The 72089-nt window shown below is 40.9% G+C and overlaps 3 protein-coding genes across 3 annotated transcripts in view; all 3 read left to right on the top strand.

Moving 5' to 3' along the window:
* LOC143858748 (phenylalanine ammonia-lyase-like) overlaps positions 1–7485 on the top strand; it is an 11577-nt gene extending 4092 nt beyond the window's left edge. The window contains exon 2 of the mRNA XM_077369460.1: positions 5711–7485. Coding sequence (XP_077225575.1) covers positions 5711–7460 — 1750 coding nt within the window. The 3' untranslated portion in view covers positions 7461–7485. The remainder of the gene's footprint in view (positions 1–5710) is intronic.
* A 14870-nt stretch (positions 7486–22355) lies between these two features.
* On the top strand, positions 22356–31343 carry LOC143858705 (adenosine kinase 2-like). The gene is made up of 13 exons (XM_077369422.1): positions 22356–22540; positions 25127–25180; positions 25570–25616; positions 25728–25759; positions 25845–25946; positions 26062–26129; positions 27898–27974; positions 28109–28206; positions 28359–28429; positions 28515–28581; positions 28661–28783; positions 28865–28925; positions 30958–31343. The coding sequence occupies exons 1-13, from the start codon at positions 22458–22460 to the stop codon at positions 31098–31100; spliced, it is 1026 nt and encodes a 341-aa protein (XP_077225537.1). The 5' UTR covers positions 22356–22457; the 3' UTR covers positions 31101–31343.
* A 4282-nt stretch (positions 31344–35625) lies between these two features.
* Positions 35626–37455, top strand: LOC143858765 (uncharacterized). Its single transcript, XM_077369483.1, has one exon. The coding sequence runs from the start codon at positions 35750–35752 to the stop codon at positions 37100–37102; it is 1353 nt and encodes a 450-aa protein (XP_077225598.1). The 5' UTR covers positions 35626–35749; the 3' UTR covers positions 37103–37455.
* The last annotated feature ends 34634 nt before the right edge of the window (positions 37456–72089 follow it).

The raw sequence follows: 72089 nt of genomic DNA, 5'->3' as shown, positions 1-72089 counted from the left end.
CATGTATGTATGTCGTATGACATATAGTGGTGACCATTCATTTCACGGTCAAAACATTTCTTTGGTGTTTAGAGTACTCCGACAAAATAAATGGCTAGAATTTTATTTTTTTGAGCTGGTTAAAAAGGCTAGAAAGTTGCAGAGTAACGTGGGTCCCACCCTAGACAATGGATATGTATGGTGATAGGAACAGTTCATCTGTGGGGTCCATCCAGGTTGCCCAATAAATGTCATGTTTGTAGGGTGGGCTAATTTCCCAAAGATGGTTCCCCAAAGATTATTAGGCCATATGATATCACATTTTATTGAGGTTATTGAATTCTTAATATAAATGTAAGAGGAAAATTTTAAAAGTAAACATCTCACAATCCAAACCATGAGTCTCTTACACATATGTATGCTATATCAGACTCAAGCTTGATCAATAAGATCATATCTCAACAATTATCATTTGGGTAGTGAACTCATACGTTGAAGTGATCGATTGTAATCTCTATTTTTACCGCATAAAAACTTAGTCAAAATAGCATATATTGTTTACATGAGTCGTGTTCACACATACCTGAGTGTTGTTTTGTTGGAAAATTTAAAGAATTTGAAAAATCAAAAGTGCTTTTGCCTTGTCTTTAAAATTTAGAGGGAAAGATTCAAAATTTGATTTCCCTTTTATTTCAAAAGCTAGTGACTTTTGAGTGCTTTTTTGGGTTTAAATGAAAAAAAAAGATTTTTTAATGCCCAAAACCGTTTCCATTTTACCCCATTAATTGCTAAACGTTTTTTTTTTAGTGGCACCCCAAACGGTTATGATAATAACACCTATTAAAGTTGCAAAACCGTTTCATCTCCAATGGTCACAGATATGAATGTTGGAAGAGAAACGTTCAAGGCTTTTAATGTTGGCTTTTCTCAACATTAATACCCATTATTGGTGGCTCTTTCCAACAGACACTTTGTGGTCTATAAAAAGGAGAGGAGAATACGGTTTGGATAAGGCTAAGAGTTGTTGGGGTCTACGTTTGGAGTGTCTTTTGCCAACAGAAAAAGAAAGAGGTTTACACAGAAAAAAGGTTTATGTTTTCTGGTTTTGCTTCATTTCCTTCCTTCTGTTCCTTCCGTGTCTGAGCACAGTTCTAAGGTGGTTCTGGGTGGACCAGTCAGCGAGTGCACATGGACTGGAGCCATATTTGGCTGTTTTATCTTAGAGCGTCGATTCGTGGATCCCGGTTGCACCGGTAGGGGGTGGATACGATTCTTAAGGAGAGTGACCAGTGGTATGACTCAGCCTTCTCTCTTCGAATCTGGTTTTTTCCAAACGTTTTTCCATCAAAAGATATAAGTGCAATATGTTTTCCATGTTTTATTTCAATTATGGTTTAATTTACAATACATGGATTTTTGGCTTCGACTTGCACTGTTTTGAGGTCGAGTAACATGTTTTCGTTTCAAGTAATGTGTTTTGGGTTCAACTAAGCCATATATCATTCTTTCATTATTTGTTTATAAGATCTGTAGAAATCTGATCCGTCTATTTTATCCAACAGTCTTAAGAATCATATTTGGGCTTCTTAAGATATGGATTCTTTCCAACAAACTTAAGAATCGTTGTATTTCAGATTTACTACTTCTCTTATAAGGGTCAAACTTGTTACTGATCTATGATCTATGGCTTTCTAAAAAAAACCCAATTTAGGTGCAAACAAAGTCAAAAGATATGTTCAGATTTCTCAAAAGAAAAAAGAACATTTTAATGATTTTTAGCCTCATGTTATGATGTTGATTGTTGACCGTTTATGTTTGCTCTTTAAAACATGAAAAGTTCCATAATTTATTTCAATTACAGTTTTGAAATTTTACATGCTTGGTTGAAATTCATATGATGTTGTTTTCATCATTTAGTTAAAACTCTTTTGATGTTTGGAACTAAATGGATCACATGGATGGGGTTTGGGAAACACCTTGTTTTTAAATTGGGGTAAAAACCCATCTCTTATTTGGCTTGGCAAATTAAAAGCTTGAGTATCTTATGACTCAATATTGTTTTTGGCACCTATACTAGTAGATTATATTTGTTTGGCTTTGATGATGGATTTTTCTTATTGTATCTTTATACAATTGCCTCAACATGTTAAATTTCTGTTTTAAGAAATTTTATTGGTTTGTTGATAAAAGAAAAGGGAATTCATGGTTGATCATCATAGGGGCTTGATATTTGGACTGTTTGCGGTAGCTCATAAAATCAGTAGCCTATGTTTTGATATCAACACCCATTTATCTAGTTAAATGTTTTGACACTCATTTGTTTTGGTAATGGTACATAGTTAAAAAAATGGTGCTTGTCAAGTGTTTGCTAAAATGCCTTTAAGAGATAAGCATGTCCTGTTGAATGCTTGTAAATGAATCTAATGGCAATATAAGTAATGATTTATTTTCAATGAGAAAAAATCTGCATTACTTGAATGGGAATGCTATATAATTCATATACTATCAAAGTTTAAAGTTCTTGTTCTTGTTAAGGAACTTGGTGTATTGTCATTATGTATTATAAATGATGTTTTATATGTACTATGGCATGTGAACTCTAAGAGCCAAATTGGGTTTGGCATTACCCTAACTAGTTCATTCCATCTAAAGAAGAATTGATGAAATTCATCAATATAATGCATGTTAAAATGTCATTCCAATTTTCTGTATTTTTTTGGAAAATAAGTAGATTTGGCATATTGGAACACAATTTGAATATTATATGCATTATGTACCAATTACATACATATTCTACAGATTGTAGAATGTAAGTCTATAAAAATACTTATATGAAGATTGGACAATTGAGTGCAATTACATATGCAATGATGCATGTAGTGTATGGACATGACTTTAAATTCTTGGTTGAGAGGCTAACCATAATTTTTGGAGTATGGAGGCTTAAAATGTAAATTCCATATACTCACTTATGGTTTGTTGCCTGATAGGTACATGTGTACATTAGATTGGGATGGATTGTACCTGGTAACTCAGAATTGAGAGGTAATTGTTCAAATTGTGGGGGTCCTACTGTTCAAGAAGGCTAGGTTGTGCTAATTGGATCTCTAATTGAGAGAATCCAAGTATACCAATGGGTACTTATCCATCTTAAGTGGTGGAGCGATTTTATGAAAATCGGTTACACACATGTGTTGTAAAAGTCCCACTATATGATAGTAAGATTATAATAGCCTTATCTCTAACAGGAGGTAGAGCCAAATGCCACAAGTTATGTTTTTGTGGCAGATGGGCTGTTATGGCCAAGATGGTTCCCTCGATAGTGACTGCCAAAAATGCTTTAGCCAAAGCCAAATGTAAGACCTTAAATGGCAAAAAGTGCATGTTTGCCTAAGGCATAAGTTGGTAAAGCATATGAGAGACAGTAACACTCGACCTTGTAAAGGCGGAGAGGAGTTTGCAGATCCTCTGGTAGAGCGACATACAGCGGTGTATAAGGCATCAGAAAGGAATGGGGTTAAAGCCCAAGGCATTAACCATTAGTGATGGACACCCAACCTATGTGAAAGGAGATCCCTAGAATTAGGTTCAATGGGTATTAACAAGTCACCGGATGATTTGTTAACACTATCACCCCCTACTCCTAGATGCCAAATGTTGAAGGATAGTGTTCACTGCAAATGCGGTAGGATGAGTTTGAGACTCTTAATTAGTTCATAACCTTAATTGGGTGGTGTGTTACTTGCAGTGCACACTTGATGACTGACCTAAGTGAATGTGGAGGTGAGGTCGCTTCCTATGAAAATTTAACGGGTAATTCTCTAGAACATTAATGAGAACCAAGAGGGGAACAAGGCCAAAATATTCCAATACTGTGAATGAATCACCAAGGAATCGAAGGTAGGGTGTGGGTAACAGGTTAGCCAGTTACACCTACGAGAAAGGGTTGAAGGAGTCTAACTCTACCCGTATTCGGTAACGTAAGCTGTTTATCCTAAATATCGGTTGAAGTCCAAAAGACACCGGTATGAATTCACTTTATTTTTCTAATGTGCTCAGATGCTTCCGTTTTTAAACTCTAACTGTATTTTGAATCTTGTAGGGGATTGTTGGAAATTTTAAAGAATTTGAAAAATCAAAAGTGCTTTTGCCTTGTCTTTAAAATTTATAGGGAAAGATTCAAAATTTGATTTCCCTTTTATTTCAAAAGCTAGTGACTTTTGAGTGCTTTTTTGGATTTAAATGCAAAAGAAAGATTTTTTAATGCCCAAAACGGTTTCCATTTTACCCCATTAATTGCTAAATGTTTTTTTTTAATGGCACCCCAAACGGTTATGATAATAACACCTATTAAAGTTGCAAAACCGTTTCATCTCCAACGGTCACAGATATGAATGTTGGAAGAGAAACGTTCAAGGCTTTTAATGGTGGCTTTTCTCAACATTAATACCCATTATTGGTGGCTCTTTCCAACAGACACTTTGTGGTCTATAAAAAGGAGAGGAGAATACGGTTTAGGTAAGGCTAAGAGTTTTTGGGGTCTACGTTTGGGTGGCTTTTGCCAACAGAAAAATAAAGAAGTTTACACAGAAAAAGGTTTATGTTTTCTGGTTTTGCTTCATTTCCTTCCATCTGTTCCTTCTGTATTTGAGCACAGTTCTAAGGTGGTTCTGGGTAGACCAGTCAGCGAGTGCACGTGGACTGGAGCCATATTTGGCTGTTTTATTTTGGAGCGTCGATTCGCGGATCCCGGTTGCACCGGTAGGGGGCGGATACGATTCTTAAGGAGAGTGACTAGTGGCACGACTCAGCCTTCTCTCTTCGAATCTGGTTTTTTCCAAACGTTTTCCCATCAAAAGAGATAAGTGCAATATGTTTTCTATGTTTTATTTCAATTATGGTTTAATTTACAATACATGGATTTTTGGCTTCGACTTGCACTGTTTTGAGGTCGAGTAACATGTTTTCGTTCAAGTAATGTGTTTTGGGTTCAACTAAACCATATATCATTCTTTCATTATTTGTTTATAAGATCTGTAGAAATCTGATCCGTCTATTTTATCCAACACTCTTAAGAATCATATTTGGACTTCTTAAGATATGGATTCTTTCCAACATGTTTTCTTGTATATATACTTATATTGGCACTATCATATTTTGATAATAGGACTGCTAGCAAAACGGGATTTTGTTTGGAAAATAGAGATGAAACCCTATGTTACGACATATTCCCAAGAAGACAAGAAGTGAGCTTGAATCCCCACAAAATGCAAAAAACACTATAGAAATGATCAAATTATCGGTCAATTCCACTTTTGTCAATCAATCCACGTTTTACAATTTTGATAATGGGGGAAACTCACCATGTCCTTTCCTTTTTAATAAGCTACTTAAGAGGTTTTTGGGGAGTTGTAATAGCCTGGCTAATAAATAATAAAAGGCTATTTGTGTGTGTGACAACTGACAAGATGGTCAAAAGCTCACAAAAAAAGTTACGAAACAAAGAAAAGTGTGCCCATACAAAAAGTGGGGTACAAATATCTCTAGTAAAAATGGTCCAAGGCTTCATGAACTGGAATAAGGAATGTACAAATTTTGTGTGTCTCGTGTCATTTGCGATTAGATTTGGTTTGCATTTTCCTCTTTCATTATTATTCTTATTCATATTGTTATTATTGGGTGCTGATTCTGTTTGTGCATTGGAATATTCCTCATTTCCTTGTGACAACAGATTCCTCAACGCCGGAATCTTCGGCTCCAGGCCGGAATCCGGCAACACATTGCCTACCCCAGCCACCAGAGCGGCCATGCTAGTCAGAATCAATACCCTACTCCAAGGTTACTCTGGTATCCGATTTGAGATCATGGAAGCAATCACTAGCCTTCTCAACCACAAGATCACCCCATGTTTACCCCTAAGGGGAACGATCACAGCATCGGGCGATCTCGTCCCTTTATCCTACATTGCTGGGATCCTCACCGGACGCCCGAATTCCAAGGCCGTTACATCCGATGGGAAACCGATCGATGCCGACGAGGCATTCCGACTCGCTGGAATACCTAACGGGTTCTTCGAATTGCAGCCCAAGGAGGGGTTCGCACTCGTAAATGGGACCGCGGTTGGGTCCGGTCTAGCATCTCTAGTGTTGTTTGAAACAAATGTACTCGTGATCCTTTCGGAAGTCCTATCGGCGCTCTTTTGTGAGGTAATGCAAGGTAAGCCTGAGTTCACTGACCATTTAACCCACAAATTGAAGCACCATCCAGGCCAGATTGAGGCAGCAGCCATAATGGAACACATCTTGGATGGGAGCTCTTACATGAAAATGGCTCAAAAAATCCATGAACTAGACCCCCTCCAAAAGCCTAAGCAAGATCGATATGCGCTCCGAACTTCTCCCCAATGGCTCGGGCCACAAATCGAAGTGATCCGATCCTCGACCCGATCGATTGAGCGAGAGATCAATTCGGTTAACGACAACCCTTTGATCGATGTCTCGAGGAACAAAGCCCTCCATGGGGGGAATTTCCAAGGGACTCCGATCGGAGTTTCGATGGATAATACTCGCTTGGCAATCGCGTCTATTGGGAAGCTCATGTTTGCTCAATTCTCTGAGCTTGTCAATGATTTTTACAACAATGGGTTGCCTTCGAATCTTTCCGGTGGAAGGAATCCGAGTTTGGATTATGGGTTTAAAGGGGCTGAAATTGCGATGGCCGCGTATTGTTCAGAGCTGCAATTCCTCGCGAATCCGGTGACTAATCATGTACAAAGTGCAGAGCAGCACAACCAAGATGTGAACTCATTGGGTTTGATCTCTTCAAGGAAAACAGCTGAAGCAGTTGAGATTTTGAAACTAATGTCATCAACATACTTGGTTGGACTTTGCCAAGCAATTGATTTGAGGCACTTAGAGGAGAATTTGAAGAACTCTGTCAAGAACGTTGTAACTCAAGCAGCTAAAAGAGTTCTAACCATGGGTGCTAATGGAGAGCTCCACCCCTCGAGATTTTGCGAGAAGGACTTGATCAAAATTGTCGATCGCGAGTACGTATTTGCATATGCTGATGATCCGTGCAGCTTAACATACCCTTTAATGCTTAAATTACGGCATGTTCTAGTCGAGCACGCTTTGATCAATGGTGAGAAGGAGAAGGATTCGAGTACATCCATCTTCCAAAAGATAAGTGCTTTCGAAGAGGAGATCAAGACCCATTTGCAAAAAGAAGTTGAGAGTGTAAGAATTGCTTATGAGAATGGGAATTTGGCGATTCCGAATAGGATCAAGGAGTGTAGATCATATCCATTGTATAAATTTGTGAGGGAAGCTCTCAATTCAGGATTTCTGACCGGTGAGAAGGTACGATCGCCGGGGGAGGAATTTGATAAGGTGTTTACAGCTATCAGTGATGGGAAAATGATCGATCCGCTGCTCGAATGCCTCAGAGACTGGAATGGTGCTCCTCTACCCATCTGTTAGTACTATTTCTATTGGGCAAATATGTCACTTACTGGGCCTCACAGGTTTCTGACACGCCTACGATCCTCATCACAATGTTTTTTTTTTCTATTTTCTAGCACTGTTTCTCTTTTCTCCTCTGTTCATGTCCTCTATTTGGACAGAGTTCCGGCAACTGTACCGGAGATTGGATTTCATGGATATGAATGTCTCTATTGTTCAATGTCTTCTTATTTTTGATGCAAGGTGAAATGTAGTATGTTAATAGGGACTTCTTTCAAAATAAGGTGTAAACATTATTTTCTTAAAGGAAAACGTCAAGGACTCACTGGGGGTGATTTTATCCATCAAGGGGGGAAATTGGGAAAATATCACTGCCCTAAAATAAACCCTAACTTGAAATTCACACTAAAAAATAGAGTTCTTTTTTCCTTTCTCTGGAAACTACTCGCCCCTCCCATTCCCATGGTCCCACCGTCCCAACTCGGCAACTCTCAAGCCGTTCTATTCAACTTCACCCCTCCCACTCTCATCTAATAAGTAAAGAAGAAGAATAAGAAGAAGAATAAGAAGAAGAATAAGAAGAAGAATAAGGAGGAGGAGGAAAGGGCCGATTTGTTTCCTTTTTTCTTTTATTTTTTGTATTTCTGAAGACTAAAGCATTTGATTGATGAGATTTTCCCTAGATATTTATGATAAAACCCTAAAAATTTACGGAATCGGATGGCAGATCAATGGATGACTGATAGTTTGATTACTTACATTGAAAATGATATATTTTGTAGCATTGATAATGAAACAATCATGCATTGCTTTCAGAACATGATCGACTCGTTGAGGACAACTGTAGTGAGTTTTTCATTAACAATGTAATTTTTTTTGGATTAAATATATTATCTTATTTTGCCCCTCTTATGTATAAATCCCGGCTCTGCCACTGATAGTCACAATAATACAATTGAATGGCACACGAACGAGTGACACCAATGTCTTGAAGAAGTGCTTTGAGCCATACTAACTCGCAAGTGGTAGAGGCCGTCGGTCGACCAGCCCAGTCAGAATCATAAAAGGCTAAAAGTTGCAATGAACTTTTTGCAGAGAAAAAAAATCTCTTTCCATTGAGATGATTTGAGAAATGTAAGTATGTGCCGGGAAGCTTCCATGTGAGATTTCATTGTATTTTGCATGAATTTCCTGAGTGTTGACAGAAAAAGGTGCCATCGAGTCGTGTAATGGTAAGGTATATTAGGCGCCTATTAAGCCGACGGTATGAAGCTGGATTAGCCAAGATTTCTCTAGTATCTAGACCGAGACAAATGTTTTGTTCCATGGGAAATGATGCAGGTTTATTTCCAAGTAGACCAATGTTAGAGAGAATATCCAGGGCGTATTTGCGCTGGTTGATGAAGATGCCCTCGTTGTTGGCGCAACCGTTATGCTAAGAAAATACTTGAGTCTACATAAATCCTTGATTTGAAATTATAATTGAAGAAATGATATAATACTCTTTATGGATGAATGAGCATTTCCTATGATGATGATGTTATCGACGAAGACAAAGATGACAGTGTAGCTAGAACTTGTAGACTTTGTGAAGAGAGAGTAATCATCAAGGCATTGATGGAAACCTGCAGCTTTAAGTGCTTTTGAAAATGTGGGGAACCAATTGTGGGTGGCTTTTTTTAGTGGGATTTATGAAGTTGACATACAACGAATTCACACCTTGCTGATGAACCTGATTGATGATATGTTGGATTTCACGAAATCAACAACCAATTTATCATCAGTCAATTTATAATTTGAAAATTAACTTATAATGAATTTCTTAGCTCTGGAATTTTTTGGTAAAATTTTGTCTCCAAAGACCTGCAAAGTGCATCCGTTGATTCCATGTTGTGATAAATGTCGAACTCAGAGATAGAGTTGAAGAGATGGTCTTTGCAAAGTAACCATCTTGCTCCCACTTCATCTATGCACGGACTTACGCAATCGTTTGTTCTTCACGTTATACCGGCTTTGGGGTAGTCAGAACATGAATCACTTTGATAGTGGTGAGAATGAAGCGAAGTTTCTCTCTTAAAATTTTCACTTGTTGGATCGCTCGAGTTTGACGAAATCTTGAGTCGTCTACTTAACCATCTAAGTGTTGGGTATATGATATTACCCATATATGTTCTAATATCAGCCCAATAAGATAATGGACCGGTGTAGTGGGCCTACATGGGCTAGAGTCCATTAACCAGTCAATAACCATAGTGTATCTCTGTATAAAGGGGCTGGAGGCAACAAACTAGGTATTCCAAACTAGATACATAGGGTGTAATGCTTCAAGCAACCTTGCTTGACTTTGACAATCTTGAAGCGTTACACCCTAGGTATTTACACTGGGTGGAGCCGTTGTTGCATGGAAGTCAAAGAGACAGACTTGTATTGCTTTGTCATCTATGGAATCAAAACTTTATGCTCTAGCTTTTGCAGGAGATGAAGCAGAGTGGATAAGAGATCTGATCCTGGATAAGAGATCTGATCCTGGACATTCCATTGACCCGTTTAAAGATTAATTCTTTCAGTATGTTCTGTGATAATCAAGCCACAATTACGGTTGTGAAGAACTCACACTTTAATGATAAGAGGAGGCATGTCAGGCTGGAACATACCACGCAGAATTATCTTATAGAACAAGGAATTATCACTTTGGTTGATGTGCGATTGAAGGATAATATGGCCGATGCTCTTTTTTTTATGGGTAAGCTGGGGTTAGGCAGGACCCCGATCAGATGCATTAGAAGAAACATAGAGATTTACAAGAAGCTCAAAAGAAAAAGAAAAATACACAACCGCACCAAGGGGAGGCAGGCACCAAGGGCCAAGCACAGCCACAAAGGGGACAACAGCCCAAAACAAAAGGAACAACAAAGGGGACAGCAACCCCAAACAAAATGAACAGAAAGAATTAACCACACAGGACGAGCCAAAACACCTCCATACCAGAGCTCACTAGGGAATTCTGGGGGAAAAGGGAGTCCACATGAAGGAGGGGTTAGGAAGAGAAGGGAGGGTTTGGTTTTCCTCTTTTGGACTACCTCCCAAGGCCCTGGATCAGATGAAAAGGCTTGAAATTTGGAATTAGAAGGGCGTAAAAGCGATGCATTTTCTTCGGAGCCAAGGGGGTTGATCTCCAAGGAATTTAAGGCCGAAAATCTGTTGCTATGAACTTCAAATGGAGCTCAACTGGCGTAGACCAAGATTCCTTGCCTTTTCCTTTAAAAGGATCAGATAGCCCAATTTGAGTTCCCTTGTAACATTCGTCAGCAATCTTTGGATTTCCGAGAGGAGGCTTTTGCTGGCCGATGCACTTATGAAGGGACTGAACAAAGATCGAATATTCAAAATTGTGGGGGAGATGGGGTTAAAGACTGTTTAGACAGGTATTAACCCACATCCATGTTATTTTGAATTTTCGTGTCTTTCTCTTTTGGCCAAGATAAGCACTTGATATGTTTCAGTGATGTTTACAATTGTTTTGTGTCATTCCACATTTGACGACATGTCATTTTTTGGGGAAGTTGTTTCATTCCAAACTTGATAATACAACTTAACTCGAATTTGGATAAGATGACTGTAACATTTCAAATGAAAACATGGAATGATTCTTTGCAAAAGAAACTATTTAGGTCTTGTTCTTGTATTGATACTTGACAATAATGCTTATTGATATTTGTTTTTCAGCCACTATGAAATTGTACTAAGTTCTTCTGGTAAAACTAGATACTTTAGTGTTTTACACAAATGATTGGATTCATTTTCATGAAATTCATATTTGGTAATTTACATGAATTGGCGAAAATGGAGGAGCTTGCCTCGATCTGAATTTTGATGAGGATGACTTACTTGATGAGTGAATCCTTATAGAGTAGTGGGGACTATTATATTCTTTTCAGTTGAATAAATAGTTCACTTACATGTGAAACTGCTTTTGTTTGAGTTTAGATTATTTCTAAAACTCTTGGTTAGTCTTAAAAGTATTCTTGTTTTCAGTTGGATTACAGATCTTTTTTGATATGGTGCTTGTAGACACCCCATTTTGACCGGACCCTAAAGTCTCCAAAATTGAATAAGAACTTCAAAAATCCAATAAAATTCCCAAATTCCGAGTCCCAAAATATTTCGAAATTAATCTCAAAAATTCCTGAGGGATTGGGCCCAAAATGAGAAGCAGGCTTGAGTTTTTGAGCATCTTATTGGGCGTATTCCTAGGTACAAATTCCCCAGGAGGTTATTAGTATTTTCGGGGATACCCCTGCAAAATTTCATGGCAATCGGGCGAGAAATGTAGAATAAGACAGGCGAAGTTTGTGCAATAATCAAAACTGGGTTGTGATAGGGTATAAATTATCAAAGCTTGGTTGTGTAGATATCACCCTCCCTTTTTCATAAAAGGCAAGATATTTTTGTTGGGTAAAATGGTGATTTGCCATCTTTAGAGGGGTGATCTTGGAATTCTGGTATTACTTAAGGTGTAAGCAATCTCTAAGAGCTATTGGATCAAATCAAAAGGATAGGATTGAGTGGGGAGAAGAGAATCTTTTCCTTTATTTTTACCCCCGTTTTCTACTCAGCCCCCTGTTCACCAAATAAATAACCAAAAATGCATTAGGAGGGGCTGTCCAAGTAAAGAAGAGGGGGTACAAATTTATCATTCCCTTTTCTTTCTTTAAAACCCAAATCGATTAGGGTTTTGGGGAGAGCATTTTCGTTTGAGGGAAAACAGAGAGGAGGAGGAGTCGCCGTTCATCCTCTCTGCAACTTCCGGCAAGCATCCCCGACTCCACCCTCTGCCATCGTCTCTCCTATCCTCTTCTCCATCTCCATCATCCACCACCACCCTTTTCTTCAACCTTAAACCCATCTCTGCAACTCCCGAGCTCCGGCCTCCTTCTCCGGCAACCTTGCCGGATTCCGGCCCAACCTCCTCCACCTAGATCCACCACCTTCACTACCATTAACCCCCATTAAATCCGGCCACCCTCTCTCAAGTTCCCAAAACTCATTTCAAACCCCATTAAAACCCACCATTATCCAAACCCATTTCATTTCTCCTTCTTCTTCTTCTCACCACAGCCGCCACCATCTTCACCTATAAGCAGGGAGAAAAAAAGAGCAGAGGAGAGAATCACCAAACCCTACCCATCTTTGTCTTCTCCGACGAGATTCCGGTCGGAATCTGGCCAAGCTCCGGTTATTCTCCACCTCCAAACTCCACTTCCACCATTTCTCACCCATCAATACCCCCCATCTCCATTTTCTCCGGCGGATTTTGCCGGAATCCGGCAACACCCCTTCACCTTCATCTCCCTCCTCACAACCCATCTCTATTGAAAACCCCCCATTTTCTAATCTTTTAAACCCAAGATTCCCTAACCTATCTCCAGATCCCCTTCATCTCATCCTTGGACCTCACCTCTAACCCCATCCACTCTATCGGCTTGTTTTAGCCAAACCCATTTCAAGATCCCAGTGAATCCGACCCAAACCCACCTCACCAGGTCCCATTCACCTCATCTATTTTTACCCCCTTTTTCGTTTGAAAATTCAGAGTGGGGGAAGCAGAGAGGGGATTCATTTTCTGATTTGAGCAAAAGGAGGGTTGATTTTGATTAAGAAAGCAGAGGAGAGAGAGAGAGTTCGGGCTTGCTCGAAGGTCGATCAAAGGGCTACAACATTTTTCAAGGTATTCTTTCTCATTGCTCAGATAATTCTCATATCTTTTGTCATCTCTGTGTGTTGTGTGGCTTCCCAAAATCAGTCCTACAATGTCTTTTGTGTGAATTCTGGTTTCAACAAGGTTTGAACCTCGAGCCCTTCATTTTGGATTTTGCCATTAATGTGCTGATCAAGGAGGGATGGATATGCTGTCTCATTTCTAACCATTGTCGTCTGATTAACCTCACTTCATTAGCTTTGTGATTATAGTTAAGGGGGTATGATTTAAGGATTGGTTTGTTTGGATTCATATCTGTCTCTCATCTAATGAACTAAGTCCAAACATGGAGTTTAGGGAACCTTGGTGGCTTGCATTGCAATAAAATGAGGATATGTTTGGGGTGTAGTCTGTATTGGTTTGTTTCGTATTCCGGGCATAGGATTTCAGTTCAAAGTTAATCCCCACCAGGTTCTGGAGTGCCATGGGCCTTTTATTCCACCCCTTCTCTTGGGAATAATATCAGTACAAATATGTTTGGTATATGCATAAGCTAAGCTCTCTTCTCTTACCACTGCTCCATGAGTAGCAACAATTTGCTTTTGCTGTGATGGTTTGACAACTGACAATTTCCAGCATGTTTAGCTTCAAGATTTCATAGTGTCATATAGGTCTTGGAAACTTAGAAAGATCATGACGAGCATCAGGTTTCTTTTAACTCGTCTACTCAGCTAAATAGTGTTGCTTTTATTGGATGGAGTTTATTCATAGGTTGTTTGTCCATAGTAGGCTTGGGTGGCAGAATCACCAGTATTTTAGATATTTGCATTACTATATCTTGGTGATGGATGATGATACAGCCCTTGTTTCTTATTTTAGTGATTTCGGCCCCAGGCCATTGATCATTATATTTCAATTTTGTTAGTGCTGGGTAATTCATGGATGTGTTTCGTATAGCCCAAGAGGCGTATCAATGGCTTATATAGCCATTTGATGAATTCATTTTGACTAGATAAATGGCAGTTGGAGAATATGACATCATAACTGTTGTAGTGTTTGAATTGTAAAAGATTACTGGTAGGGGATAAGTGCATGTATTCAAATTCAAAATTTCTATCATGTTCTGTATGCTTTTGCCTCGTCAACCAAGTCATCTGATGTGTTTAGTTAAGAATTATAGTGATTTGGTATGAGCTTAAATGTTCGGAGAAGATAGTTTGGATATGTTTCTTCGAGTTGGACTACCTTTAGTTATATCTTTTGAATAATTCTTGTGCTACAATGATGAGTTTAATCCTTGGCTTTAGTGGGTCCTCACCATTTCACTTGCATGGTTCGATCTGAAAAGTTCATTTTGGTCTTGGCCCTGCCACATCATCCTGTAATTTTCAATATGCGTATCTCAATCAATCTCAGAAACTGTCCTCGGGGTTCAGGCTATAACGGAATGCTTCTTGAGCCAACCCCCTTCCCTTCCTGCCTTAGAGTTTCCGCAGGTTAAGGGATTTCTTCCTCTTTAGAGTCTGTCATAGAGAGTTTAGGAGTTTGTCCTTTCATATATGAGTCAGTCTTCAGCATAGGATTCCGTCCTTCCATCTTTCAGAGTCAGTCCTTTAGCATAGGAGACAGTCCTTCAGTCTTTCAGGAGTCTGTTCTATCATCATAGGGGTTAGGGTTCTGTCCAACCTCTCATCAAGTCATGTGATTTTATCCAATCCTGCAAGGTATAGGATGCTGTCCAACCCTTGCAGATTCATGATTCTGTCCAATTCCCCCGCGAAGCATAGGATGTTGTCCAACCTTTGCGGGATATCAGGAGTCTATCCTACTCTTATGATGTTAGAATTCTGTCCTCTTGTGTCAAAAAGTCAAAAACACTTCAAAAACATCTAAAAACCAAAAATCTCAAAAATCAAGAGTCATTAGGAGTAGTTAGGAAATACCAGTCCGAACTACGGATGGCTTGATCCCTAGCTGAGGGGTACGTAGGCAGCTCGGGCTTGCAGCTGGCATCCTGAGTTCAGTCACAACTTTCACAACTTCAAAACTTCTATAAGCTTCAAAACATTTCAAACCTTTCAAAACTACAAAAATTCTTCAAAATAACCTTACCAACAATTTTCAAAGATCTTCAATAGAGTTAGGAGTCTGTCCTAAGCGTTTGGAGTGTCTTAGAGTTAGGAGTCTGTCCTAATTGTGTTGCTTTGCCATGTCTAGTCGTGTGAGCGTCCTTAGAGTTAGGAGGCCTCGAGTCGTGGTCAGTTAGACACTTAGTCGAGCCGATGGCTAGACTAGAATGCGCTTAGATAGCCCATGGTTTTCCTTAGGACGCACAGCCTAGTCACACATAGGGTGTAGGGCCCACCTGCATTAGTTAGGGCATACGAAGAGTCCTAAAAATTATAATTCACTTGAACTAAAGTAATGGCGCAAGAAGCATTAAAAACTAGTCAGGTCTAGTTGATCGAGTCTAGGATAGCGGTCCTAGAGGGTTAAGCATTGTAGTTTAGCATAGGTCGCCGAACTACGTTGACTCTGATTCTTCCCGAGGCCGGGATACGTAGTGCAGCCAGGATGGATGGCCATCTTGGTCCGAGTCAAGTATCACCTTAGAGTTTAGGGTTTGTCCTGTTATGTTGTGTGTGGAGTCAAGTCGTGCTGCGTGTTTTGCTGTGTTTTCTTACTTTCATGTACAGATCATATACCTTTAACTGTAGCATGCATGTGTTTGCTCATCAGAACTTAGACACCAATTAGGCATGACACTCATAACCTAGCTATTCTTAGGTACCATGTCTTTCATTTCTTTTGTGTGTGCTTCTTATTCATCTCCGAGACATACATGATTAGCTAGACGTTATCTCGGGGATATTCGTTCTCATTTCGCATGATTTTCGCCCAAAACTCTTCAACATTAATAATAAATGGCATAAGAGACCAGGTGCTTGCACTTGGGCGAATTGGGGGCGCCTAACCCCTTCCCCATTCGTCATCAGGCACGGACCTTTTGTAGCTCTGGTTATCTGTTGCGACAGAGCACAGCATGGGATCCAGGGCCTACTTCCTTGGATGGCGACTCTTTCTTTGTTTAAGGTACGCCTCGAATCCAGGCTAGTCCCCGAATCGAGAGGTATCTCACTTTACATCGCCACTCATGCTGTGAGGGGCACTCTTTCGAGAGTTCCTTGGTGGAGCTCTCCTTCACGTGGATGATCTAGAGACTTTCTGGGGGGGCTCGTCCCCCCGTCTCTCTCGGATCAGGGTCCACAGTGCTATGGATGATTCAATATTTTGTTTGAACGTGACACTATCTATCTATTGGATTGTGCTATATGTAGAACATAGGAGGAGATTGTTGGGTATATGATATTACCCATATATGTTCTAATATAAGCCCAATAAGATAATGGACCGGTGTAGTGGGCCTACATGGGCTAGAGTCCATTAACCAGTCAATAACCCTAGTGTGTCTCTATATATAGGGGCTGGAGGCAACAAACTAGGTATTCCAAACTAGAGACTTAGGGTCTAATGCTTCAAGCAACCTTACTTGACTCTAACACTAAGTGCCATGAAGCAAGCAGGTTAGCCTTAAGTTTGTTAGAAAATATGGCAGTAGTGATGGAGAAAAACTTGTGAGAAAATGAAGATGAATTGCTTCAAGGCATGGTACTATAGTCATTTTCCTTAAGACAATATTCGCCTCTGCCAATTGTCAAATTGATGTGCACAGGGCAACCACGAATTTGCCTTCAAGATACAATGAAGACTAGTGAAAAAAATCCACATGTGTCTGTTGATGTGATGTACTAACGGAAACATACTCGAAACACCTTTAGATTTATCAATTTTGTGAGACAATGGTTTCTGTTTCTGAAGAATAACAGATAATCGGATATAAAATAACGAAATGAGAACAAGGAAAGCTTTAAAACACTTCAAGTGATTGTAGAAATGCTTTGGAAATTGTAGAATGGGAAGTCTCCACTTAGAATTCCGTATGGTGCTTCAAATGGTGAGTATTTAGTCTTTTTATCGACCTTCTAGTATCTTTTACATTTTAAGTACACCTTGATCAGTTCCAGCTGAAATCTGACCATTGGATTGTAACAATGTGTGCATGCGAAACGCCAAGCGCGTCAAAAGCTCCACTAGCACCTTACAACCCACTACCCACGCTGCACGCGTGCGTGGATGGTACAATACACCGTTCTGTTGATCCCACGATTTGAAAAATGTGGAGGTATACTATATTAACCCCTCTCCCCTCTTTTTTTTTTTTCTTACCGCACACTTTTTATAACTTTAGAAAAAAGCTCTCATTTTTCAAATATAAAACTTTTTTATTTTCAAGACTATTTTAAAACCCCTCTTTTATTTTGAAAATCGCCAACAGACTCATCAACTGATATGGAATTGGTTTATTCTCTCCCAAAGTCACCAATGCACAAGCCATAATTTTGATAAGAGATTTGCTAGGCAATTTCACTGAAAGCTGGCTTTTGCATTATAGAACAACCACCTCATATGAGTAAATGAATGACAAAATCTGCAGAAAAATCAACCAGTGTGGCTCGTCTCACGTGCAAAAGCCTGCTGCAAAATGGCTTTCTGGGAAATTGTCTAGCATATCCCTTTTGATAAAGATACTTTTGAAAATTATTTAGTATGAATATACATATCTTATATAAATATATGAGGAATGATGGATGCAAGGGTGCCCTTGCTTAAAGAGCCAGAGAAGGGCCGTTGATTGGATCCACATCATTTTCGGTAACCTTTCAAAATCGGTTGAAAAAGTTAATTCGGTTGCACTTAATCAAATCAAGAGCCCTTTACCGGCTCTATATGCAAGGGCACCCTTACATCTATCAATCCTCTGTATAATCTAAAATATCATAGGGACATATGTGTGTGCAATATGTGATTAGAATTTAACAGTCGTGGATAAACAAAGGCATGTTTTGTGCTTGCGTCCGACTTAGGCCATGTCTGCCGACCATGATTTTTATTTTTCACGGCAGCTAGTGGTGTAGGGGTCAGAAGGATATGAGAGGGAAAATTGAGAGCGCATGAGTGACTAGGCCCTGTTTGGATTGAAGGGAAAACATTTCCGGTGGAAATTTTTTCTTAGGAAAATTTTCTAATTCCATGATTTAGAGAGAAATGACATGGTTATGGTTAATTTAGAGGGTTGTCATTTTAAATTGAAGGTCCTCTAACTAAAAATTGAATAGGTTTGATTCAGGTAAGGAGATTTTAGAAATATTTTCCTTTCCAAACTTTTCCAGAAAATCCCTGCCATCCAAACAGGAGAGAAGTTGTAGAAAAACAACAAAATAGAGTTTTCCAAGAAGTTGTAGAAAAAAACTCTATTCAAAATAGAGTTTCTATTTTTCACACTTTCCTCTCTCTCCTCACTCATGCTGTCTCCATTCTCTAGCTCTCACGTCTTTTCTCTACTCCTATCTCTCCCTTTGTTAAACTAATATTCCATGGAATTTTTTTTAATGATTGCCAAACATGGCCTTATATTCAAATTCCCCACACAGCCAACTAGGGGTGGCAATGGTTCGGTTTCGGTTCGGTTTGACCCCCAAACCGAACCGAACCAAAATTTGAATCAGTTTGGTTTTACCAAACCGAAACCGAATTTTCGGTTCAGTTCCGCCAATTTTGCCACTCATTACTCATAATCATTGGAAATATTCAGTTTCGGTTCGGTTTGATTCCCGACCCGAACCGAAATTTGAATCGGTTTGGTTTAACCAAACCGAAACCAGATTTTTGGTTCGGTTTCGGCTCAGTTCCGGTTCAGTTCGGCCAATTTTGCCACTCCTACAGCCAACCTACTTTGCCATTTTTTTATTTTTTTTTTTGGATTTACTACGGAGAGGGAAAACATGTCTTTTTCAAGCGTTAGGTGCGTTGAAAAACACATGTGGGCCAGCACTGGTAATTGGAACTTGGAAAAACTATACTCCACCTAACTATCCACCAATAACTATGCACCAATGACAGGGCATGGAGTAGGTAAATGGGCCTATTTTCGTTTTTATGCTTTTTATTTATTTAAAGCTGAACCCTAGGCTTATTTTCATTCACTTTGCTTTCCATAATTACTAAGATACCCCCATTGTAATATTAGTAATAATTTGACACCACTGTGTATTGTGTGTGTGTGTGTGTGGAGAATGATATAAAGAAAAGAGGGTGTTCGGAGTGGTTTGGAACCCCTTAAGGGGCATCCAAAGGGACCCTTCTTGGTCCTTGTTTTGTGATCTAAGGGCATATTTGGCAATTAATTAAAAAATAATAATATATTGGAATATTTGTTTATCAAGTGTGAAAGAGAGACAACGAGACAAAAAGAGAGATTGAAGGAGGTGGTTAGTCAAGAGAGAATGAGATGAGGGTGGAAAACAGGGAAACTAAAAAACTCTCTCTTTCAGACGGAATTTTTGTATGCTCTCCTCAATCACAGCTCTCTCAAAGGGGAGGCATTGAAAACATGAACAGGGTCCCATCATTTCAAGTGTGGGTCCCTTGATTTCCACCATTAGAAAAGAGAATAGCACTCTATGTTGGCTACCATCCTTTGTCCATATTATTTTGATGAGTAAAGTTAGGTTTTAATGAACGCTTACCAATTCTATTCATCCTACCAATTTTATTCATCAAAGCAAAAATAGTTTTACATTGGGTTTAAGATATATCTAATATTGTCCTCAATAATGTTTTTTTTTTGGAGATGAAAGGGAAATTACATGGAGGTTTGTGATCATATTAGATTTGGGATTTGCTAGCCAATTTAGCATAAAGCGATTCTGCCGCTCACATTTTCAAGAGAGAATAGCCAGCTCGAATGAATTGAGGCCACGTTTGGATACCCACAAGATTTAGATTTGGATTTCTCACATTTGCAGTTGAGATTTGGAACTAGATCAAATCCTTAGATTTCCAAATCAGCTACAACAATGGAAAAAAAAATCCGATTTTCAAATCTGTTCTGCAAGACATTATTTGGAAATCAATATTTGTGGCAATTACCTTCACCCTCGCTACTCTTCGACCTTGCTGCAGTAACAACCAGACGTCCCTCCCTCTCTCTCGTACAACGTGATCATGAGGATGATTGATGTATTTTGTATCCAAAACTCAAATCCAAATCCACATACAAATACATGGGGTATCCAAGCATGGCCTAAATGAATAAGACAAAACCTGCTATGGGTGGGCTGGAAGAAGCCGCACACTTGCTTTCTTTGAAATTTCCTACAAATCACATTAGATTTACATCTTTTTTAGAGGAGATTTCCTAGGGTCCATCTGTTAGAGACCATTGACTGTAAGGAAAACTTGACCCTTGGATTGGTATGTGGTAGATTAAGCAATTTGGGTAGATTAGCAATTAAGCTAGATTTATTAATTAGGATTTCTATTATTATCACTTCCCATGATTATGTAAATCTTCTCTAACACCATCGTGGAAAGGCATTTCGCGGCTGGCTGTTGCATGAGAGAAGCCACACTTGCCCACTTTTTGTTTTCTTCATTTAATTCATCAGAGGTGGCTGCTCTCGCATGCAACAGCCAGCGTCGAATTGCCTTTTTTGTGATGGTCTCTAGCAAATCCCATTTTAGAGAGGGAATTCTCAAAAAAAATTTCTTTTGAATGGTAGGGAATTTCACTCAATTATCTTTATTCTTGAGTGTAGGTTAGCTTCTAATCGCCCGTTATGAGTGTAAGATGGTGTCAACAGTCTTAATTTCTTAATGGCATTATTCTCTTTCCTTTGAACTCTTTTGACTGATAGCTGATAAATTTCTGACAGTAGAAGGATCAATGCATTTGGATTAGGGCTGTTCATTCGGTTTAAACCGAACCGAAATATTTCGGTTCCTGTAAAATGCTAACCAAAACCGCTAACCGATGCATGGTAACCGAAATGAACAGAAACCGAATTATAGTTTCGGTACTTCGGTTATAGCCGAAATGTGTTTTGCCATTTTCTTTAGGCATTTCGCCCAAGGAATGAACTCATTTCAAAATTCAAATGGAGGCCCTGTTCGTTCAAAGGAATGAACTCATTTTCTGAAGGAGGAGGAGATCCCGCCGGAGAAGAGGAGGTGGAGGAGGTTGTTTCGGTTATACCGATTTTTGCACACCCCTAATTTGGATTGCTAGAATTAGGCATTGGAATCAGCACCCTGTTCCCATTCCACTTGATGTTTGGATTTGATTTAAAAAAACTAACCATTGTACGGGCAGATATGATTATTTTTTTGTAAAGCCAAAGATATATTATAAAATAAGAGGGGGGCCATCTCAAAAAAAATAAAAAATAAGAGGGGGACAGAGATGGACCACACCCAAATGTACAAGGAAAGGGAAAGAAAAAAAAAAAAAGAAGCAAAAAACAAAAATTACATGATAAATTACGGAGGGAGAAAATCAAACCACTCAAACTCCATACGACCAACCCCACTTTTAGCCAACTCATCCACCTCCCCATCAGCAATCCTCCGCACATCATCGAAGGCAATAGACGAACTCGAGATTAGATCCTCAATTTCATCAAAAAAGGATAAAAATCTCCAAGGAGGCATATCATGGTATCGAAGGCATAAGTGATGCTTTGGAGGTAGAAGTTATGGCGGCATATCACATGGTATCAGATAGAGAGTGCTTGGATAATACCATTGTGGAGGGTGATTCACTCAATGTGATTTGTTGGTTGAAAAGAGTGGTGTAAGGGCAGATCTAATACTAGATACTAGGGCGGAATTAAGTAGGAAAAATTACTAGAATCTGTTTTCCACCACAAGACCTGGTATTCTAACTCCACCTCCATCGGAATGAATTTTATTAGAATTTATAAAAAAAAAATGCTAAACTCAGGAGCGCCTTGCAAAAAAGGGGTGAAAGGGCGCATCCATTGGCTGATATAAATGCACTTTGGCCTTGTGGCCCTTTCACCCACCCCATTTTTTTGCAAGGGTGCCCTTCAGTTTAGCATACTTTTCTTTTTATATAAAATTTTTCACTCCATGTTTATGAAAAAAGGAATAACTAATAAGAATCAAAATAGGAAATGATTCCGATTCCTGGTCCCAGCAATCCAAGTAAAGAAAATGGACAGAGGATTCTCACAGCGAGGGGTATTTCCGTCTTTTAAAGGAAGAAATTAACGGATAAAAAGCATCTACTTTTCCCGTCTAAAAAAAGAGTTGGTGAAGAGAACCTAATAAAACGCGATCTAATTCTCTCTCTCTCGATCTCGATCCAGTTCTGTTCTACACACACTCTCTCTATAATGGCGTTTGAGGGGATTCTTTTGGGGATGGGGAATCCACTTCTTGATATTTCAGCAGTAGTAAACGAAGAATTTCTACAAAAGTTAGTGAATCTCCTTCTTTTCTTCTAATTTACAATGCCATTAGATCGTAGCTGATAGAATCATAGATCTATAACATCGATCTACTTTTCATTGATTCAAAGCCATGAGTAGTACGATTTTTTTTTCTTTCTCATCGTTTTATATAGATCTGTTATCTGTTTCTGTTTTTCATAGCTCGGAAGTTATTTTTCTTGTATTTTGATGCTTACAGATGTTTCTGTTTTGTTCAGTAATCATCGGTAAGTTTCTTTTTGTTTTTTTCTCATAATTTTGTATAGATCTTTTATCTGTCTCTGTTTTCCATAGCTCGGAAGCTTCTTCTTTTCTTTTTTTTGTATTTTGATGCTTACAAATGGTTTTGTTGTGTTAGTAGTCATCAGTAGGAGTTTTTTGTTGTTGTTTCTCATTATTTGTATAGATCTTTTATCTGTCTCTGTTTTTTTTTTTTTTAAACAGAGAAACGGATTTTTTCTCATTTTTCTTTGTTTTTCATAAATTTTTTTTTTTTTCTTATGATCTTTATGATGCCGAAGCTCCAAGGTTTCATTTGGATGATTTTTAATGGTTTTGTTGTGATTTGTAGTTGTAAAGAAGAGATTTCTTAGCAAAAAACGGAGTTATTTTTTCTTCTTCATTCTCTTTTCTCTATTGAGATCTTAGGTACAAGCATGGATCTAGTCCTATAATCTGCAGTTTGTAGTTACGTGACTGAGAAATAACTAGATTATTCTATTTTTGTGCTTATGATGCTTTAGGTTTTCATGTTCTTTGAGATCTTAGCTTATTGGGACAATTATCGTAGCTTATTGAGAAATTATATGGTGTAAGTAGGGGCGCAACTTGGGCCGGGTTGAGGCCGACCCTAACCCAACCCACGATAGCATTCCCCCAACCCGGGCCATCTGGTTGAGGATGGTCAACCCTAACACACACACATATACAGTGGAGGGCATATTGTTTGGGTGATCCAAACCATTCATTTGATTGGCCTTCATAGGGTGTCCACCAAAAATCAGCTCCATAGGATCATCCCAACCCTACGATTTGTGGAGGTAAAATGGACGCGTATAAACCTTCACAAATCTGTCCATTTTTTGCCTCTACGGTTTGAAGGGTTAGGATGATCCTATGAAGCTGATTTTTTGGGCACACCCTATCTATGTGAGGGCCCATCAAATGAATGCTTTGGATCACCCAAACAATGTGGGGCCCCACTGTATTTTAAGCTAGTGTGTAGATAACTTATCAACACTCATGTGTAGGAACTAGAAACCGTTCTCTCTCTCTCTCTCTCTCTCTCTCTCTCTATATATATATATATATATATATTTATAGGCATTTTGATTGCTTGTTTACTGTAAATTTGATGTATATTCTAGGTATGTTGTCCATTTGCACAATCCTTAGACTGTAGGTTACTGGAAGTCGGCTGCTGCTGATGCTTCTTCTTCTTCTTCTTTTATGCATCTGCATTTACTAGTTTTTTTTCAGACAGAAACTGGCATCTTCAGTTTATGTTTCTTTGTTGACGGCTCATGGATCTAGTTCTCAGAAACAGAGATCCTGTTCATTTAGCTTTTCATTTAGGCTCTGTTTCTTTCAACGTAAAAATGGACGTAAAATTTGTTTTATGTTGTAAAAATGAACATAAAACAAATTTTACGTCGAATGAAACGGAGCCTTATCGATTTTTTGTGGTCTTGGGCCTGCAGATAGGGAGTTTTTCATTGCTTTTGCACGATTCATAAATTTTAGGTATCTTATTGATTTTTTTGAATGATATTTTTAGGTATCTTATTGATTTTGATGGCCACTTAACTGTTTGTTATTGCAATTCCTGCTTTTTTTACCATCTGTTGTAAAAATTTGCAATCTTTGTCCACTGTGACTTTATAATGTAAATTGAAGTAATTTGTTGTACGTCATTTTCCCAAACTCATTATATTTCTGGCGTCATAGTTCTGATTAGGAGCCGCCATGTCTTGTGGATGCAGTGATTTTTCTGTAAAAGTTGCAATAACTAATGATATAAAAGAGAGTTTGTGTTATTGTGGTTTCACTGGTTTTCATGCATATGGCAGTTGATGGTTTGCATGGTTATGATTTGAAGAGTTGAAGTTTTACTGATTTTTATGGTTATAAGTCAGTCCATGTTCATGCTCTGGACTAGTTTCATGGATCCACGCCAACAAATTATTATTGACATTTTGTGTATCCACTCTGTTCAGATACAAAAAGTTGAGTAGGGAATCTGCGGTTCAATGTTTTGTGAGTTCAGCAACTCTGTATTCTGGGCTGGATGTTGTTGTGTTGTTGTCCTAAATCCATAAAATTTCCTAATGTTTTTTTTTTTTTTTTTGAATAATGTTTGCTAATGGTTCTTCATTTGTGATTTATTTATCATTTTATGTATTAATCTGGGTTGTAAATTAGCTAGTATTTTGGCTTGATTCAAAGCTTGGGCTCTTGGTTTGGCTTTATGTTTTTTGTTGTTGGGTTGGTTTTCCATGATGGGGAGTATGAATAAATCCATTGGGAGGTTAAACTTTTCATGATTTAGACTTTAATTCCACGTTTCTTTGCAGATACGACATCAAGTTGAACAATGCTATTCTTGCAGAGGAAAAGCATCAGTCAATGTAAGTATTTGGTGGAGTTTTATTTGGTTCAATAGATGTAGCATTTTAAGCCAAACGCTGATATTTGTGCTATTCTGGTGCTATCTGTATTTTGTTTGTAGTTTTTCTTTAGGTCTAAGAAAATCTTGAAACCCTTGTTTTTTCATAGACAGCAAAGTTTTTGAAAGAACAAATTTTGAAATGACAGTTGGGCTTCTTGATCCTTGTTAAGTTTCTTTAACCTATGAGTAGGGATTTTTTCTATTGAGCTGGAATTGACGTTGGGTTTGCTCATGCCTTTCGGAATCTTTTTGAACATTAGATACTTGCAAGTGGATTAGATTTTGCCACTAGCCATCTATGCTACTTTATTTTGGACTAAGAATTTATGTTGGGTTCTTGGGTTTCAGGTATGATGAAATGGCAGAAAAATTCAATGTGGAGTACATTGCCGGAGGTAATGTGATGGTTACCGGTCATGTAAAGCAATTTCATTTCTTCAACTCTATTGCTCTTTTACCCACATATGTATCTAAACTATGGGTTTTATGTTAAATAAAACATCCAGGTGCAACTCAAAATTCAATCAGGGTTGCTCAGGTATTTCTTTAGTTTTTAATTTTTTTTTACACTTACTGTTCTCAGTATATTCAGATTTGTTTGAGTTTTTCCATGTCTTTTGCAGTGGATGCTTCAAACTCCTGGTGCGACTAGTTATATGGGTTGCATTGGAAAGGACAAATTTGGGGAGGAGATGAAGAAACACTCAAAACTTGCAGGCGTTAATGTAAGTTTTTTCTTTTTTCTTTTTCTCTTTTTATTGTTTTCTCCTTTAAGTTGCACCACTTATTTAAAATAGTTATTCAGAGAATATCAGTTATATCTGATTTTTTCTCGTACAGGTTCATTACTATGAGGATGAGTCTGCACCAACGGGTACTTGTGGTGTTTGTGTTGTGGGCGGTGAAAGGTTAGTTTCTGCATGTACATATCTTACTACTGTGATTTTATTCTTATGCTTCCTATATTTGCACAAGTTTGATGTTTGTGCTTCATTTTTACTATATGCTGTTAGTGTTGTCATGATTATCTGCCGTAGATACATTAATTGAATTTGTCTCTAGATGTGATTATTCAACAGAGAAGCCAAAGTTGTTTACCATTGGTCTTTTAGTGGGATACTCTTCCTTGTAGTGGCTGCTACTCACACAAGATGATTTTCATGGTTTTCTCTAATTATTTCATACATATCAATGTTTATAACATGTGAATTTTCTATGTTAATCTGATTCTTTTCATCACTAAACTTGTACACGTAATAATAAATGAGCTGATTTCCACTTTCTGATATTGGAAGCCTGCTTATTTCTTGTTTTCCATTTTTCTCTAATTGACCATAATACACCCATACCTTTCCAATGTCCTCTGTTCTTTCTCTTCTACTCTTCTTCCTCACCCGCCTCAAACTATCAAAGTCCCGCACAAGCATTGTTCCCTTCTCTTCAAGCCTGAATATGCCTCAGAAGCTAGAGCAAAAGAGAGTGGTTGGATCTGCAATATGCCCTGTGGCAATGTGGATCTCTTCTCCACTTCCCAACTCTGGCTAAGAGCCTATTGGTCGTCCTTGCTCTCCTCTCTTCACTGAGTTTTATTTCTCACTGATTCACTCGGATGGGTGATATATCATCCCTTTAATGAGATCTATTTCAGCCCTACTGGTTTCCTCGAGCTCAACCTTTCCTAAATCTCCTTCTTGGACACCCCTGAGCACTCTCGCTATGTTAACAACCTAGATCAGATTATTTATTTTTTTCTTCTCTATAAATGAGAAAGGTAAAAGTTCTGGGAACCCTTTCCCCTTCTCTCATATATTCTCTCATGTCTCTCATTTTCCATATCCACTCACATTTCTTTCCTCCCACAGGAAGCATCATATCGGGGCATAAACACCCTTCCTTGGTTCAAGAATCATATGTGTAGCACGTTCTATGTATATAAAATATGTTATATATAGAGTAGGACTGATCATTGGAAAAACTGGCACCAGTAAAGCACTTCTGCAAGGAACCAAGGAAAATGCCTTGTGTTTTTCTTCCTCTCTCTTTTTCCTCTATACGGATTGTTTTGGTGACCTCTGCATCTTTCCCTCTTCCTTGGTTCAAGATATGGTGGGAGGGTTGGGCTTTGCAGTGGCTGGTGATGGTGGGTGAGGAGGAAGAGAAACGGCGGAAATTGGAGGAGATGGGGTCATTTTTGTCATTTAAAGGAACAAAAATAAACTTGTGCATGAGTAGCTGTCAATATCAGAAGGTGGGAGCCCCAATATCAGCCCTCTAATAATAAGAATAACAATAATATTAACAGTACTATGTAAAAAAAACAATAATATTAACATTAGCAGCAGCAGCTACAATAACATTTTTCTTGCTAAGGATGAAACGACCAAATCTTTCTAATACGAGTGACACGGTGATATACTGATATTTAAACGGTTCGTACACTAAAAAAATTCACATTATTGACCATGCAGTAGTCTTGAGAAAGATGTGAGTAGGTTGGCCCATTTGTGTTTTTTTCACATGATAGTTTCCACACTTATCTTTGTTGTGCTTCCAAACATTTGTGATTAGAATAAGAGCTCTCTCATATGTATTTACTCTGAAAATGGCGTTTGATGGATACCCTGCTCATGCATGCCATTCATCTTAATGAGCATGCTTCATTTCAATGGTAAACAGGTCCCTAGTCGCCAACTTATCAGCAGCAAATTGCTATAAATCCGAACATTTGAAGAAACCAGAAAATTGGGCACTTGGTAAATTCCTTTGCATTTTTTGTTCCCTCAGTTGATTCTTTTACTGTATATGCTTGTCAAGTAACAGGTTTGTAATAATTCCTTTTCCATATTCTTGTCAAGTAACTGGTTTGCAATAATTCTCATGTCAACAGTCGAAAAGGCCAAATACATTTATATTGCCGGCTTTTTCCTCACGGTTTCTCCGGAATCCATTCAACTCGTAGCTGAACATGCGGCTGCTAAAAATAAGGTAATCCTTTATGAATCTGAAGCATCTGGTCTCCATAACCTCTCACTTATATGAAAAGACAGCAATGGAGTACCAATCCTCGGGCTTTATTTGTAAAGTCTCTATTCCTTGGTAATCGTTCTCATACAACATTTGATCATTCCATCTGACAGGTATTTATGATGAACCTTTCTGCTCCTTTTATCTGCGAGTTCTTCAAGGATGCACAGGAGAAAATTCTACCGTAAGCTATTTCTGCCTCCCTTCTTCTTTTCTCTTATTTTCGGAGTACGACAAGGGCTAATGTTGAGCGTTAATCTCGAGTTCAGGTATATGGATTACGTGTTTGGGAATGAGACTGAAGCAAGAACCTTCTCAAAAGTTCGGGGTTGGGAGGTAAAAACATCTTTGTCAAATTTCGGGATGTTGTTTGTGTCAAAACTGTTTATGCTGATTGTTTCTCTTCAATGTTTAGACTGAGAATGTTGAGGAGATTGCAGTGAAGATCTCGCAATTGCCAAAGGCATCAGGAACACACAAGAGGATTACTGTCATCACCCAAGGCGCCGATCCAGTTGTTATTGCTGAGGATGGAAAGGTTAGACCTTTGATTTTCCATTAGGAAATCTAAAGGACTACAATATTAAATGCTGATTTTGTCCTGAAATGATGGTAACAGGTGAAGTTGTTCCCTGTAATATTGTTACCTAAGGAGAAGCTTGTCGATACCAATGGAGCAGGTTTGTGTTTATATCGCCAGCCATCACATCATTAATTGCTTTAAAATTGCGCCCTCCTCAAAATGATATATTAATGAATTTTAGTATTTGAAGTGTTCAAGGGTCTTTTGCTCTGCCTTTTCACTAGTGAAATCGATTTGCATCATGAATGCTATTCTTTTTTGTCTCCAAAAGCCATCATATTCCATGAATGTTGCCTGAAAACATCGATTTAAAATTTTTCATGGTTCATTGGGCTTTTGTTTCTGCCACTCCATAATGCCCTGAGTGTGTGTGTCAGTAAAACACTCTCTTTGAAGTTATCTTGCAAATCCAGCTGCTACATAGGCATTTTTATCTTTCTCAATTGTTTTGATCACTGAAGTTCAGGTTTTTCTGTGATTTTGGATGCTGAGAATTTTGTCTTTCTTAATCGTTTTGATCACTGAAGTTCAGGTTTTTCTGTGCTTTTCTGTTTGGCATCCTCATATTCATCAAACTTCTTCACAGTACTATTTCTACACAGATTTTGTGCATCATTTTCCTGCTAACTCCCCAAGTGCTCGCTCTTTGCTTTGCAACTCATCAGAATACAACCTGCAGATCATCTCAAGTCCATCCACAGAACCCCCTGGACCCCTAATTTTCTATCATAACTTCTCTCACAACCATGTATTTGAATTTTATCAACTTATAAATATTCTTCATAAAAAATGTGATCCAACACAGGTGCATAATTATCAATAACAATGAACCTACATCTATTTGAACATTAACATTTTGGAGATCTTCTAAATTTTTTTTGAGTGAATGAAGACTTCTTGAATGACAACCTTTGTGCCTTGCTTAATTGACAACCAATATTCTTGCCGTTCATTCGAACATAGAGAAGGATGCATTCATATCACTTCTTTCAGTCATTGTTGAGCTTCCCAATTTAATATTCTTCACTAATCGTCACAATTCTATTTCTGAACTTTATTTTTGGTTACATATAATCTTGATCCTTAAAAAAAATCTACAAATGAACTGCACTGAAGAAGTACAACAGCTTTGATTGAAGAAACTGCAAAATGCTTGATGCATATTGCCAAAGAATCAGTCGATAGAAAATTGTTGGACTTGTATACCTTCCACACAAAACCAAAAGCATATCGTCAACTAAGATCTGGGTTTAACCACCTGTGTAATTGCAGCATGGAATATTTCTCATACTATAATATTTTTGGTTAATTGTTTTTTTTTCTGAATCATAGTGCAACAATTTTACGATTACCACATGTTTTGAGTTATATCTATCCTACTAGTAAGTTGTTTGCATGGAAATAAAACATTATATTTAATTCTCTGATTAAAATTTTCAATACATTATTTGTTATATGAGGAAAGAGTTTCTACTCTATAAAGTAGATAACACATCTACTCTGTCAGCCCAAAATACAGGGGACCCACATTTTTTGGATGATCCAAACCATTCATTTGATAGCCCTGATATTGATATGGTGTGCCTAAAAAATCAGCTCGATAGGATCATCCATACCCTTCGATTTGTGAAGGTTAAAAATGGACAGATTTGTGGAAGTTTATACCCGTCCATTGTAACCTCTAAAAATCGAAGGGTTGGGATGATCCTATGGAGCTGATTTTTTCGTCACACCCTATCTATGTCAGGGCCCATCAAATGAATGGTTTGCATCACCTAAAAAATGTGGCCCCCACTGTATTTGGGGCCAACGGAGTAGATAACTTATCTACTCTATAGAGTAGATTATGTTAAAAAAATATATTTGAAAATTGATTTAAATATTTTAGCGAATCTTTCATTTTGTGGTTTGTCAAATTCGACACTTGATACCTGTGTCAGACACACCAACACTCGGACCCGTACACTGATGCGGCATAGTTCACACCAAAACCTTTAAAATTAAATTATCATTAAGGCCATACTTTTCAAAAACAAAAATCCTTCAGGACATCATTTTCATAATCCTCTGGCATGATGCTCTAATTTAGTGTTCTTGCAATCATTTTTTCAATTCTGTTTTTTGGACAGGGGATGCATTTGTTGGGGGATTTTTGTCTCAAATGGTTCAAGAGAAGCCCATTGAGGAGTGTGTAAGAGCTGGGATATATGCAGCAAATGTGATAATTCAGAGGTCCGGCTGTACCCACCCTGAGAAGCCTGATTTTAATTAAGTTGGTCGTTTTCTCTTGATTTTTGAGTGGATTATTCATAAGTGGTTATTTTTCTTTCATTTTTAAGTTTTCCAATTACTCCTAACCCGGTTTTCGGGTATTTGAGTTTATTATTATTATTATTATTATTGTGTTTCCTTTTATTGTTGTATTATCTTATTTGGGTCTAGATTACTTTTGTATTTTCCAGAGAAGAATTTTCCTGATACTATCTGCTGGATTATATGCAAGCAAGTTACAATATCCGCAATGTCATTATCAATCACTCAACTAATTCATGTTATTGTTATTTAGCGAAGAACAACTTTCGATGAAGCATGAACTCAATACTCCTTGTGGGATTTTTCAGAGTTTTTTCCGAAGAAATTTTAAGAAGATTATATGTCTTTAATGAAGGAATTCATCCCTTTATATAGGGAGAGAATTCCAGATCTAGATGATTTTTAGTCGATTCAGTACAAAAACCTAACATAGAATAAGGTAAAAATCCATTTTAAATAGATAATTCAAGATTAAATTTTAAAAAATTACTGAGCCAGATACACCCCCAATGATAAAATAAAAGTTCTCAATCTACACAATCAAGAAGATAAAGATTAACATCCAAAGAAGAAGCATCAACTCCCATATTATCCCCTCCTCTCATACCTTTCTCTGCACATGCATGCGCATTTTCTATTCCTTTACTCCGTGGGTTAGCTTAAGAGGTCCATAGCATTTGGAGCTTCAATAATCTTTGGAGACTCCCTCTCCACCTGTTCTCCTCTATCGTTTCCCCTCTGAGCTCAATCTTGGTTTAAGGCATTTTTATAGGTTTAGAAGGATATTGGGTCTTATAGTGCGACATTATATGTGCAACTGAATTTCCTACTTCGATTGTGCGAAGCGGGAAGAACAACCAAGGCGTTTGTTCGGTTAGACTTGGAGAAGAAATCCGAGAGGTTATAGATCTCCTCCATCAGTTGCTACTCACAGGCTTCCAATCTGAATTTTTTAATATCGAGATTGATGCCTCTAACATTCCATGCCTAAAGCTTCTGCCCGAAATCGCCATTCTTCGAGAATTTTTGTTTTTGGTTGTTTTCTTAGATTAAAGCTCTACTGTAGCAACTCTTGTTTTTTCATGTAATTTAAGATAATGACTCAAATCCCGTTATTTGTTCTTTAATGTTGCTAGATTTTACTCTGTTTTAGTTTAGAAGCTTCTATTTTTTTTCTTAAACACGAGGGTGTGCCACCAGCTTAGTTTGAGGGCTCGTTCTGTCTTTCCTAGCCTTACTATAAGGATGTCAAGGCGAGTGAACAAGGGAATAAGCTGAATTGGTCCATTAATGTGATTATGGGGTGATTACGATAATCACACCCAATGGAAATTCTCACAAAACCGCAAATGAACTTGTGGCTTTATTGTAAGCATGGTTTTAAATTTCGGTTTCGGAATGCGTTTCGGTCCTCTCCGACGAAATCCGATGAAATAAAAAAGACGGCTATTTTATCTCGTATAAAATTTCAACTGAAGTTTCCGAAATTTTGGTTGAAATTTGGGAAAAATATTAAATAACTATAAAAAATCCAGATTTTTTGGTGAAATTCCTTAAATTTTAGGACAAACGAAATTTCGGCAGAAATAAATGACAGTTTCAAGTATTACCGATTTCGGTTTCCCTTTCGACCGAAACCCGAAATTTTGGATTTCGGTAGAAATTTAAAACTATGACTGTAAGTCGGGCATGGGAATAACTAGGGGTGTAAACGGATCGAATTTGAAGCGGATATGGCTATATCCGAATTCGATTACAGTATACACTATCTGAAATTGGATTCGGATTCGACGGATATTTAATATCTACTACCGAATTCGATTCCAACGGATATTGTTCGAATTCGGATATTATCCGTATCCGTTTATCTAGTAAATTTGAACATTTTATTGCAGCACTTTAGCTTTCTTCTCCTTCTTACTCTTCGAATGAATTTTCCAAACCCTAAAACCGAACCTCTATTTTCTCTTCTCAAAATTAACTTTCAAGCCCTAAAATATATGATATCCTCTTCTTCCTTTTAAAACAAAGTCAGAGAGAGAGAGAGAGAGGCGGTGAGGATGGATGGTGTTGGTAGTGAGTGGTCTGGTTTTTTTTTTTTTTTTGGTGTATATGATGGAATGGGTTTGTGCTAGTTTGAACAGCGGAAGTGGGAGTGCTGATGGTAGAAGATGAAGACAAATGGGGATGGAGATGGGGATTGGGTTAGAGATGGAGGTGACTGGCGGTGATGGAGGTGGCCGTGAGAAGGTGGAGAGGGGTGGGGGCACCAAGTAATGCCGAAGATGGTATCTCAGCCTCCTCATTTATCCTCTCTCTTGCGTCTCCTTGCAAACCATAGAAGTCCCCTCTTTTAATTGCATTTTGGGTTTTTATATAACCCTAAGTTGAAAAATTGATCCGAGCCGTCCATTTACCATCAATGACCTAGATGGTCTTTTTGCTTTAAAATTCTCTAGCAGCTATGCCATCTTCTTTCAATCACCATCATCCATTTGTCTCTTTCATCTTACAGCCCACATTTCTTGCTACATAAAGAAGCCATTTCAAACTCCAAGAATTCTAGAGATTGCTTGATTTCCCACCCGAAACACTTTTTCTTTTTGTTTTTTTTTTCTAAAATGAAAATTCACTTTTCTTTTAGAAACAAAAGATAGTGTGCTATTACTAAAAATAAATATTAATGATATTATTAATAATAAATAAAAATGATGTACTTCTCGGATTTGGTTGTTGAACGGATTGGATATACCATTTACCAGATTCGCATCCGCTAGGAGTCGGATATCTCATAAACGGATTCGGATAATATTCGCTTGAAACAGATTCAGATAATATTCGCTTTAAACAGATTCGGATGCAAACGGTAATCAAATTTTCGAATATCCATTTACACCCGTAGGAATAACAATCCCACTATATTTTGGTGGAAATGATAAATCCCCGCACTTTATTTACCAGGTCCATGCTTTAGTAACCAAGTCATAAAACACACAAAAGAGTGGTGGGGGGTGGTTCGCAACAATTAGGCTATGTTTGGCAACACTGATTTTTTTATTTTTAGATTATTTGTTCTCTCAGTGGAGCTTTCTTTTTTTCTTCTTGTTTTTGGGCCTTTTCTTACCCTTTGCTCCCTCATGCCCTATTTGGTCTCATCCTTTCCATTTGGTAAGCTAATATTCCATTGGAACAAAAAAAAAAAAAAAACTCATGGTTGCCAGGCCTTATTACGTTTTTTTTTTCCCTAGAAATTTTGGCTCCAGTGTCGGGTTTGGAGACAGACTTGACCGTTGCAAGCCTAATTTAAGCGGCACTTTATTACAACTTCCAAGAACAAGTTAATTTAAAAAGGGAAATGACAGTAGGACACGTTAGTGTTACGCCTGTCTGAGACAGCCCTCCTCATTTGCCACGTGAACTAAAATATAGATTTGTCTGTTATTTGAGGGTATTCATGTCCAAGTAAAGTATTCATATTGCATTGTCCAGCGCGTGGATTATTATGGATGGCTGTTAGGAAGCTTCCTGACGGCAGCGTGTCTTCTTACTTGCTCTCTTTGAATAATTAGCTTATTTGATAATGACACCCCTCTACTTTTTAAAACTTGCACCCACGAGAAGTCGCAACAACCCGTCAAAAAAAAAAAACAGCTAAATAAACAAGGAGAAGCTTCAAATAAAACGACGGGTCGGAATCCGACAACACGGGAAGCTTTTATGACTAAAATACCCTTGTTTTCTTCATTTCTAAACCTTTTCATTTCAAGAAAAGAACTAGTAGGGGTACAACTCTGGTTGTGTTTATTCCCTAATCGCACCCGACATAGCATTCCCTCAACCCTATCCCAACCCAACTTGAGCCTCGGGTTGAGGATGGTTAACCCTAATCCAACCCATCCCTAAATCTCTCAACCCTAACCCAACCCATCTAACCCGAAATCGAGTCTAGTTGAGTTAGGTTGATTCAGGTTCACCTTGGCCAAACAGAAAAATACGATAACCCAAAGAAAATCAAGATAAAATTAGAGGGTAGAGGTCGGGTTCACGTTGGGTAGGGTTTCCAAAGCCTCAACCCTAACTTTACCTGAAATTAAATTGGGTTGTCTTTTCCCAACCCTAATCCAACCCAACCCAACCCAATATGAAGAAATGCCAACCCAACCCGAGCCAAAATCAGGTTGAACCGGTCGGGTTTGGGTAGGCCCCTAAATGACAAAATAAGGGTTGTTTTTGTCTTTCCACCCGTATTAATACCTAAAAATAGGGAAGTGATATTTACGCCCCTTTTCATCACCAGGGACACCCAGCGTCAGTGTATCAATGGCTAAAAGGGGGCTCATGTACTTTATGTCAGAAAAATCCAGAGGCTTTGATTGAAAGTACACTGGCAAATGGGTGTCCCTAGTGATAAAAGGGGCGTAAATATCATTTCCCCAAAAATAAAATCCCGTTAATCTGAGTGATAACCGTAGCAAAAGTCTCTCTCTCTCTCTCTCTCTCTCTCTCTCTCTCTCCATTTCTTAGTTGAAATCAGTTGCAGAGAGAAAACAAAAGACAAACTAGAAAAATCATCAAAACTTCAAGAAAAAAACCTTCTCTTGCTCACCGATGCCACCCTCACCCCCATTAGAACTGCGCACCACGGCGCACGTTATCAAACACTCCTCTCTATCCTTCCTTTCAAGCTTCTACACATTCCTAATCCTCTCTCTCCTCCTTTTCTCCTTCAAAAACACAGTCGAAAACGGTACTCGTTTTCTCACCTCTTTTCTCGACAAAGACCCCTCTGTTCAAACCCTAATCTCTCGTCTCTCCTCCGATCTCCCTCGCCAAACCCTCGCCGGAAAATCCAACCCCCAACAACATTCCGTCAAATCTCCGGCCGGAAATCCCCGCCGCCGTCGCCCCTTTCTCCACCTCAGCCGTGTCGGAACCCTAGACGATGATTTCTTCTCCGAAAACGATGATTTCAACACCGATCGTCAGATCTCCCGTCATCGCCGCAATGGCAGTTTCGTAAATTACGGCAATTATAGCAAATTAGGGTTTCCAGAAAAGGGGGGTGAAATTAGGGTTTTAGAGATTGCTGGTTCTGGGTTTCTCTTTGTGACCGATGATCTTTATTCGAATGAGACGGGGGTTTCGGATGAAGATCAGGCTTTGGATTTGTGGTTTTTAGGGTTAGGGTTAGGGTTAGACAGGCAAGATACGGCGGCGTTGTTCTTTTTGGTAACTTTTTTATCCGCGGCTTATGGTTGGTTGATTCTAGGGTTTCTTTTTTCGTATTGTTATGTGTTGGGGGTGGTGTTTTTCGCGGTCGTGAATTCGCAGTTAGGGAAGGAGAATTCGATTTTCGGAACTCTTCGTGCGGGTTCTCGGTTAGGGATTCGGAGGGTTTTAGGGTTTGCTCTTTTGCGATGGGCGGTGAGAGATGCTTTGACGCAATTCTTGGGTTTATGGTTTTTTTCTGATCTTGAAGATCAGTACTTGTTGTTTAAATTGTTTGTGCATTTGAAAGTTATGCCATTTTCTGTGGCTTCTTTGAATTGGGGTCAAGGGTCTGTATCTGGGGTTGAGGTTTCGATGTTTTTGTTTGTGTGGGTTTTGTTAGATTCGTTTGTCGCGCTTGTGTTTGCGGTCGATTGTTGGGTTGCTATTATGGACACGCGCAGGAGTGGGCAGGAAATTCTGAAGGAGGGTTGTTATTTGATTTCCACAATGTCGGGTCAGGCAATTGGGATCAAATGTTTGGAATCGTTTATTTGCGGGTCTGTTGTGAGATGGGTTCTTACTCAGATTGGTGGAAATGTATTTGCTCTCTTCTTTCAGTCAGTGGGAGAGGTCTATTTTATGGTGGTTTGGTTGATGTTTTACTTCGCAGCAAGGTGTAAAGATGCAGAAATGGAAGGGAGGACATTTGGAGAGAGAGATTTGGAGGATTGCATCAATGGTCTCAGATGACGATGACAGCACTTTGGAGGGCTCAACTGTAACTGTATATTATTGGTAATGTTTTCTAAACATTTTGTCCTTTTTTTTGTATTCGTTGTGATTGAAATGCCATTTTTGTGTAATCTTCTTTGTGCTGCCATCTGTACTTTGTCAATGAGAAAGATATATGAACTTATGACATTTTGTGTAACCTCCTTTAGGCTAGTGGGTATAGTTTGTTAGAGAGAAAGGTGTGAGCTTGTGCAGTCTTTCAAGAAAACATTTCTATTATCTTTTTGTGGCTCTAGGATCCTGCTGTGTATACTCTCTTTTGTAATGATATAAATCCCGAACAGTAAAAGCTGGTGCAATTGAGATTAAAATGCTGGTCTTCGTGTTGCAGTTACTTTATGTGGCATTATATGTTCTGCGGGCACGTGACAAAAAGCCACATTTGTTTTTGTTTTTGTTTTGTTTATTACACAGATGGAAGTATCTGTCCTGTTTAGAATGTTATTGCATCATTCTAATGTGCATTTTATTAGTGAGGGAGATATACAATCTGTGAACTTGTGTATGGTTTTGTTAGAATGCATTTTGTCCAGGTTATGTTTTGTTTATGCTTCTAAGATTTTGCGGGGAATGATTGCTTCTGTGTTAATGTTTAATCAACCAAACATTCATGATTTCTTTTTTTGGAATGGCAATCAAACATTCATGATTAGCTTATTTAAATATTCTTTTTCGTGTCCCAATTATTTTGTTGAGACATTCTTGTCTCTGTGCACTAGTAAAAAACCCCATTTAACTGTGCATTTTCGTTTTTGATTATGTTCATTGCATAGATGAAGGCATATATAGAGCCAATGTATTCTTATTAGTTCATTTAAGAAAAATTTATTATTATTACTTCTCAGTCATTGAAATTCCTAATTTAGATCTATTAATTATTTGAAATAACTAATGTTCTAGGAATTTGTGCCTTTTTTGCTTTTATGTTGTCTTTATGTTATTCTTTTTTTTTTCTTTCAATATTTGTGTTTATGTTATTCTTCTTGCAAAGTTGTTTATATTTCTGAGAGGGAAGGAGTTTTTATATTGGAATCGATTACTAGGGTCAATATTACCTACTTCACTCGACCAATATACTGAAATGTGAACTCTACAGCAGTCACCAGTTTGCAATTCGGTTTGGCCTGGTTTGATATAAATAATCTATTCTTTCAAACTATTAGGCCCTATTCGTTTAAGAGTATGACAACCGATGTGAGTCCAAAACCAATTATTGGACTCAGTTGTCATAATTTTAAACAAACCGCGCTTAATGGGTGAGATGATCACTCCATTCCCGTACATTGGGAACTTTTCTCCTTGACTTTAGCTTCCATCACTGTATAGATCTCAGTTGGGCTCGATTCCACCGCTAGTGATCCTTTCTTGGAGACTAGTAGCTGAGAAGAAAGGTTGAGATTGGAGGAGTTGACAGATATCAGCTAGCATAGTTGGATCCTGGGGCGAACAAAATTATTCAATCCGGTAACCGGGCTGTTCATAATAGTCCAAAGTTATTGGATCAAGGTGGAAGAGAGAGGTTCGTGGAAAATTCCCTCAAACCGCGGAATGGAGATTGCGTGGATTCACGAGAATGGTGGTGCTATGGCCTTATTTGTGGAATTGAAGATGGGCTGGGTCCTGGAATTCTCATTGGCGAGAGTCGGACAGAGGGTCATGAATGCTCATTAGCTTTTTGCCATAAGGTTTAGTTTATGATGTAGATCTTTTAGGATCTAATCAAGAAATGCAATTTGAGTTCAAGATTCTACAAAAATTCCTTTCGTTTGTCTTCTCATAAAAAGACTGATTCTTAGATCTTGACCTCAGTGATCATGAAGAAGAAGTGAGGTGAGGTGATGCTCGAAGAGGTCTGGTTCAACTCCCATGCCAGTTTCAACCCCCATTTGTCATGGTCATTACAGTGGGCGGAGTGAGTTTAGATTCCAGTCATGATCCAGAAACCCCTTTTGTATTCAAGTTAGGGTGGGACTATCTTTGGTGGAGGACTCTATCATGCTCGTTTGAAGATGGCTCTGCTACACATGATGTTCCCAAGCTCACAGTTTGCTTGAAAGATCACAGAGTTCTTGAAGATGGAGAAAACCAAGAATGTCAGACATGCTTATCAGGGTGGAGATCAAAAATGGAGAAAAGGAGGTTGTAGCGATCGCTGTGAACTTTGGCTGCCGGAAGTTCTGTGTTCGATGCAGACCCCATTTGAATGGAATAGTTCAGGATGAAAAGGAAGCAAAAGAAGGATGGACAGTGAAAGAAAATATGAAGAAGAAGAAGCTCCAAGAACAGCAATAAACGCTGGGCCTAAGACTGGATTAGGAGTGTAGTGGTTGCTCGTACATCAATTTTAGGTGGAGGAGATTTTGTAGAAGATGATTTCCTCTGGAAAACAAGGTGTCTAAGAATATGAAAGAATCAAAGGCAGATCTTTCAGTAAAGTAATGTGGTATTTATTGATTCAATGATGGCAAACTCCAGAAGTGTTTTCCTGCGAAGGCTTTTGCTAGGGAGGCTGAAATAAGAATTTTCTCGGGAGAGCCTAAGCGGTTTTTTGGACATTAAAAAGGTGGGGGATCAGTTTGTTATGATGATCTTCAAAATAGAAGTGGAGAAACTCCTCCGTGTGCCAATTTTATCCAGGAAATTCTCTATTCAGAGTGGGTAGCCAAAGTTTGTATTGATCATGAAGCCGAACGGGAAGTGGAGGATATGTATTGACTTCACTAACTTGAAAAAAGGCCGGCCCTAAGGATTACTACGCACTCCCAAGGATCGACCTCCTGATTGACACGAGCTCAGTGCATGAACTGCTGAGCTTCATGGACACTTTTTCAGACTACAACCATATCAGAATGCATGAGGCGGACATGCTGATGAATGGCCTTCATCACTGACAAGGGGTTCTATTTCTACAAGGTGATGCTGTTCGGATTGAAGAACGTTGGTGCAACTTACCAGAGGCTAGTCAACTAGTTGTTCAAGGAACAGATCAGCAGAAACATGGAAGTTTACTTGGATGATATGTTGTCAAAAGCAAGCTGGCGTATCAACATACAGCCGACCTCATAGAGACGTTCAAAGTTTTGAGAAAGTATTAGATGAAACTCAACCCGGCCAGGTGTGCATTTGGGGAAGTTCCTAGGCTTCATAGTCAGCAAGGGAGGAATGGAGGCAAACCCAAAAAAGATCAAAGCTGTACTAAACATGCAGCCACCTCTAACGATCAAGTGCGGAAGCTTACTGGTCGAATTGCTGCACTTGGCCGATTTATGTCAAAAGTGGCTGAGAAGTGCCTGCCCTTCTTCAAAGAACTACGGAATGTGAAGGAGTTCAATTGGACGGAAGAATGTTTAGCGTCCTTTCAGCAGTTGAAGCAGTTCCTCAGCTCCCCATCGCTTCTCTCCAAACCAAAACCCGGAGAAGAATTGTACCTCTACCATGCAGTGAGCCTTGTGGCCCTAGGTGTAGTCCTGGTTAGAGAAGAGGACAAGATACAAGTATACAATGACCAATCTACTACGTCAGCAGAATCCTTCACGATGCCGAGACCTGGCATCAAAGGATAGAGAAGCTGACCTATGCCTTAGTGATAGCAGCTCGGAAGCTGAGGTTGTACTTTCAAGCCCACACTATCAACTTTCTCACAGATCAACCTCTAAAGCAAGGCTTGCTGAAACCAGACATCTTGGGTCGGCTTGTCAACTGGCACATGTCTTAGCTGACATTGTTGTAGAGTGCACTATACCAGAAGACAAGGCTGCGGGAAGGAGCCGAACCTAGAAGACCAGACTGGAGGGCAGGAACCGAACTTTGACAACCATGCTGGGGGCAAGAGCCAAAACCCAAGATGGAAGGACCAATCTAGACACTCTATGTAGATGGATCCTCAAACGCCAACGAAAGCTGAGTCGACCTGATTTTAACCGGCCCCGAAGACTTCACCGCTGAATACGCACTTTGGTTCGCCTTCAAGGCTTCGAACAACGAAGCAGAGTATGAAGCTCTAGTCTGGACACTCTATGTAGTTGGATCTCCAGACGCCAACAGAAGTGGAGCCAACCTGATTTTAACGGGAACCGAAGACTTTACTGCTGAATACACAATTTGGTTCCCTTCAAGGCTTCCAACAACGAAGCATAGTATGACGTGCTATTCGCAAGGATGAACCTCGCCAAAGAAGTTAAGGCAGAGAGGCTGAAGGTGTGCAACAACTCTCAGCTTATCCTCAAACATGTTGCAGGTGACTGAGGCCAGAGGGCCAAAGATGGCAAAGTACACGCATAAAGTGAAGAACATCATCTCTTTTATTTTGAATGGTAAACAGTATCATCTCATGTTTCAAGCTATTCGAGATTGAATAGGTTTCAACGGTCGAGAATGCAAGTATGAAGCACTGTCCAGAGGCCACCTCAGATTTTGGTGACCTACGGGCTGTTCTCATCCAAGTGCTGTAGGACACTGGCATAGAAGAAGCAATGACTAATGCAGCTAGAGCTAGAGCCGAGCTGGATGGAGTGGTTCATAGACTGTGTAAAATGGCAAGCTCCCAGTCCCAACAGACAAAAAGGAAGCTTGGAAGGTGGTAGTCAGGTCATCTCGGTACACATTGATAGATGGGCAGCTCTACAAAAGGTCCTTCACCCTGTGATACCTCAAATGCGTCCACCCAGCTGAAGCCAACGGTGTACTCAGTGAGGTCCATGAAGGCATTTGCGAAAAAACACCTAAAGGGCAGAGCTGTGGCCCAGAAAATCCTAAGGCAGTATGGGTACTAGCTTAACATGAAAAAGGATGGCTTGGAATGTGCAAAAATGCGAGAAATGTCAGAAGTTTACTTCAGTGGCTCACCAGCCTACCACACCACTAACACCTATCTCCAGCCTGCTGCCCTTTGCCATGTGGGGCATGGACACACTGGGACCATTCCTTATGGTTGCTGGGCAAAGAAAGTTTTTGATCGTTTCCATCCACTACATCACTAAGTGTGTGGAAGCCGAGCCTCAGGCCACCATATCTTAGCATAACACAAGAAATATCTTCTGGAGGTAGATCATCTACCAATTTGGTGTTCCTCGTGTATGTACTAGTTAGTGACAATGGCAAGCAGTTTGATAATGCCCGCTTCAAGGAGTTCTGCGAGAGCTGAAAATTGATCACTGATTCACATCAATGGGTTACCCGCAAGCAAATGGCCGAGGCCAAGCTGAGGTGACAAACAGGACCTTGCTGCAAGGGATCAAGAAGAGATTGTACCAAGCCAAAGGCTGCGGGGCAACCTGAGCAGAAAACAAGAAATGTCTTCTGGAGGTCAATCGTCTACCAATTTGGTGTTCTCCATGTCCTCGTCACTAACAATGGCATGCGGTTCGATAATTCCTGCTTCAAGGAGTTCTGCGAGGAGCTGAAAATTGATCAATTCACATCAGTGGGTACCCGCAAAATGGCCAAGTTAAGATGACGAACATGACCTTGCTGCAAGGGATCAAGAAGAGATTTTACTAAGCCAAAGGCCTATGGGTATATGAGCTCTCAAGCATATTATGGGCATATAAGACAACCAGCAGAACGGCCACATGTGAATCCCCGTTCAATCTGGCCTTTGGGACCTAAGCTGTGATCCTAGTTGAGATCGGGATACCTCCCTACAAGACCGACCAATTTAACAAAGAGAGTAACAACGAAGGGTTGAGGGCAATTTTGGATTTGCTGGACGAAGTCAGGGATGAAGCCTAAATTAGAATGGCAGTCTAGTGGCAAAAGATTGTCAAATACTACATCGCCAGAATGAGGGAAAGGGACTTTCAAGAGGGCGACCTGGTACTTAAAAGAGTTAAAGTTTCAGAGCCATTGAACTCCAGAAAGCTCGCCTTGCATTGGGAAGGCCCTTACAGAGTCACTCAGGTCATACGGCCTGGGACTTACCGCATGGAGACTCTAAGTGGAGATCCCATCCCCGAGCCTGGAACCCAGAAATCTGAAATATTCTAGCAATAAGCCATCATAGAGAAAAGAAATTGATTTAATCTCATTCCTCCAAGCTATCAATGTAAGTTCTTTAGTATTTGTTGCAAAAATTATGCAAGTACTAGCTTGGCTGGTGACATTTTGCATCGGCTAGAAAGAACCCAAGTACCAGGGAGGTCTGTAGAACCATATCGACCTGAACGGCCCATTTTAAAACCAGGGGACCACCCTAGGTTGAAGATACTCAAAAAGCAAGCTACTACTTGCAAAATTTCGATGTCCATTCATCGTCCCAAAAGTTACATATGGAGCGGCTCGCTGGCTGAAGTAACAGAAAAGAAAAAGGCCACACTGACGATGCCGACCTTAAGTACCGGCGGCTTCTGAGCATTGCGCTGTGGCCGTTACTCACCCGCCTACTCGGCTGCCTGATCAACGAACGCCTCCGCCGGAAGCTCCTTGACACAGCTCCAATGAGCTGATGTCTACCCCGAACTTCTTGTTGACCTCACCCTTGCAGTGATTAAACCCTGCCTTGAGGGAGGCCAACCGATACTGGGCAAGGGCGTCATGGTACTCCTCAGGTGCCTTGAACCCTTGTACGGTGGTGGTGGCGGCCACTTCCTCGGCATTCAACTTCTCCCTTAGCTTTGCCACTTCTTCCTCTCGAGCACAGTCTTCTCTGTAGCCTTAAGGTCAATGCACGCAGAATTGCCGTCCTACTCAGCTTGTTTTTCCTTTAGAATCTCGATCTTATGCTCACTCGGCTAAGCTGCTTATCCGTGTGGTTGATACGGTCGAGGAGCTCAGAGAGCTGATCCATCATGCCGTAAGTGTAATTGGAGACTTGAAAAGCAACACCCGCGTGACGTTAAGAAACTTTTCAAGAGGGGAAGAAAATCGGAAGAAAAAAAATGAACCAAGCTGGTACTTTCAAAACGCTAGCGCCAATGGCTGACTGCATCAGCATTGCGTCCGAAATTTGTTGGGCATGACCTAGCTCAGCAGAGAACCGATCTTTCTTCACCAATTTCGTTGCCACCAGCAAGTTTCCTAAGGCGGTGTCGCAAGTCCGGATCATCCAGTTTGGGTGGAAGGGAGCGTCCAGTTGCTTCCCCGTCCCATGCCGCGTCGGGGTGATCACGATGCCCTTCGCTTACTTTGGGGGCTCCTTACGAGTTGCGCTGGGATGCGTCGCCACTCCCTCCTCCAGAGAGACCACTACGACTTGCGAAGCCTCGGGCCAAAGCCTCTTCTTTGGGTTTGCTTGAGTGCCTTGGGAGACCTTTGAAGACTGCTTAGCTGTCTCCTTCTGTTTCTTCGCAGCCAACATCTTGGCAAGATTGACCTGCATATCTGCAGAAGAAGATTTTAAATCAGTACAGGTAGTGAGGGTTTTGAAAATGCTCAAGTCACAAGTAAGAAAAAAGCAATCTATTACCATCAGACCAGACCGAGGTGACCCCACACTTGATCAAAACCTCATCGGACTCTAGCTCCTTAGCTTGATGGCCGAGATAGTTTCATCAAGTCGAAGGTGAACTGGTCGGCTGGCGTGATGTTCACCTTGTCAAGAGCTAGCTCATTCTAGTCCGTGTTAAATCTCCAGCTTTACTTGTTTTTGACACAGAAAAATTTGTTCTTCCAGCCATGAACCGACGTGAGCTAGCCGGTATGAACGTTGATCTCAGGCCATTGGTTGATATAAACTTAGTGATAGACCCAGCTGGCCTCTACTGGATGCTTCTTTACAAAGAAGCACTTGGCAAAGATGGCCAACGAGCGTGGTCTCTTTAACTTGTGGATAAGGACTATGAAGACCTCCACGAATTCTGGAGAATCTGAGCCCGGATGAGTTTATAGAGCCCGGATGAGCTTATAGTGCTGTGGCACTGAGACTATGATCCCATGGATCGGAAACCTAAGTCCGGCATTTAGCATATGCTCATGTACACCCCGGATGTCCTAAAGCAAGCCCGCTGACCGGGCTTCTGTAATCTAATGTCCATGCCAGATGGGATGTGATATGTGCATCTAATGCGCTCCAAGTCCCTCTCGACCAATGAGTACAACTCTCTCAGAGCTCCTTTATGCTGGGACGGATCGGCATTCATCCTCATGCTTGCGATCTGCTCTACAAGGTTTTCCTGCCAGAACGAAGTACAACCTACAAGTCGGCCCCATCTACCTACCTCATCTACTTTCTCGACCTCATCACCTCAGGTGACCTGTAGGTTGGCCTCATCCATGGCAAGGGGTGTGACCTCTGAAGGAGAAGCCAACTTGAACTCAGTGAGGTTGGCGGACCTAGAGTCAAGAGGACTCCTGCAGCCAAAGCACGGCTCCAACTTATCATCGAGCGCATTAGATGGGATGTGATATGTGCATCTAATGCGCTCCAAGTCCCTCTCGACCAATGAGTACAACTCTCTCAGAGCTCCTTTATGCTGGGACGGATCGGCATTCATCCTCATGCTTGCGATCTGCTCTACAAGGTTTTCCTGCCAGAACGAAGTACAACCTACAAGTCGGCCCCATCTACCTACCTCATCTACTTTCTCGACCTCATCACCTCAGGTGACCTGTAGGTTGGCCTCATCCATGGCAAGGGGTGTGACCTCTGAAGGAGAAGCCAACTTGAACTCAGTGAGGTTGGCGGACCTAGAGTCAAGAGGACTCCTGCAGCCAAAGCACGGCTCCAACTTATCATCGAGCCCGGATTCATATCTGCCACTTGTGCTAAACATGATGGAATGGAATAAAGAGAGGCTAAGGGGCTTACAAAAGCCTAGGTGAGAATGCCATTAATCGATCTCCCTTAGATGAGATGGGAATGCCAAAAACCGAGCTCCCCTTGATGAGGTGAGAATGCCCAAAACTAAGCTCCTTGGTGGTGGAAGCACCTAGGTGAGGAGAGAAGGGAAACCAAACTCCTTGGTGATAGAAGCACCTACGTGAGAAGAGAAGGGGAGCCAAACTCCTTCATGGCGGAAGCACTCAAGAGGAGAGAAAATGGAGAAAATCGAGCTCCTTTGGTGGTGGTAACACTCAAATGAGTAGAGAATGGAGAGCATGGAGAGCTTACCTCCCTTTATAGATGTTGCCACCTCAACCAATGGCTAAGATGAGGACAAGCGTCACTCGTAAGCTCAAAGCTAAAGGAATTCAAAAATTTTCGAAAGTTTTCCCTCTTAGAATTCCTGCATAAGGCCTACCTCCACTCCCCTCGGCTACCACACCTCGGCCTTCCTCCGCTCAGTCACTTTCGGACGAGGTGAAGGGATTGAAGTGCCGACCTCCACTCCACCTCGGCTACCTCACCTCGGCCTCCCTCCGCTCAGGTACCTTTAGACGAGGTGAAAGGACCGAGGTGCCCTCACCTCGGCCTCCCACTTTGGCCGACCTCCACTCCACCTCGGCCTCCCTTATCTCGGGCACCTTCAGACAAGGTGAAGGGATCGAGGTGCCCTCACCGTGGACGACCTTCACTCTACCTCTGCTCAGCCAGAACCTTTTCACTCACCTCGGCCTCCATTTCGGCTCCGTCCGACCTCCCTCTACATGACGCTCTCACCTTGGCTCGGCCAGAACCTCCATTCACCTCGGCTAGCCGGAACTCTCAGGCGAGGTGAATGGACCGAGTCGCTCCACCTCAGCTCCTTCACCTCGGTCGGCCACACCTTCACCCCGACCTATGCCCAGCAAGCGTCGTACCTCGGCTCCGCCTACCTCGGTCGGCAAGAACCTTCAGACTAGGTGAATGGACGCAGGTGCTCCGCCTCGGCCCCACCCACCTCAGCATCCATCCGGCCAGAGCCTAGTTTTAATCAAAATGAAGGGATTATCGTGATTGTTGCAACTAACTTCCCAGAATCATTGGACAGAGTTGGTGGGGCCTGGATGTTTCGACCGCCACATTTTTGTTCATAATCCAGATGTCGAGGGGCGAAGGCAGATTATGGAATCTCACATGTCAAAGGTCTTGAAGGCAGAAGATGCTGATTTGACCACAGTTGCTGGAGGAATGCCTAGATTCTATGGAGTTGATCTCGCAAACTTCGTGAACATTGCAGTTCTCAAGGCCGCAATGTTTGGTGCCAAAGTAGTAGGCATGTCTGATTTGGAGTTTGCAAAGGACAAGATCATGGTGTGATGCAAGCAGAAATTAGCTGTGATCTTCGATGAATCGCGAAGGTTGACAACTTTCCATGAGGGTGGCCATGCTCTATTAGGCACCCCCACTGACTATGCTCTTTTGATTCACAAGGCAACGATCATCCCACGAGAGATGTCCTTCGGCATGGTTGCTCAGTTGCCTGATAAGGAGGAGACGAGCGTGTCGCTTAAGCAGATGCTCGTCCGGCTGGATGTATGCATGGGCGGGCGGGTTGAAGAGGAGCTCGTCTTTGGTGAGAACGAACTTTGAAAAACATGAAGAAATGCCATTCCATCTTTCTCCTTCATTCCCTTCTCTCCTCCCTTCTACTGCACATTCTTCTTACATTCGCACGTGTGACTCCCATCTTGCTTCTTTGTATCGTTCTTTTTTTTTCTTTTCTCCCCCCTCTGACATCCCTACATCTTTTTTCTCCCCTTCTCACAGTTTTTGGTTCATAACATAAACTATTCCTCCTTGTTGGGCATGTAAACCGTTCCCCTCTGTTGGACTCATAAACTGCTCCCCTCTTCTACTGCCATCATTCCCCTTTTTGACCTTGATCTTTCTTGATCCTTATCCTTCTTTTCTTAATCTCTTGTTGTCTTGGCTGAGATCAACCCATTTTCATCTCTACACTAGCTATCTCTCTTCCTCTTCTTTGAGACCACTTGCAGCAAGGCGACATGCGAGGCTTGGTATGACACCAGGTACGAATCCATGATATTCTTTCATTAGCCTACCCGTATTCATTTTAAATTTTTTTTTTCTACCGAACCGTAACCTTAGTACTTTCCATCCCATTTCTCCTTGCAACACACCCTGAATTTATCATCCCATTATTCTTATGTCTTGCTATATACCTTTTAGGCCGTAGTTAGACTAGTTTCAGTTGATCTGATTTGTCTGTTAGATATACATGCTGATCTAATTCCTTTGATTGATTAGCTGATTTTTCCTTTGATTAGAGTTTATTGTTTGCACTTTACTCAGATGAGCTGATCTGTATTGATGACTTTAAAAGGTTTGGTTCTTTATGAAATTTCTAGTTGCCAATTATGCGTTATTTATGTCATTGTGGGAATGTATGTCACTATGAAACTGAATTAAAAATCTGTTATTGCTCCTAACTCCTAAGTGCCCAATAAATGTCTCACGAACCTTAGGTTTGCATCAACTTCACTACTCAACTTAAATTTCCTCAACTCAACTTCAAACGATCCCACCCTTTTCTTAAATAGGTCTTTCTAAAATTTAACTAAAATAAGAATAATCATAATTCATGAAAATTAAAAACTGTAGCTTCTTTTCTTTAAAGGCCATTCTTCTATTTTTGGTTTAAAGGACCTATGGGTTTGCCTTGCATTAATTCCCTTTTAGTTGGACAGAACTCAACTTTGATAAGACTCTAATTTCAAGTTTCAAATAAAAAAAATGTGGAAACTGCTTCCATTGAATGAGGTATTTGGAGTGGAGCTCAATACCTTATCCACAAATCATTTATGCATACTTGATTTTTTCTTATTCACAACTTTTCTAGCAAGGCATGTTATGTACTTGATGAAAGTTCATATAATCACTTTGAACAATTTATTCAAAAGCCCTGCCTTTGATGAATCTGATTAGTATTTTCATTTATGCAGCCCTAAATCCTCATTGTTGATTATAAGTTGCAAAATTGATACCAAGCCTTGCCCATCATTGCCATAGTTTTCACAACTCTTATTAAAGATGGATCATCAGAACTTTCTAGGAGATTCTCTTCTATGTATTGCTTGTTGCAGATAGACTATCCATCAAATTACGACACATCCACTTCATCTTCTAAATACTCATTGCAGTCTCGGTCATCAATGCCTTTGGACAATTCTTCATTAATTCCGTCATCCCAAATATCCGAAGGAGAAGTAAATCCTTTTTCTATTTTCCCATACCATAGAATACCATCATGTGCGCGTGATTGTATAGATATTCTTCCTCTTTGACAGTCTCTTCTCCTTCTCCTATAGTTTGGTTTCCCAAAGTACCTCTTGTTTGAGTACAATCACCAACCCACTGCCTTTCGTTTGGTGAGTGAGATTTTTACGGTTGTATTAGCTTGCGGATGGTTTTTGGGTTTAAATTTTTTGTTAGAACATTCGCGGTCTGTGTAGGAAAGAGAGGACCATGAGAGGGGCCGTATCCAGTGTTCCTTGTCCCTATTGGTGATGATATGGGTGCTATGGAATGAGAGGAACCATCGCCTATTTGTAGGCATTTCTAGGGAGTCTCAGTCCTTCCAGCATCAATTCTTTTCCCTAATTGTTCAGTGGCAGGGGTCCTCCCTGAATTCAGAGGGGTATCTGAATCCGTTAAGCGAGGATATTAGACATGGGTCATGAAGAGCTTTCTGCACAAGAGCAAGACCTTGCTCAGCAGGATTGGAATGTCTCTTTCATACTTCAGACCTCACAATGAAAGCCTATTACGGACCGCTAGGAATAACTTATAGTGCGAATGTTGAGTTGTAAGCTCTTTTGACAGGGATTCTCCTTGTTGAGGTAGGAGATTTAGATCGGCTTATTGTGGAAGGAGACTCCCTAAACATGATTTGTTAGACGACCTCGAGGACTAGGTATCCTTGGAGGTTCACCAACACTAAAGCGGAAATTGCGGACCACGTAAAAGGCCATCTTGTAATGCCCCAACATGTAAGGAGATTAACAAATAGCGAGGAAGACTGGTTCGCCTTGGAGTGGATAGTCTGGGGCTAGACCTCTTGGACGCTATTCCCTTGTAATATTTTTGTTTCTCTTTTGTTTGGCTTGTAGTGGACCATCTCGGTCCTTTTATCTTTTTCTAATAAATTGGGACCATTAAAAAAAAATCACTCTTGGTCCATCAACATTGCAAACTTGTGACTTTTGCATCACCCAATCCATCATCCACCTTGTAAGATCATGTTTGCTTTTGTCTATTGGTTCAGTTTCGTTCCTGGACCATTGTTGCCATGACCTGTTCCACGTGCAACCATGGAAATTGAAGCAAGTTATTGGGGTTTAAACTTCCAATGATACAGAAAATATGGTGCAGAAAATTAGCAAAAACTAAATTTACAATAACTGCAGTCCGTGCAGGTTTCTCCTAGTAACATTTTTAAGCTAAATTACAACCCCAACTCCAAATTGGGAAGTGTTCAAAACTTCAAATCAATCCATAAAATTACTAAAATTGAAGTTTTGTTGAAAATCAACCCAAATCTCCCTGAAAACCATATATCTTATATAGTTTCTAAACTTAAACCAGTCTTATTCTACACTCCTACAACACCTCCTCGATTCAAAATAGAACCCTTATACTACTGCCTATTTTCAAAAGAGGGACCTTTTAAAACCCAAATAACATAAAATTCAAAATAACAAGTCTTTTATTTCCTTCTTCAAAGGCCATCATTCTCCAATTTTGTGGTTTGACCTTGGACTCCTTCAGCTCAACTCAACTTAACAAAGCCTTTGTCCCAAACTAGTTGGGGTCGGCTAAATGAATCCTTTAGAAAAAATTTCATGAAGAAGGTGAAAGGAATCTACCCGGCTCTAATCCCGGCTCTAGTTGAGCCGGGATTAGAGCCGACCTTGGACTCCTTCCTATTTTAAAAAATAGGGACCTTTTAAAACCCAAATAACTTCATAGGTCATTAAAATTCAAAATTACAACTCTTTTGTTTCCTTCTTCAAAGCCCATCATTCTCCAATTTTGTCGTTTGAAAGACCTATTTGTTGGTGTTGCGTCACAAACCTTCTTTTGTGTGGAGGAGAAGATATGAGACACATCATTTCGTGGGCAATCATTTTTTCTTGTGCGGCAACAGATAAATTTTATTTCACTATAAAAGAATAAATATCCAATGCGTCAGCCCAGGACGAATTGTCCTCACTGCTATAAATGCCTCCCTACAATTTTAGATGCATTAAACATGCCAAGGAAAGTTGTTCCTAGCAGTTAGTTCTTTATCCACACCATTTTGTTAGTTGATCTTGGCATATGCTTGAAGGACCCTCCTATATAAAACCAGCAAGCCTCCATGGACCCGATGAAAGCTTCAGTGCCCGTGAGTACATTTATAGAATCACGTTCAGCCATAAGCCATAAGCCAATCACGTTCAGACATATTTAAAAATCCTCCGCTGGTTAGAAGTGTCAACTTGAGATTTCCGTTTGAAATATTGTCAAAATTAAGTCTGATATAACCGTTTGGTGGTGGTTTCCATCTAGGTGTTGGCTTTGAGTATTGGACTTTGGCAACCACAATTGAGCTCCAATTTCTTAGGATTGGTAGGGGCATTTAGATCATTTTTACCGCTGCCATAGAAGTAAATGAATTCTAATCTCCGTCAACATTTTGTCGCAAAACTTACTTCGCCCATTTAGTATCCTATATTCCTTTCTTTCAACAAATGCCATATCACGAGTATTTAGTGGAAGCACGGGTACTCTCCGGAGGCTGCAGGTGTTCTCAGGTGCGTACTGGGTATCATGGTTTTAAATTTACTGAAATTCGAAATAGGTAATATCAGAAACCATACTTTATTTCGATCGAAATTTCGTTTTCCCGAAATTTCGGTCCTTAATTTAAGGAATTTTACCAAAAAATCCGGGATTTATTCATTATTTAATACTGTCCTCCTGAAATTTCGGTAATTTTGGCTAAAATTTCGTACGAGATAAAATAATTTTTTTTTTATTTCATTGGATTTCGGCTGAAATTTCAAAATTTCGGTTTTGCTGGAGCGTGAAACGCATTCTGAAACTGAAATTTGAAACCATGCCAGGTACGCACCCAAACAGCAAACAATTTGGAAATCAATTTTGCAGGTTTGGATACGTATCGGGTGCGCACCCAGTTCGATTTTTTATTTTTTTTGGTGGTGGGGGGGGGGGGGGGGGGTGTTGAACAAATACACTAATGTGGGTTGTCCCGAGTAACAAAAGTGGGGTGTTAGAGGTCGTAGTTTTTAGAGATGATACTGAGGCGACGGAAGTTGCATCAAATGATTGATGATCATGGAGTTGAACTAGAACTTATAAAGTAATATTAGATTTTGGTGATGTTAGTGGTATTTGATTGTTCTGCAATTAAATTGTTTGAATTCTTTAACAAAATATTTAATTTTAAAATTTTGAAAATATATAAAAATATATTATATTCAGGGTACCACCAACGTACCCGTATCCTATTTTTGATTATGGAGTTGAACTAAAACTTATGAAGTAATATTAGATTTTGGTGATGTTATTTGTATTTGATTGTTATGCAATTAAATTGTTTGAATTCCTTAACAAAATATTTAATTTTTATAAATATGTAATAAAATATAAAAATATATTATATTCAACGTACCTGTATCCTATTTTTTTTAAATCACATATCCACGTACCCGTATCGTGTCATACCCGCACCATGTACCCGTATCCGTGTTTCATACTCACTAATATCCATGACCATGCATCCGTCTCCAAAATGATCGAGTCCCCAATTTGCAATGAGTCGATCAAATTGGGAAACACCCACAATGGTCCAAAAGCTATTAAGAATTGTTCTCCATATTTTGTGTGCACTTGATGATGGAGCTTGAGGTGATCTGAAGTTTCCTCCACCCTCTTACATAAGATTCATCTACTTGCTAGGCAACAACTCTTCTTTTTTTTGATAATATGGTTGGTACAAGGCATCCCCAAAAGGTTACAAATATTATTTCATATTAGATGCCTTGAAGCAAAGATGCTATTTCTATTTCTTCCCTTTGGGCTCCGGCCTTTGCTAGGCTATCAGCCACCTCATTCGCCGATTGCCTACGATGTTCAATCAGCGGATCAAGCACCCTTATCATATCCAGTATTTCCGCAACCAATTCCTATAGCTTCCAAGGTCCTTTTGAGGAACCAGAGGCCCAAGCTACTGCATTTGTAGAATCACCTTCAACAATTAAGGGACGTTGGTTGTTCTCAAATGCCACCGCAAACCGAAGAGGAGAGTCCTGATTTCCGCTTCGTTTGCGTCACAGATACCATTCGGTCCGGAAAATGTCATAACCATCGATGTGCTATAATGTCTAATGACTCCCCCTATACCAGCCTTCCATAGATTACCGAGGGAGCAGCCGTCAAAGTTAAGTTTCAGTCACCCCAGGGTGTTGATCACCAACTCCTAGAGAGAGAAAGAGAGAGATGGAGATACTGAAGCAGAAGTGGAAGGAATTCAAAAAAGTTGCTAGAGAGAACGTAGAGGAGTTCTTCCGTTTGACAGGCAAGAGAAGTGTTAAAAGAAGCTTGTATCCCGGTTTACAAACTTTCGCACTTCAAAAAGGCCTTGGAAGAAGAACGGAGGGAAAGGAGGCTGCACTGGGAGCATGGTTTGAAATTTCGGTTTCGGCATTTATTTCGGACTTAGCCGAAACTGAAATTTCGGCCGAAATTCGGTAATGACATGAAATGTTGATTTTTTGGTCCGAAATTTCGGTAATTTCAGCTGAAATTTGGGAAAGGAATAAAAAAATAATATTTTTTTTTTCAAATTTCGCCGAAATTGACAGAATTTCTGAAATTCGACCGAAATGTGGTACATTTGGCGAATTTCAGTTTCGGTCTTGACCAAAATTCGAAATTTCGGACGAAATGTAAAACCATGGCTGGGAGTTTGAACTGACGGGTTCAAAATTGGAAAAGGAGCCTGTAGCCGATACTCCTGATGAGGAATCCAAAGCTTCCAGGGACTTGCTAGATGTGGAGTTGAGTGGTAAGGTCATATGTTGTCTTGATAGGAGAGAAAAGGAAAGCAAGAAGGACAATGTGGTGAATTCGGAGGAGGTCAGTAGTTTTGAAGCCAAGGAGGAGGACAATGCCTCCAATGAGTTTGATGAGATGCTATCTATTGGTGATGTCTTCGGGATAGGATATGAAGAGAACATAGAAGAGACGAAGAAGATGTTCTTGGGAATGGAGAAAAGGGATTTGTGCGAGAAAAAGGAAAAAAGGAAAAATCCTGGGTTGGGGGAAGGGAGAGCTTAATGCTCCCAGGAAATAGAGAGTCATCATCCCCTATGTATATAGGTTTTTTTATTATGGTTTTTTGGGTCTTTTTCCTTTCTTTTCTCGCGTCTGGGTCACAGGGTTAAGCCTATGGTATTGAAATTAGGAGAAGGAGGGTCCGTTTGCAGCAGGTAGGTGCTTGGAGGGTTTTTGTGTATGTTGGAATTATGGATGGAAGAGTTTGTTGCTTTCAAGTTCTAGATGTTAGGTGTTAAAAGAGAAAGGCTTGTAGTGGTGGTTGTTGTTTCTTGGCTGGAGTGTTTAAAAATTGGTGGTGTGTATGGTCAGTGTGATGTTTCCTTGTTGGAGATTAGGGGTTATATTGTTGTTTCCATTCTCAGTTATGGTGCAATTGTTTCTTAGGCGGGATGCCTATATTGTCTGGTTCCACCACAAAAAGTAGAGGAGATTCAATGTGCACCCTTTTCTGAACTGGGTTCCTTGGCCCCTTGGGAGAGTTCTGATTCCTATGAACCTCTAGTCCTAGTACAGATGCTGAGCTCTCATGTTATCCAGGCGGGGTGTAGAAAATGAAGTAGATCCTCAATAGCTTGAGAGACCATGGTCTTTCGTTTTGTGAGGCATTTTTACCTGGTTGTTTCTCTCATCTGTTTTTGTGATGGAAGTTTAGAGTTGCTGGAAAGGGATTGCGAAGTGTTTGGAATGTGAAGTTGGTGGACGGACTTTTTGTTTGATCATAGTGGAGGACGGATAGATCGGTATGGCTTTATAAAGGGGTTCCTTTTTGGTTTGGCGGCAATGCAAGGTCTGTGAGGATGGCATGGTGCAGGATGGCGTGACCCAGACCTTTTTTCATTTTGTTTACTCTTAGCTTTCTGGCTCATGAGTATGCTCTTGGCCAGACGTATTCAATACTATGTGATGCAAGCTGGGACCTCTGGTCCCCAATGTACCTTTCATAGTATCAATGAAATATTTGTCATCTTTAAAAAAAAAATTAAAAGGTTGTCAAAAGATTGAGCACTCAACAATTGATTCTCAAGCTTAATTCGGTGATTCTTCTTTGGGTGATTGGGCTTTAAAAGTTATTGGTGGATTGATTAGAATCATATGGTGGACATTGGATAAAAGTGTGAAGTAGGTCAATCAAGTTTGGGAGGATGGAAGGAAATTTGCTTCAGCTCTACTCCTTCCCAAAAGATCAATTAAGTTTGGGAGCCTCCTCCTTCGGGCTTCCTCAAGTTTAATTTTGATGGTTCAAGTCTAGGGAACCCTGGTCCTACCGGGATTGGTGGCGTCCTTAGAAATGATATTGGGTAAGCGATTTGGGCCTTTGCAGGGCCAATTGGAGTAGCGGATGCCTCTTAAGCGGAAGTTAAAGCTGGTCACCAAGGTGTAAAGCTATTGGATTGAAACCAAATGGCTAAAGTGGTGGTTGAAAGAGACTTTCTAAATGTTATTCGATGTCTAAGTGGCTCTCAAAATCATCCGTGGAGGTTTGATAGTTTCTTTGACGAGATGTTTGATAGATTTGGACCTTCCTCGATTGTGTTCCATCATATTCGCTGATCTGCCAACTCTGTGGCAGACAATTTAGCTAGAGGAGTCTCTAAAGAAGCCTTGGCTTTGTTTGATACATTGCCGCCTTGATTTTCTTGCGTTTTGTGAGCCATTGGCTTGTTTCCACTTGTAATTACTCTTGTACTTTGACTATCTCGGTCTTTTCATTATAATATTTGGCTACTATTCAAAAAAAAAGTGTGAAGTAGGTCATCATGGATTTGGTGACCATATATGTAACATCTGGTTGTTTCAGTTTTCAACAGATCTGCCTTCTTGCAGCCGATAGTCTCAAAAGGTTTTTTTTTTTTCAATGGTAGTCTAAAAAAAGATGGTTGTTTTATTACTGCTATGTCCATAAATTGTGTTGTCGGCATGTAACTGGCAGCTAAAAAATGGTTCCATGGATTGTGTACAAGTGGCAAATTGTCAGGAAGAGTAGGATAATCCTTGTAGGTGACGGTCATTTTGCTTGAATCAGTGAGTCATTGATCTATTGAAAGGAAATTGAAGTCATTTGTTACTGGTTCATGTTTTAATTGAAACAAATCTGATCATTTCTGCTCATGGATTAGTTCATGTGAGATGGCATTGCCGTTATGTTGTTGCTTTTTTGTGTATGTGAGGTGTGTGCACCCTATTGGATTTAGTATCAGGAGGGAATCAAGTCAGGCTTTATGGGTGAGAAAAAGTGGTGCACCCAGTTGTTATTGTTTGCTCCTTTGTGACAGAATCAGGAACAGAAGTGGCTAGGAAGAAGAGATAAGCTACATTGGGGCATGGGAGTCGCAAGGCGGGGTTTGTTTTATCCTTGGATAGACTTGCTATTCTCTGTTCACTCAGAACTTTATTATTGGATAAAAGATTGTCTAAACAAAATTGGTGAACAGTTGACAAGATAATTTTAAGATAAACTTAGCCAAGCACGATAGCCAATCGTAGGAGCAGCTTATCCAAGGATTTCTATCCCCCATGGCGAACAGCCATTATGATCTGAAGCATCTTGGGCTTGGAAAGATTGTGAGGTGAGAGTGGTACTCCGAGCAGAAGATTCATTCAACTCTAGTCTTCATGAAATTGAATTGTTGTAGAATGCTACCTTATTTTAGTTTGTACCTCTATGTTTTGATATTACCACCTTGGCTTGTGTAGGAATCCCAAGGCATGAGATGGCTCCTCTGCATTAATTATTTGTCCTACAAATTGCATCATTTGGGGAGAACTGCCCATAATTTCCGATGGCACATCCATGGCCTTTGAGAGTCAATATATTGCCTTAGGGACATCCTATCCGAACACCCTTGTTTTGGTAATGACACTCCTCTCCTTGACTTACAATGGTCTAAATTAGTTAGTATTAGAGTCGGTTACAATTCCTATGGAGCTAGCTATTAACAGCTGCTAAAAAAAGTATACATAGAAAAGAGTGACATTATCAAAATAAGGTATAACGAGTATCATATCATTCATTTCATCATGGAAGAATGATAGTTTGCCTCTGCCCCCAGAACCCAAATTTCTTTACATGGAATGCCTTAGCATGGGTAGGGTATAAAAATCATGGGTCTTGGGTAGGGTCGAGTTTTAGTTTAAAAACCCGGCTCAATCTTAGGTAGGGTTGGGTTTAAAGAAAAAAAAACCCGAAACCCGACCCGACTTACGTAGGTGTACTATGACTTTTTTTTTTTTTTTTTGAAAGTTGACGTATTTGATTAATTCTCAGAAAAAGCATTCGGGACAGAGGTCCCAGCCTGCATTACAAGAGAAAAAACATGAATATTGGCACAGGTATACCTATAACCAATAAAGTGCACACAGAACAAAATTCAGGATTATCCCTTTCCTCCCTCCTCTATCCTATCTTTCTGATATTATCCATTACGTATTTAAAGATATTCATCCCACAATCTTTTCCAAACCTCATTTCCTTGATTGGCTAATGATGAAGATTCCAGACCAGAATGACTCCCTTTAGCAAAAGACCTTAATCTCTCAAGCTAACATGAGACTACCACTTTCTATTAGCGCAACTAGAATCTTGAATTACTATATTAGATAATGACCATTTTAAGGATTCTTCCTAACAATTGTCATACCTCGACCTATGGGACTGGAACCATCAGTACAAATTTTCACATTCTTAGTTCCGACTTCCGATTTTCTTATGACCATTTTCTTCCCAACCTTTCTCCGTATAAATGTATAAGAAGACTGAACTCAGAACCTATGTACTACCCCAAACTTTCAATTTTTCCTTAACTGAAGTCTTTGGAAGACAACCCAAACTCCCTAAAACCTACATCTCTTCACCTCTCAAAGTGCTTCCTTTAATCCTGTAATCCAACTTTTGGTTCAGCCTCTTTAACTCATTCTATTGTATCATTTGCAGCTCTTGCTTGCGTTGCTCGGAACATTTCTCTGGTCTTTCCTAGATTTTTCTGATAGGAAATCCCAAATACATCGCCCATTACTAGAAAATCATTAAAGCCTTCCAACTCTGGGTGCTCATGTTCTTCCTCAGCATTCAATACCAAAACTCCCTTTCCTTTATCTCGCCTACCTGATTCACTAGGCTACCCTAACTGCCCTGTTCCACCTCAGGGCAACCTGGCCCTAATCCCTGCGCATCACGCTTAGATTCCAAATTTACAATCGCCATATGTTTTTTTCTTCTCCCATAAATGTCTTCGTGTTCGCCTTTCTTTTTCTAGGATCTTGTTAAAGATGCGCAAATTGCGGAGGGGCGTATGAAGCTCCTCCTCACTATTCAGGGTGACATGGGAAGGGGATACACCCACGCTTTGAATTGCTGCCCGCTCTTTCAACCATTGCTTCTTAAGTGAAGAAATTAACACCTCACTAGGAGTGGGAGATTCATTCCTTGCCAATTTTTCATTATACTTGAGAGTTTTTAGGAAATCCAAGTCTCCGTTCACCATGGCAATTTCTCCCATCCTTACACTATTAGTGTCTTCAAAACATGCTTTTCCAGTCATACTCGAAGCACGTGAGGTTTGCAAGATTCTCAGTTCATGGAGACTTTCCGAATGAGGCTTTTTCTTCCTAATCCCCTTTTTAAGATACCCACATTTAATTTTCCTGCCCAAAGTTGAAAGGCCGCCACGGGTGGCCAAGAGGCGAGTGTTCGGTCCAGGGCCTCTTTTAAGATTGCATTTACGCGCACGTGTAGCTTCACATCAGGGCTCAAATTCGCTATAAAAAATCTATTTTTTAATTTTAAGGCCTTCCGTTCCTCAGCCGATTTTAAGCTGAAGAGGTCCACAATATCCTTTCTACCCGCCTTGCCTTTTGTGCCACGTGGCACAACCCTATCTGATTTGGTAGCAATTGGCAAAGTCACGGGTCCCCTCAACTGAGCCTTCCTACTTCCTGACGAGATAGTGACAAGTTCTGGGGACCAAGAGGGTAGGTGGGAATTTCAAAATTTGAAAGGGGGGCCAGCAGCTCCGATTCGCGTCCAGAGGCTTCTGCCACAATTTCCGGTGGGCAGACCACCGCCGGTGAACCTTTATCAGTGAGAGATTCATCAGGATTCCCTAAAAGGGGAAAATTGTCTTTATTGCTAGACTCTCCCACAACCAACAAAGCCAAAGAATTTATACTATCTTCGGACACAACCTTAATTCCCACCGAATAAATGGTGGAATCTACCCTTCAATTAATTGAATGAGGGATGAATTTCCAAAGAGGGGATATAACTAGAGCAGAGGCAAAAGTCAAACAGTGAGAGTGATTACCAAAACGCTGAGTCTGAAGGAAAACATGGCATATTTGGATTTTGACACTTCCCTGCAACAAACAAATAGATGATCCCATGACTTCCATGAATCTCTACATTTAACATTTAAAAAGCACACCAACTCACCAAGCCCTAATCAGATGGTCTCTGAACTACTCTGGCTTCGTTGGGCATTGAATCATGATCTACTCTCAGGTAGCTGTTCAGTTATGAATTTATGATATATGCACTGCTACACATCACTAAAACCTAATAAGTCGACATGGAAATCATTGCATTTCTTGTTGAGAAATTTCTTAGTGAAGAAGTATAGAAACTAACATAAAATTTTATGAAATTTACATATTTCAACAGAAAACCCCCCTTGATTTCTTTTAGGCCACGTTTGGATACCAACAAGATTTAGATTTGGATTTAGTTGATAGTTTGAACTGGATCAGATCCTTAGATTTCCAAATCAGCTACAACAGTGCAAAAAAATCCGATTTTCAAATCTGTTCTGCGAGACATTATTTGGAAATCAATATTTGTGGCAACTTCCTTCACCATCGCTGCTCCTCGACGTTGCTCCGGCAGCAGCAAGACATCCCTCCCTCCCTCCCTCCCTCTCTGTCCCTCTCTCTTAAAACATGATCATGAAGATGATTGATGTGTTTTGTATCCAAAACTCAAATCCAAATCAAAAGACAAATGCATGAGGTATCCAAACGGGCCCTTACAGATACTTGATTACTCAGTTAAGTTGACTTGAATCAACTGCTTTCAAGTCGAATGCTCGAGTTTTGAACTGTGCTGCTACATCATGTAAAGCGTGATAACCAGCCTAGATGTGCCTGCATTCCCTACTTTCTCTGGCAGCATCTATCACCTTGTCAACATAAGCTCACATGCCCTCCACTCCCACTTTTTTGGTGACATATTTGAGGAATGATACAAAATGGTTCATGTTAGGATCTTTTGGAAATTGGAAGTATTCAAGGCAGTCATCTTCCCATTCCAGATGCGACAGCTGTTGATCAAGAGTCAAGACCACAAAAAATTAAGGAATTTTGACCCATTCCAGATGCGACAGCTGTTGATCAAGAGTCAAGACCACAAAAAATTAAGGAATTTTGACAGTTGATCAAGCTGAAAAATATGATGGATACATATCTAATTTGAACACCAAACATGATGTAGTAATTATTCCATGGTTCTTCTCATCCAACCATCTAATGAAATATCTGAGCACGAAATCCGAACCCACTGAAGTTCTTCCAACAAAGATTTTATCTCTCGTCACATTCGTTATGGCTCGTAGCCAACGACTAACAAAAACTTGGTAGGTGATAGCGCTATCAAACTTTCCGAACTTGTTTTCAATCAAATACATCATGTTACCCACGTCGCCCTTGATCAGGAGCATTTTGACAGAATCAGCCCCAACCTTCTAAATGTTTGCTCAGTGATTTTTCTTGTTTCTGTGAATTAGAGTTAACGTCTAATAGGTCAAGATACATAGTAATCAATATCATCTGATATGGATCCGTTGCCTGACTTATAAGTAGTCATCAATATCATCTGATATGCATCCCATGCCTGACTTTTCAACACTTTCATTTAACTCAATCTTTTCAACACTTCCATTTAACTTAATTTTTTCAACACTTCCATATAACTTTATCTATGTAATGAATCCTGAGTTTTACATGAAGAACCCAAAAGACTTTTAAGGCAGATCCATAACCTAAGTAATGAAATAAGCTCATGCATGGAATCATTTCACGGCTTTAGTGCAAGAGCATCCTGAGTTCCTGACTTTATGCTTTTAATAATATAAAAGAAACTTGGGGGGTCTCTTCCTAATGTGGCCACGATGGGGAAAATCCCCTCGACGGAATCCCACCACCTAAAACCTTCTCAGATCTGAAGCTTCATGGGCGTCTCAACAAAACCCACTTCGTAGAATATTTTTCTTCTTCTTCTTCCTACCAACAAAACCCATTCAAGTCCTGTTTCCAGGGACTTGTAAGGCCCGTTGACAGAGACAAACCCCTCTTCATCACACACCCCTTCCCTGCGGAATCGAATCCATCAGATCCAACTCTTCCTCGCTGAAACCCCAATCGAAGATTAGCAGAGGAAAATCTGGTTTCTGGTTGCTATCCGAGTCCCGACCCCCTCCCCGCCACTGGTCCCACCCCGACGACCTGCTTCTCCGTGCCGGAATCTTCAGATCGGTGCCTTTCCCTGCCGGAATCTTCAGATCTGACTGTTCACCGGAGCTGTGAAGAGTATTCGGAAGTTCCAGATCTGAGAGATCTGATCCTTTTTCGACCCCAATCTGATGAATCGTCGCAGGATCTTGTAGATCGGCCAGATTTTTCAACGATCCAGAGCTGCCAAAAGTAGTTGGAAGTTTCAGATCTGCGAGATTTGATCCTTTTTCGACATCTCTCTGATGAAAAATCCTCATAGGATCTTGTAGATCCTAAGGGTTCTGTGACTGGCAACCAGATCTCCGGCAGAATCGACGGCGAGGCGAGCAACATCCATCACCGGCGCCGGAGGCCACCACACGTGTGCAGAAATCTGAGGCAGGAAATATCTCCTCATCTATCTCCTCAACTGCCATGTCAGTCACGAAGGCTTGACAGGTTACCGAGAGATCCGGCCTCGTCGCTCCGAGCACCGGCGACGGAATCCGGCAGGTGCTCTCCGGCGAAGAGACTCCATCCAGATCCGGGCCCTGTTTCTGAATCCGGAACCGTAGATTCAACTCCGGTGATTTCCAGACGGCAAGCATACTCACGACGTTGGGCGGATCGCCGGAATTTGCTTTAGATTCCGGGATCAGAGTTCCGTACAGGGATTCTTGTAGACGGCGGCATCTTTGGATTCCTCCTCTGTATCATCTTCCTCTTCGTCTCCAGTTCCCTCTGACTCGGTGTCTTCCTCCCTCTCGGTTTCCTTTTGGGGATCCGATTCAGAATCCGGCGGATCCAAAATATTTGGAGGGCGACAAATTTTGCTGGGTGGTGGTTTATATGAAATCCGGCGGGATCAGCCGTGGAGTGGGAGCGAACTCTAGATGGGCCACTGGGGCGAATCTAACCCCGCTTGGAGTCCGGAGACTCCAACCTGAACCTAGTAATTTGGGCGCCCGGACGGACTGTGGGCATCCGTTACGGCTGGGGCCGACCGATGAGGTGAGTCTCCAGATTCTCCGAGCTGAAGAGGCGGCTTGGACTCCCGTACGAACCAGGAAAAACAGACGTCTGGAGAATGCCTTCCACCGAAGACAAAGTCGAGCCTTGGGAGACTGGAGATGCCACAGGTGTACTTTCCGGAATTTTAGCAGGAGGGCCAGCTGCTGGAAATGTCACAAACCTTGGTCCAGTTTGGACTTCAATTTTCCCGGACGACACTTACAGAGAGCGGCTCCGGTGGTGAGTTGTCCACTTCCTCCTCACCCACAGGAGCTCCCTGCTGAGACAGTTAGATCGGAGTTTTTGCTTCCTGCGACTTCAGAAGGGGTAGCTTTCAACATTGAGGTAGTCCCCCTTAAATCTATCAGTAATGCAGATTTGGGGTTATGGGGGAAGATGAAGGAGGGTTGGGATGGTGATCTGGATGCCTTGGAGATATGGCTTGTTCAGAATAGCAGTCAAGGGAGTGAAGCAGTGGTGTATAAAATTGCTCCTCTTGAACTACACATTGCCATCCCTGCAGGTGCTAATCGTTCGAATTTGATCAGAGACTGGAGTTCTTCCTCCGATTCTCCTTTGGCAGACCTGCAAATTTGGGATATAAAATTTCCTAAGGGGGAGAAGTCGGCCTGGTGGAAAATAGAAGGCGTTCCGCCTGAAGCTTGGTGTGCAGACAATTTTCGGCGCATCGGTAAAAAATTAGGCCAGGTGGTGGAGGTGGATGTCTCATGTTATGCTGGTTCCGGATATGGGGTGGGTAGGTTGAAGATCGTAACTGCAGGTCGCCCTGGAAATGAACTATCTATACAGAGCTCTATCGATGGCACCCTTCGCTGGATTCTCGCCTCCCGGGAAATTGATGAAGGTGAAAAGCACTGTGTCAATTTACCAGCTTTTGCTACAGATGAGATGCCGGGTGAGGAGGAGGAGGTAAATCATCATTGTGCCATCAATGAAGACCCACCGTTCATCAATGAAGTCCAGCTTGCATTTAATGCACCCATTGTCGTCACAGAGATCCTCTCAGAGTCAGCCTTCAATGTCACCAACCCCGGACTGGTGGATTCCGCGCTCCCTCCAATCGCCTCTACTCGGGTTCAGCAGGAGTTGCCGGATCTCCACCTTTCATCTGAGGCAAATGTTCCAATTCAAACAGAGGGTCCCACACAGGCAATCAGGTGGCACAGTGCTGATCGGCCTATTCAGGGACTTCCCTACTCCGATTCTCCGTACTCCCAGGTCCACAGCTACGCAGATATTTTATCCATCTTATCTTCTCCGTATCAAAGAGACTCCTCTCGAGTGGGTGTTAGTATTGTGCTCGCTTCGGAGCGCGAGGAAATTGATACACAAGGGGTTGGTGAAAAAGTCAGCTGGGATTCTTCGCTGGCGGATCTTGGGTCCCAGGAAGGGGAGAGGGATTTCGGGCCTCATCACGTATGTCCTGGCTCACTCACCCCCTCCTCTTCGGCAGCTTTGAGCTCTACCCAGATGAATCTTATTTCCAATTTCAGTACATCGGGTAACAATCGATCTTATTATGCGACAGCAGAGGAGACTGGGGTCAGCCAATTGAGAGGACCTAAGACAATAAATCCCACCAGCAGATGTTTCTTTTTACCTAGAGAAGACTGTTTTTCCCTTCAGTGCCGGGTGGGACATAGGGTGGTGCTATTTGACAATCGTTGCTGGGGTGATATGAGTTCTTTATTCTACTGTACCCCTAGGGGGCGGCCCTTTTGTTCCCTGGTCCAGGTTTCAATCGGCAACTACTCCCATCCTCCTTCTCCAAGATGGTGTAGCAAGGCAGTCCTCCAGCCCCTGCTTTGTGCCCCATCACTCTCTTCTTCTCGGGTTGAATCAGGCCCAGTTACTATCCATCAGGTGATTGAATTGATGGTGGATCATACAGTGTCTATCAGCTCCCACTTGGGCCTAGTTTATCCGGGTCCGGCTGAAGATTACCGATCCAACATAAAGGCGGCAGAATTGAGGGAGGTCGATGTAGTGTCATCTCCTGCACCTATATCCGACGCAAATCTGAAACGTACGGAGAGAGAATTGATACGGCTTCATTCAGATATCAATTATGACTCTGGCTCGCATAGCAGTGGTCTCAAGCGTACGAAAAAAGGAAGAAAAATTGGAGTTGGGGAGGGGAGGATCTAACCGCACTCTAGTTGTTGATGAAGATTCTATCCTGGAATATCAATGGCTTGGGCTCTCGAGAGAAACGAATTCAAATAAAAGCAATAGTTAAACACCGGCGACCCGAGGTGGTGTGTCTACAGGAAACTAAGATGGAACAAATCAGTTCCATAGATATGAGTAGCATGGGGTTCAACTCTGATTGGAATTTTACTTTCGTAGCATCTAAAGGAGCTTCAGGGGGTATCTTGGTGGCATGGGATACAGTCTTGTGGGCCAGCTCGGATGTTTGGCGAGGGGTCTTCTCACTATCTGTAGCCTTCCGCAAATGTAACGATCAATCAGAATGGTTATTCACAGGCGTCTATGGTCCTTTGTCCCCTTCCGACAAGTGTTCTTTTTGGGAAGAATTAAATCAGAGGCGTGGCCTATGTTCCGCTCCTTGGTGTATTGGGGGGGATTTCAACGAAGTTCTAGATTTACGAGATCGAATTGGGGGTCAGCGCATTACTGTAGGTATGAGAAATTTTGCTGATTTTATCGCAAACAACGAACTAGTCGATTTACCGTTGGGCGGTGCATCCTTCACATGGGCAAGAGGTACGAACCGGAGCCGGCTTGATAGGTTTCTTTTATCGGGCGACTGGTTGGCAGGTATCTCAGAAGTTTACCAGCAGGCATTACCCCATTCTGTCTCCGATCATTGCCCTCTTCTTTTGTCCCCTAAAATGGAGTCCTGGGGCCCCCCTCCCTTCCGATTTGAATTAGCTTGGCTGGAAAATCCCCTGTTGGAGGCTCAATTAGTCCGTTGGTGGGCGGACTGTGCCTTCTCGGGACCCAGTGATGTCGTCATTGGCAAAAAATTAAGGTTTATCAAAGGGAAATTAAAAGCATGGGATAAGGAGCAGAAAGAGATTACCCTCGGCAGGAAGAGGGTCCTTGAGGACCGATTGTTGGAGATCCATTCATTGGCTGATAGTGGATCGGCAACGGCGGAGGATTTTGAGCAACAAGGCAGGCTTATCCAAGAACATAAAGAGTTGTTAAGGCTTGAAGAAATCTCATGGCGGCAAAAATCCCGAGTCAAGTGGTTGATGGAGGGGGATAAAAATACAGCCTTCTTCCATGCCATAGCCAGTACTCGCAGACGAAGGAACCGAATTGAATCTTTAGAGGTGGAAGGGGTTGTTATCTCGGACCGGGAGAGGATTATTGCGGAAACTATTGCATTCTACCGTTCTTTGTACTCCGCTGACGGACTTCTTCGCCCAATACCCCAAGACATTTGTTTCTCAACTTTGAGCCTGGAAGCTTCTGCTGGATTGGAAATCCCCTTCTCTGAGGAGGAAATCCGAATCGCTCTATTCTCTCTAGCTCAGGATAAAGCCCCTGGCCCTGATGGATTTTGCTTGGCTTTCTTTCAGACGTGTTGGGACACAGTCAAATCGGATCTTATTCGTTTCTTCCTAGAATTTTTTGAGGGTGCTATTCTCGACAAGGGGACGGGGGCGACTTTTCTAGTCCTTATTCCAAAAATTGATGGAGCATCCAAAGTATCAGATTTTCGTCCGATTAGCTTGGTGGGCAGCCTATACAAGGTGCTTGCGAAGGTGCTGGCGGACCGTATCAAAGTGGTTCTTCCATCCATTATATCGGTAAATCAGAGTGCTTTTATAGGCAAGCGTCAAATTCTTGATTGTTCCTTAACAGCAAATGAGGCAATTGACTATTACCGACGGTCAGGGGAAGGCGGCATCTTATGTAAGCTTGATATGGAGAAAGCATATGACCGTGTGGATTGGGCCGCTTTAGATTATCTTATGGGTCGTATGGGTTTTGGGGAAAAGTGGAGAGGGTGGATCCGGAATTGCTTATCATCTGCATGGTTTTCCGTTCTAATTAACGGCTCAGCAAAAGGATTCTTCAAATCCTCTAGAGGATTGCGGCAGGGCGATCCTCTCTCTCCATTTCTTTTCTTGATAGTGGCCGAATCCTTATGCAGTATACTGAAAAAGGGAAGTGATATGGGGCTATATAGAGGTTTCCTAATTGGGACCAATAAGGTGGAAGTCTCGCTGCTTCAGTTTGCGGATGATACCCTCCTGTTCTGTTCCCCGGTCCTCTCCCAGCTTCTCAATCTGAAAGCCATGCTTCGGTGTTATGAGATGGTCTCAGGTCAACGATCCAATTTTGGTAAATCTCGGTTGTATGCGATTAATGTATCTGAGAGTGAGGCTTCATCCTTCGCCGGAATTATGGGGTGTGGTCTAGATGTCTTTCCCGCTACCTATTTGGGTCTCCCTCTCGGGGTGGGCCGTCCGAGACACACCCTATGGACTCCTATTATACAAAGGATTGAGCGTCGGTTGGCCACATGGAAGCGCCGTTTGGTTTCCAAAGGAGGTAGATTGGTGCTTATAAAGGCTGTTCTCTCTAATATGCCGATTTATTTTCTATCCCTTTTTCATTGTCCAGCTTCTGTTGCTGAGAGCATCGAGCAAATTCAGAGACGATTTCTGTGGGGCGGTTCAAGGACTTCCAAAGGGGTCTCCCTTCTTAAATGGAGTTTAGTCTGTTCTCCAATTAAAAAAGGAGGTTTGGGTATCAGGAGAGTCCAGCTCTTTAATCAGGCCCTTATGGGTAAGTGGTTGTGGAGATATGGAGAAGAACAATCCTCTTTGTGGGTTCGGGTCATTGACAGTAAGTATGGTTCATCTCATGGGAATTGGGACTCTGTTGATACTTTCAAAATCAAAGGAATCACGGTATGGAGGGACATATTGCGTTTGAAGACCGTTTTTGCCCCTGGAGTTCGCTTCAGAGTCTATAGGGGGGATCGAATTCGGTTTTGGCAGGACCCTTGGTGTTCGTCCCATTCTCTCCGAGTTTTGTTTCCTGACTTATATATCGTATCTTCTCAGAAAGAAGCTTGGGTATCGGAATGTTTCGAACGGGTCCAAGGGCAAGTGGAGTGGATTCCTAAGTTTCGTCGAGCCTTCTTTGTCCGGGAGTTAAGCGATTACAACGCCCTCATCTCCTTATTGAACTCTTACTTCATCAAGTCTTCGGGCATAGATCGTCGTATTTGGATTTGGAATCCGTCGGGGATTTTCTCTGTTAAATCTTTTTATCTCCATCTGATCCCCACTCTAATGGAGCATGCGTCCTCCGCGGTTTGGCGCCTCGCATGCCCCCCAAGAGTTGCTTTTTTTGGGTGGTCGGTTAGCAGGGGACGAATTCAGACGATAGATTTCTTACGAAAAAGAGGAATGTGGCTGGTTGATCACTGCCCCCTATGTCTATCCGCCGGGGAATCCATCGACCACCTATTTATACATTGCCAGGTTGCTTCATATATTTGGGGTCAGCTCTTTTCTAGATTTGGAGTCAGTTGGGTTGCTTCCAATTCTATGGCCGAATTTATTAGGAGTTGGGACTGGGCTCCGTGGAAGAGGAAAGGTAGAATTTTGTGGAAGATGTGTCTCTTAGCCTCCTGGTGGTTCTTGTGGAAAGAGCGGAATGCGCGGGTCTTTGAAGGGAAAGTCAGGTCCCCATATTGGATTTATATACAGGTGGTAGCAGCGGTCATCTCCTGGGCCCGTTCACTTCCTCTTTTTCGTTTTGTTTCTGCGTATGCCCTTTGGGAAGGGTGGTCAACCATATGCATGGAATCGGTTACCAAAGTGCAATCTCGACCCTCATGGTCCCCCCCGCCACCGGGGTCTCTGAAGCTCAATTTTGACGGTTCCTCTATCGGTAACCCAGGGGCGGCTGGAGTGGGGGGGTTATGTTGGAATCACAAAGGGGAAGTCATTTGGGCCTATTCAGGGCCTCTTGGATTTGCCGACTCGTCTGAGGCGGAGGTTCGAGCCGTTCACAGTGGGATTCTTTCCATGCCTCGCTTGGAGTGCGACAGTCTGATAGTCGAAGGCGATTCCGTAAATGTTATTCGCTGGCTTTCGGGAGATGCTTCTCCCCCTTGGAGATTTGTGCCTTTCTTTGAGGAGATAGAGGATAGAGGAAAGGGCTACTCCATGGTCTTTCAGCATGTCCGGAGATCGGCCAATGTGGCAGCCGACTCTCTGGCTAAAAGTGGTGTTTCTCGGGCCGAAATGGAGTGTTTTGACTATCTCCCCCCTTGAGTCATTGTCTTGCTATTTTATTTGCTCATTGTTCCGACAGGACCATCTCGGTTCTGCTTATTCATATATATAAATATATATTCTGTTGCCTTCTTCAAAAAAAAATAATATAAAAGAAACTTGCGAATAATGTATAGCTTAGAAGCCTCCAAATAATGCTCACAGAACCAATTCATAAATGAAGTGCAATGTAAATATTTGCCCAGAACTGACATTTCCCGATACAATTTCTAAATATTTGCCCAGAACTGACATTTCCCAATATCTCTCGTCCATAATTTCCAGCTAATTTTCCCCTTAAAATTCGTTGCATATACATACTTAGTTAGCCACGTAGTGGGCGGTTTTTGATATCTCCCGTCACGTAGTGCGTTTTTTGATACCTAAAAAATTGCTAATTATTTATAAATCGGTTTTTGACTATCCAACTAATCCTCCTACACTAATAAATCCCAAGATCCAAATTTCAAGTTTCCAAAAAGACAGTTCTTAAGATGTCTTTTTCTTTCTTCCACTACCGACACCGGAACCTCCAGGCTTCCATCCTCTTCACAGGAGGCAACTTGGGCCTGCTTGGGTCTCTATACTAAATTTGGGTTCTCTCTGTTACGAGGATTTAAGCTTTTTCTACACAAGGTGCATGTACCAAAATTTCTGTAATTACATTTTGAGCATAACCAGTCGCTTCCGTTCGAGAAAGGCGTACGAGATGATTCCACAGCTCGCCGACCAGGAAGCTCCCTAGCACCAAAGTCCAACCTCCTCTCCCTAGTATCCCAATCCTCTATGCTTCCAAAAGAACCCGTGTGCGATCTCGGTGGATGCCATTGGGCCCAATGGGGTCTCTCCAATTTAGTCTACTGCCCAAATGAAAATAAAAATCTTCCGCAGCAAGGGTTAAATATCCCAAGTGATTCAAAAACTTCCATAACAAAGTAGCCTCCATCCAGGCAAGACAAATAAGGCTCCGAAATTCGCTCAAGGTTGATTCCACATTCGCATAAGAATCCAGAAGGTTGCTGAAACCCCGGACGTCTCGGAGGGATATTCCTCCGGCTTCTGAAAACGTCCCTATCTAGCCTGGATTTTTTCGATGACATTTTTAATTATCCCTTGAATAACATAGCAAATGATTTTTTAATATATTGATATAATTGTTTTCATTGAGGCGATAAATGTTTGTGATGTGGAAATATAATTTCCTTCTTAAATTTATACACTTGATTACAAAAATTTAGAGATTTTTGGTGTGAAGATTTGTTTGTTTCCCTACGTGTCAAGGTGAAAAAACCCGACCCGACCCGACCCGACCCAAGAATTATCATGGGTAGGGCCGGTTTTGGGAATCGTGAGTTTTCCGAAAAAAAAACACAACCCGACCTGACCCGATTTGCACCCCTACAAAATGGTGCACTGTACATAAAACCACTAGTGAGCTGTGTTCACGGTTGAAAAAGATGTTGCATTTGTCACCACACGACTGATCTCTTGTCACCGCCCTCTGATTAACAAACAACTAATCTCAAACGTGAAAATTCTCATCTTTTTACACCAAAAAAGATAAGTTGAACCAGCCCTATTCACCTTTTCTTTTTCTTCAGTTTTGGATATTATCCCTCTGATTAACAAACAACTAATCTCAAAGGCGAAAATTTCTTATCTTTTTACAGACAAAAAAAAGTGACAAGTTGAACGAACCCTTGATTTAGTTGAACCAACCCTTGATTTTTGGCTTTTTTCTCCATGAATATGGCAAAAGTAGTCCTCCCATGCCATGTGGCATGTGGGGGGGGGGGTTTATTTAGGTTATACTATTGCTTCCACTCTCGTTTTCCATAGCAGCACTCTTTTTAGAAAGGCAGTTGTAAGTTCAGTGATATTGGGAGCAAGAAAAAACAAAAATAAAAAGTTGAAAGAAAGACAAAGAAAAGAGATTCGGGGGCCTCCCTTGTAGATTTTGTAGGAGGCATGTGGTGGGGCTTAATTGGAAGGTAGCCCTTAGAAATTGCAAACGGTCCTATCCTGTACTCAGATTTGTCCGGAAGCCCCTTTGGAAAAGTGGGCAAAAACATCCCTCCATCACTGAGAAAAAGGAGAAAGCCTTCCCCCAAGTTGTGGCTAATTGGAGTGGACCACCAAAAGGCCATTAAAACCATATCAACAAAGTTCAGAAAATAGGAAAACATTTGGGAAGATTTACTAAGGACCAGATGGGCATTTCATGGCTAGCTTTTGCATGTGAGAGCAGCCACACATGCTCACTTTTCAGCAGATTTTGTCTTATTCATTTAAGGTGGCTGCTCTCACATGCAACGGTCACCCGCGGAATGCCTTTCTGCTATGGTCCCTGGCAAATCTCTATGTGTATTCTTTTGGTGTCTATGTGCTTGGTGGAGCTCTACTTAGGCCTCTTAGTTATGTATGTGCCCCTTTTCATCATATGCTTTATTCAGTGAAAGTTGCATATCAAATAAGATTTTTCATGCTATAATGATCCATCATATGACAAATAATTGGTTCAAGAACATTACCAAAGGATAATTGTGAAACAACCAATTACTCCAAAAGCTTAAGCTGTTGGAGAAGTAGTTATTTAATCTTTTAAACATTAACACTCCCCCTCATGTTCAACCTCTCTTTCTTAGGGTTGGCCTACTCGTGGCACATGTGGCGCCCTCTTCTTTTGGGTTGGCCATTGCATGTGGAATTTTAATATCAAGGAGGTTTGAACTTAGGAGAGACAGATTTCACTTGATTTAGAATTAAAATGAGAGAGTTATGGATGTTTTACTAAATATCTCCCTCTTATCCGAAAATTACGGTTTAATGTTGTTTTAGGTTAAAGATATTGTAATTCTGTCATCCCATTGAATTTTTTGATGAGGTTTTTTTTTCTGTTGAAAGAGAATTTGAAGACCTCCGATTGGTAGAAATTTCTCCGCTTTTGGACTTAAAATGAAAAAGTTATGGAGGTTTTAATTTTGGGTGACGTTTCACACAGGCT

Source organism: Tasmannia lanceolata, unplaced genomic scaffold (assembly GCF_043159265.1).
Source record: "Tasmannia lanceolata isolate RefF3 unplaced genomic scaffold, GAP_Taslan_0.1 ptg000026l, whole genome shotgun sequence".
Lineage (NCBI taxonomy): Eukaryota > Viridiplantae > Streptophyta > Magnoliopsida > Canellales > Winteraceae > Tasmannia > Tasmannia lanceolata.
The sequence above is the reverse complement of the archived record's forward strand: the minus strand, read 5'-3'. Positions and strand labels throughout refer to the sequence as shown.

Bases quoted from the DNA above. Each gene is read 5' to 3' on its own strand.
- LOC143858705 (XM_077369422.1), top strand. From the start codon at position 22,458: ATGGCGTTTGAGGGGATTCTTTTGGGGATGGGGAATCCACTTCTTGAT. The intron at 22,541-25,126 runs GTTAGTGAATCT...GTTTCTTTGCAG, and splicing joins AACGAAGAATTTCTACAAAA to ATACGACATCAAGTTGAACA. The intron at 26,130-27,897 runs GTTAGTTTCTGC...AATGGTAAACAG, and splicing joins TGTGTTGTGGGCGGTGAAAG to GTCCCTAGTCGCCAACTTAT.
- LOC143858765 (XM_077369483.1), top strand. From the start codon at position 35,750: ATGCCACCCTCACCCCCATTAGAACTGCGCACCACGGCGCACGTTATC.